We start from the raw sequence: 72,089 nt of genomic DNA, 5'->3' as shown, positions 1-72,089 counted from the left end.
ATCAAATCTCAGCTCTCCGCTTTCAAGATAAAGAAATGTAAATTCAAGAAGAAAAGGCTGAGTAAGTAATTCTGATCAATCCAAATTTGAGGCAACATCTCTGAGATGAAGAAATCTGTACAGGATACCACAGCTCAACTCAAAAATATGAATAAGGAGCTGAAAGAAAAAAAGAAACGGATCAATTCAAAGCTCTTTATCATCAACCAATGAAAAGATTGTTAGTTTACAAGAAAATTTGGAGCAACTCATACATAAACAATTTCAGCTCAGCAGAAGCAGACACAGAACCATCCTTTTGAACTCAAATCCTTTTGAACCATCCTTTTGAACTGGTGGATCAATGGTTAGCACTGCTGCCTCACAGAGTCAGAAACCCGGGTTCAATTCCCGCCTCAGGCAACTGTTGGTGTGGAGTTTGCACATTCTCCCCATGTCTGCGTGGGTTTTCTCCGGGTGCTCTGATTTCCTCCCACAGTCCAAAGACATGCAGGTTAGGTGAATTAGCCATGCTAAATTGCCTGTAGTGTTAGGTATAGGGGATTGAGTCTGGGTGGGTTGCTCTTCGGAGGGTCGGTGTGGACTTATTGGGCCGAAGGGCCTGTTTCCACATTGTAATTAACCTAATTAAAAAAAACGAACGTTGAAGATAATGAGGCACATACTAAAACAGACAGAGGTGTACAACACACACTAAATGGAGCTACTTTTTTTTATGAGACAATCCTCACAGAAATGAATGATTCCACCATGATGTTCTAATTAGATTAGATTAGATTATTTACAGTGTGGAAACAGGCCCTTCAGCTCAACAAGTCCACACCGACCCGCCGAAGCGCAACCCACCTATACCCCTACACTACGGACAATTTAGCATTGCCAATTCACCTGACCCGTACACCTTTGGACTGTGGGAGGAAACCGGAGCACCCGGAGGAAACCCACACAGACACGGGGAGAACGTGCAACCTCCATACAGTCAGTCACCTAAGGCGGGAATTGAACCTGGGTCTCTGGCGCTGTGAGGCAGCAGTGCTAACCACTGTGCCACCGTGCCGCCCACAACCACTGTGCCACCGTGCCGCACCAGAGTTCTGGTGAAAGAACTCTGGCAGGACAGACTGAAAACCAAACAACCACTGAAGCAGCTACCGCAAGGGGTCCCGACTTCAAAGGAAAGAAGAAAGCAGAGTTGAAGAGGCTGTTAGAGTGGGCTAGGAAGGTGAAAAATATACTGGACCAGCAGAAGGAATCAACTTTGATAAAATTGGAAATATCAAGGATATCAAAACCAGAAGTTTCCAAATGAGCTGCATGCTCTTAAGAAACAAATAAATAACTGTGAAGAAGATTTAAACCAGTCAAAACTGAGGAACAAGATCAGTAGCTAATCTGATGCAAAACTGGCTGCAGCACATCAGAATAAGTAAATACTGAGACAGCAAATACAATCCATGAAAAAGAATCTTGAAACTAGACTGCAAGATCGTATTGCTGATGATTGTGGAAATCAACAGAATCTCCAGACAAAGTCATGATCACAAGATCTAGATTTATGATAATTGACCTAGCTTATAAAGACTCATAGGTAGTTGTTATTGTAAATAGTCAACCATTAGTTTGAAAAGGAAATGGATGCTGTATGTCTAACCTGTGTTTATAAAGATCACTGTTAATGATACCACATCCTGTGTGTATACAATGTTGAGACTCAGCATGGATTTTCAAGTGGCACACAGAGATACCAGTTGGGTTGCTGTAATATTTGCTTCACAATTTATAGCATATTTTCTGGCTTTACATAAACTAGCCCACAGTGTTAATCAACCGCAGAGAAGTGATGTAAAGACAGCAGATTTCCTTCTCTGAGGACATTTCCCTCTCTGAACTAGATGGATCTTTTATGACAATTGATGATCGTTTTCTGGTCACCATCACTGCGATTGCCTTTTAATTCCAAATCTGTATAAATTGAATTCAAATTTCAATGGCTATCGTGTCACCAGATCATGAGTCTATACCTCTGGATTATTGGTCTAGTGACATTATCACAACATAACCATCACCTCCAAATTTCGATTTTTCCTTGGGCTTTAATAGTCTCAAAAGAGAACAGTAGACTTCCAATGATTTTCTAACTCTATGGGCCCCAATGCTTTATAACTGAAATATCTATTTCCTTCAATTAGCAAGCCTTTTTAAAAGTCTAATGTAATGTACAGAGGATACTGATTTTGGACTGAGCCATCTGTTATGCATTCTCTTTACAAATGTTATGGAAAATTAGGTTGAGAATTCTCAAAGCGAGTAATTTTTAGGAGATGGGCAAACAAAAATACTTAATAAAAATAACCTGAACCAATGCAATCTCTAATGGAATCCTTCATGTCTGTGCTCCCTGGCAATAAACTGAGCCAATTGATAGGTTTAATTTTTAATAACCGATGGTTAGTGAGCCAATAATTTCAAATTTACAGGAAAAAAAGGCCTGAACTGTCCCTGTTTACCACCACCTTCCTCTGCCCGGCTGAGCTTATCCTCACTTAGAAACCTTCTCCGTCAATTCCTCTCACTTTCTTCAGGTCAAAGTTGTGATCATGAATACCCATGGGACCCAATTATGCCTTATGTATCTTTGTGGAGTATGTGGAGGTCTCATTGTGCTGGCCCCCACCCACAACTCTTTCTCCGTTATATCGATGAAATCATTGATGCTGCTTCCCTCTCTTGTCTGGAATTAGAAAACTTTATCAATTTCGCTTCCAATATCAACCCCACTCTAACCCTCATCAGGTCTATCTCTGACTCCTCTCATCCCTTTCTTGACATCTCTGTTTCTATATCTGGGAACAGGCTGTCCATCAACATTCACCAGAGACCCCCTGACTCCCACAGTTATCTTGACTATGTATTCTCACACCCAGCTTCCCATAACCACTCTATTCCATTCTCCCAGTTCCTCTATCTCCATTGCATCTGTTTTGATGATATCAGCTTCGACAAAGGGGGATCTCCTTTGTTCCTTTCTGTAGTAAAGTGGTTATCATGTTTGCCTAACACGCAAAAGGTCTCCAGTTCGAAACTGGGCAGAAACAGCCTTGTTCCTGTCGGGAGACTTTGAGACGGTACAGTGGCTCAATCATTAGCACTGCTGCCTCACAGTGCCAGGGACCTGCGTTCGATTCCAGCCTCAGGCGACTGGCTGTGTGGAGTTTGCACATTCTCCCCGTATCCAGAGGATGTGCTCTGGTTTCCTCCAAAGATGTACAGGTTAGATGAATTGGCCAAGCAATAGGGTCCCTCTTGTCCGCACCCACCATCCTTCCAGCATCAGGATCATTAGTCACCATTTTCACCACCTCAAGACATATATTCCCCTTCCCCTCCCTAGTTAACCTTCTGCAAGGACCATTGCCTCTGGGACACCCTGGTTCATTCCTCCTTCTCTCGCAACAGCCCCATGGCACCATCCCTTGCAACCACAGAAACAACTGCCCATCTACTTCCTCCCTGCTCAATATCCAAGAGCCCGAACACACCTTTTAGGTCTAGCAGTGCTTTGCCTGCACTTCTCACAATCTAGTCTACTGCATTCCCTACTCGCAATGTGGTCTCCTTTACACCAGAGAAACGAAGCATGGACTGGGTGACTGCTTCACAGAACACCTACATTCTGTCTGCAAAAATGACCCTGAGCTTCCAGTTGCCTGCCATTTTAACAGGCTACCCTGTTCCCTCGTCAACATCTCTGTCTCAGGGTTACTGCAGTGCTCTAGCGAAGCTCAGTGCAAACTGGAAGAACAGCCCACATTTTCCACTTGGGAACCCTGCAGCCCTCCAGACTCAATATTGAGTTCAACAATTTTAGTGCTTGATGCACCTTCCCAGAATGTCCTTACCTCAACCCACACACATCAGGCCTTGTCATCACATGGTCTGCTATTATATGCAGCAAGAAAATGAGGACTGGCAGATGCCGGAAATCAGAGTCGAAAAGTGTGGCGCTGGAAAAGCACAGCCGGTCAGGCAGCATCCAAGTTGACATTTTGGAATTTCTGATGAAGAGCTTATATTCAAAACATCAACTCTCCTGCTCCTCGGATGCTGCCTGACTGGCTTTTCCAGTGCCATACTTTTTGATTCTGCTATTACACACAACCCATTGTCAGCCACTAATTAGTAACTATTCATTCTCTGTGCTGATTGTTATCCACTCTTTTGTCCAACTTGTCTTCTTTTCTCACTTTAGGCTCTATCTCCACTTATTTACTTCAGGCACTCCAACTCTCTCTCCCACCCCCCCACATCATCTGCATAAAAAACAACATTTTCCTAACTACCATCAATTCTGAGGGAGGGTCACTGGACCTGAAGTGTGAACTCTGATTTCTCTCCACAGATGCTGCCAGACCTGCTGAACTTTATCAGCAATTTCTGTTTTTTAATTTCCATTTTACTGTTCAGGCCATTGTTCAGTCTTAGACAGGTAGCAATGACTTTTGATTTTATAGCACAACCTTTCATGTTTAAATGTGTTTTATAATTTCTTTGTCGTATGACACAATTTCAATGCATTACTGCACCAATAAATTCAATGATTTCCCAAATCTCAGTCTCCAGCAGAGCTGAACTCATTCAAAAGGCAAATATAATCACAGTGCAGATTTCTTGTTTACTTTTATATGGAGACCCATTTTCACTTACTGCTGTGCTTGTAACAAATGCCATAAGGATTATTTTAAATCCTGGTGCCCTGTTCCAACTGATGTAAGAATAAACTCTTCTGGGGAATAGCAATATCTTATGTAAGCCCCACTGGAGCTGCAGTATTGTGGTATATAAAACACACCTTAACTCAAGCCAAACATCTGGGGTTCGATCTTATACAAGGTAGGAGCTGAGAAATCAACAAGATCTGACACAATGTTGATTTCATGTCCCATCAATCTTTACCCACTGACTTCAATGGAAAATAAGTCAAACAGCATGTGAAACTAACATAGCACTTGACCAGGTCAGTTTCCTCCACTAGTTGGATATAAAAAAATCAACATTGCTCCTGGGTTTTCCCACCTGCAAGTCAGTTAAAACTGCCTTCTCAATCTGTGCTTCTAATCGGAGATTTTCTCAGTGTACAGTTTCCTTTTCATTGGTGTACATCTATTCAGTTATATAAAATAGTCAATAAAAATTGATTTTGTTTGGACTGAAGTTGGCCAACTCTTAAGAGCTCAAATGAAATTGCATGCTGACACAGAGCAAAGGCTTCAGTGATGGTCGAGTAGAATTTTCATTGATACTCCCAGTCAGAAACAGCTACCCTGCACCTAATGAATTGATACATGCAACTGGGTCAGGTATTACCATCTGGTGAATGGAAAGATGGAGCAGTTTGTAATCCTGGAAAGACATGCAAGCACAACAGGGAATGGACAATGGTATAAAAATCTTATTCAAGAATAAAAGCCTCTCTGCTCAGAGCTAATTTTGGGTGAGGGAGAAAAATGGGAGAATCGCATGAAAAAAACAAGCAGCTGAGAATTAGTAGAAAAAGTGCAAACATTCCATGTAAACTGCATGTACTGTTAATTAGGGCAAAACTATTCCTTTTATAAGATTTGAAGGCTTCTGTGTTTTATTACTTTGTAGTGTACCAGCTTAATTATGTCAAAACCAAAGCTTCCTTGCTTGAAAATCACTCGACTGGTTTTCAGAAGTTGTTGTCCTTGTGGGACCTTTGAGCAAATTGCCTGCTGTGTTTTCGATGTCAATGGTTCTCAGACTGAGGTCTGCAGGGCACTTGGGCCCCATACAGGCTTACCAGTATATTGGAGGTACGAATAGCAGCCATCAGACATAAGGCAGTGTGGGCTGGGAATGCAAAAAGAGAGACAACATCATGAAAAGCAGGCAGATCTATCTCAATGGTACCTGTGCTTAAGTATTTGCTGTTAAAAGGTGTTATTAGAACACACTTTACCTGCAACGCTTCCAAATTATAAATAGTATTTAGTATTAAATACAGCTGTACAGGTGATAACTAATCCATTGGAAAAGGGGACCTTCAATAAACATGTAGAAGAATCAATCTCCTTGTTACTGCAAGAGACTGCACTGCAGAAGTACTTAATTGGCTATAAAGTTTTGGGAGAAAGTGAGGACTGCAGACAGTGGAGATCAGTGTCAAGAGTGTGGTGCTGGAAACGCATAGCAGGTCAGGCAGTATACGAGGAGCAGGAGAATTGATGTTTCAGGCTTAAGCCCTTTATCAGAAATGAGGCTTGAGTGCCAGAGGGAGCTGAGAGATAAATGGGAGGGGTGTGGGGCTGGGGGGAAGGTAGCTGGGGATGTGATGGGTAGATGGAGGTGGAGGAAAAAGTGATAGGTTGGAGAGGAGGGTGGAGTGAATAGGTGGGAAGGAAGATGGACAGGTCAACAGAGCAGTGCCGACTTGGAGGCTTGGGACTGGGATAAGGTGAGTGGAGGGGAAATGAGGAAACTGGTGAAATCCACATTGATCCCATGTGGTTGCAGGGTCCCAAGGCTGATTATGAGGCGTTCTTCCTCCAGTTGTCGGGTGGTTACAGTTTGTTGATGGTGGAAGACCAGGACCTGCATGTCCTTGGTGGAGTGGGAGAAGGAGTTAAAGTGTTCAACTACAGGGCAGTGGGGTTGGTTGGTGTGGGTGTCCCAGAGATGTTCTCTGACACGATCCACAAGTTGGTATCCTGACTTCTCAATGTAGAGGAGACCAGATTGGGTGCATGGACAGAGTAGATGATGTGTGTGGAGGTACAGGTAAGTTTTTGATGGATATGGAAGGATCCTTTGGGATCTTGGACAGACGTGGTGGGGGGAGGTGGGAGCACAGGTTTTGCATTTCTTGTGGTGGCAGGGGAAGGTGCCAAAGTGGGGTGTGGACTGGTTGTGGGGGGGGGTGAACATGGATCTGACAAGAGGGAACAGTCTTTCTGAAATACAGACAGAGCTAGGGAGGGAAGGGGTGGGGTCTGTTTGTAGGTGATGGAGATGGCAGAGGTTGATGTGATGTATCTAGAGGTTGGTGGGGTGGAAGGTGAGGACCGGGGGATCTGTCCTTGTTGCAATTGGATGGGGTTCAAGGACAAAAATGTGGGAAGGAGGAGATACGTTAGAGGGCGTTGTCAACCATGTGGGAGGAGAAATTTGGAAGATGTTGAGGTCCTATATAATGCGATAAAAATGCTCGTTGGTTTCTTCTGGCTGTCCTTTGCTACATGCATTTATATTCTTCCTCTCTTGCCGACAGTTACTGGCCAGAGGCAGCTTTATTGAATGGGATGGGATCTATCCCAGGTTAGTGAGGGAAGCGAGAGAGGAAATAGCCTGGGCCTTAACAGATATCTTTGCAGCATCCTTGAATACAAGTGAGGTCCCAGAGAACTGGAGAATTGCTACTCTTGTCTCCTTACTTATGAAGAACAGCAGGGATAATCCAGGTAATTATAGACCTGTGAACCTGAAGTCAGTGGTAGGGAAGCTGCTGGAGAAGATACTGAGAGATAGGATCTGTTCCCATGTGGAAGAAAATGGGCTTATCAGTGATAGGCAGTATGAGTTTGTGCAGGGAAGGGTAGGTCTTACCAACTTAATACAATTATTTGAAGAAGTGACAAAGTTGATTGATGAGGGAAGGCTGCAGATGTCATATACATGGACTTCAGTAAGGTATTTGATAAAGTTCCCCATGGTAGGCTGATGGAGAAAGTGAAGTTATATAGGGTCTATGGTGTACTGGCTAGATGGATGGAAAACTGCCTGGGCAACAGGAGACAGAAGGTAGTAGTGGAAGGGAGTTTCTCAAAATGGAGATCTATGATCAGTGATGTTCCATAGGGGTCTGTACTGGGACCAATGTTGTTTGTGATATACATAAATGAGCTAGAGGAAGGTATAGGTGGTCTGATTCGCAAGTTTACAGAAGACACTAATATTGATGGAGTAGCAGAAAGTGAAGGGGACTGTCAGAATGCAGCAGAATATAGATAGATTGGAGAGTTGGGTGGAGAAATGGCAGATGGAGTTCAATCTGGGCAATTGCGAGGTAATGCATTTTGGAAGACCCAATTCAAGAGCGAACTATATAGTAAATGGAAAAGCGCTGGGGAAAATTGAGCTACAGAGGGAGCTAGGTGTTCAGATGCATTGTATCCTGAAGGTGGCAACACAGGTTGATAGATTAGCCAAGAAGGCATACGACATGCTTTCTTTCATCGAATGGGGTATTGAGTACATGTGTTGGAAGGTCATATTACAGTTGTATAAGACTTTGGTTCAGCCATATTTGGAATACTGTGTACAGTTCTGGCTGCCTCATTATGAAAAGGATGTAGATTCTTTGAAGAGGGTGCAGAGGAGATTCACCAGGACATTGCCTGGTGTGGAGGGCACTAGCTATAAGGAGAGGTTGAGTCGATTAGGATTGTTTTCATTAGAATGTTTGGAGGTTTGGGGGGACCTGATTGAGGTCTACAAAATCATGAGAGGTATAGACAGGGTGGATAGCAAGAAGCTTTTTCCCAGAGTGGGGGACTCAATTACTAGGGGTCATGAGTTCAAAGTGAGAGGGGAGAAGTTTCAAGGATATATGCATGGAAAGTTCTTGATGCAGAGGGCAGTGGGTGCCTGGAACTTGTTGCCAGTGGAGGTGATAGAGGCAGGCACAATAGCGTCAATTAAGATGTGTCTAGACAGATACATGAATGGGCAGGGAGCAAAGGGATACAGATCTTTAAGAACTAGGCGACAGGTTTAGATAGAGGATCTGGACTGGCGTAGGCTTGGAGAGCCAAATGGCTGACCTCACACACCGATTGATGTTAATGGAGTGTCATGGTAGTAATTTCGTACAGCATTGTCACACTTATTAAGATTAGCTAATTTTTATCATTGCACTTTATTTTAAGACATCACAGCAAGGATAGGAGACTTGCAGTTTGCATAATTAGTTAACAATACACATTTCTCAAACAAAACTGAAATTTGCTTTGTTCTTTGCTCTTGAGTCTGACAATTATTCCAAATATTCATGGAAAAAAAAAGCCTCTGCCACTGCTGGAGTAAGGAACTTTGGCCAGTTTACTGATATAATTATGGCCAGCAGCAAGAACAACATTTTGCCTTTGGCTGCAGTTTTATATGCAAATTATAATTTCTTCAATTGTGTTAATGTTGTCCATTGCACTCCAAGTAAAATAGATTAGACTGTGGTTACAGTAGTTAGTCTGTAATGGAGTAAAACAAAAAGTCTGGCTTCTAACTTTATTTCATTTAAAGTTCAATTCCCATCTGTTTTAGGTTCTCTTATTGGCTTCTTGGCTTTTGTCAATTCTGTTCAATGACCAGTTATGGAAACCTGAAAGGAGACAACTGTAAGATAGAACCAATTTTCTCTTTGATTTATGATCATTGTTCCTGTTCAACCTATTCCCTCAACAATTTTGTCATCATTTGCAACTTGGAATCTGGGAAGTGTTAAAACATTAACCAGACAGACAAGGAAGTCATCAATTTCTCAGTTTAAATGGTCGTACGTGTATGGAATGAACTGCCAGAGGAAGTGGTGGAGGCTGGTACAATTGCAACATTTAAAAGGCATCCGGATGGGTATATGAATAGGAAGGGTTTAGAGGGATATGGGCCAGGTGCTGGCAGGTGGGACTAGATTGGGTTAGGATATCTGGTCAGCATGGATGAGTTGGACTGAAGGGTCTGTTTCTGTGCTGTACATCTCTATGACTCTATAATAGAATGTTTCAATGAAGCAGTTTTATTTTGCAGGCAATCTCAAAATTAAAAGTTCAATGTTGCAAAATTCAACATGGCTTCCTGTGGTTGAGTATTTCAGTTTGCATTTCAGAGCAATGGAGTGACTTCCTTCAAACAACTGTTTCTGCATATCTACAGCTTTCCTTACTTCATTTATTTATGCTTGGAAATTTGAGCTCAAAGGCTTAATATGTCAGAGTTGGCACATTGAATATTTTCCCACTTCCATTGGCAGAACCTAGGACCACAAATGGAGAGTAAGGCTCTCGCTGTCATTCTTCAGCCCTGCATCTGTTTCACAAATGATGAAAGGCGGATCACAAAGGACTAGTGTGATTCTTCTCACCTCACACACTGATTGATGTTAATGGAGTCATGGTAGTAATTTGTACAGTATTGTCACGTTCATTAAAACTAGCTACGTTTTATCATTGTGGGTTTTTTTTAAGACATCACAGCAAGGATAGGAGAATTGCAGTTTGCATAATTAGTTAACAATACACACCTCTCAAATAAAACTGAAATTTACTGCAGGACTTAAATAGATACTCTCATTTCTTGAGAATTTGTTTCATCTTGTAGAGGCACCTTGTAGATATGTAAATAAGCAGGGAATAGAAGTATACAGACCGCATTGAGTTAAAAGGTTTCTATTTAGAAAGGCACCATGTGTTGGTGCAGACTTGATGGGCTGAACGACCTGTTCTTGTACTGTTCTTTGTTCTAAAATCAAAATGAAGTAAACCATGCTAATTGTCTTGAGATGGTTCGACTTTGAGATGTTACTTTCAAAAGAACGAATGGATTTCATCCTGAAGTTATGAGAAGGCTTCAATCCAAAAATAAAGACAGAAGTGGGCATCTTGTCCATAGCAGGCTCTCCTCCAACTCAGCTTCTTCTGAACTGGTCTCTCTCCAACTGAACCAGATAGATGAAGCATCTCTCCAAGCCTGTCACAGTTCAAAACAACTGCCGCAGGGATCTACAGGATAGCATGCAGTTGTCACTAGTCACTTTAATTACTGGAAGCCTTGTTTAAAGAGAAATCTCCAAAGTCCAAAGTGACTTCATCCAATGAGCTATTTTAAAGGAATAACTCCAGATATTTCAAAAAAAGATTTGAAGTAATTCAGATTTTCACAATCCATCAAAGCTTAAATCCACTAAGCAATATTAAGTGTAAAATGGTTTCCTGGCAGTTTTAAAAAACGAAATTCATTTCCTCAAGGGAAAAGTACCCAGCAGGAAAAGCAAAAGCAGGATAGCTAACAAGGCAAGTATTATATCAAAGGAGGAGGCTTATAAACTTTCCAAATATTGTGCAAACCTGAAGATTAGAAATATCTAGAATTCAGTAGAGAACCAAGAAATTGGGAAAGATGGAGAAAGGAGAATATGAATACAAAATAGGAAGAAAACATAAAAATCTTTAGGTATGTAAAAAGAGAAAGATGAATAAAGGCAAACTTGGATTCATTCCATACAGTACAAGAGATTTTACAAAAGGAAATAGAGTCAGACAACACAGAAACAGACCCTTCGGTTCAACCAGTCCATGCCGATCACGTTCCCAAACTAAACTAGTCCCACCTGCCCATATCCCCCCAAGCCTTTCCTATTCATGTACCCATCCAAATGTCTTTTAAGCATTGTGCCCACACCACCACTTCCTTAGGAAAATCACTCCACATGTGAACCACCCTCTATGTAAACAATTTGCCCCTTGTATATTTTTTAAATCTCTCCCCTCTCACCTTAAAAATGTACCCGCTAGTCTTGAAATCCCCCACCCTATGGAAAAGACACCTACAATTTACCCTATCTATACCCCTCATTACTTTATAAACTTCTGTGAGGTCACCTCTCAAATTCCTATGCTCCAATGAAAAAAGTCCCAACACTGTATGTCTGCCTTCACAGAGGAAGACAGAAGTTTCCAGGAAATAGTCAGGATTCAAGGGTCCAGCGAGACTATGGAACTGAAAGAAATCAGGAATGTTGAAGTGGTTGTATTGGAGAAATTAATAGCAGTAAAAAGTTGACAAATTCCCAGAAGCCGATGACTTTAACCTTAGAGCAATGTTCTCCAAATTCTTTGAGCACAGATCACTTTTCGAATTTAAGTGCGACCCAGGATATACCCTGAAGAAAATAGAGGAAAAGTAATGTATCCTTAGTACTGTACAAATCTAAAACCAAGGATGTGTAATTATTCATTTGTTCTCTAATCACCAAGTTTCAATGTGATACCTGTGATTGCACATTCTCTGCAGGTGCCTTGAAGGCTGGGTTGTAGTTTGAGGCTGCTGGTAATATATAGTCCATCAAAAGTGGATGTGACACTTGGTCTCGATTGTCTTCCTTTGGGAGAATGCTGTCTTACAGAGGCATGTGGAATCAAAGTCAGTCTTCACTTTAAAAGCTCAGGATGATCAGACCGGGCACTTTTATCTGTTTATGAATCCCCAAAAATTGCTGCCTCTTGATCTGAGATTCAGCTCACTATTATTATGCATAATTATTATCTTCATATCAACTCTGTAAATCAAACACCTGAATGAATCTGATACTCAACCCACAAATGTCTAATTGAAAAAATGGATTTTTCATCACATCTAATTCCCGAAATCACCTGTTGAATTTTTCTAACTTCCTCAGGGGTGAAGAGAAGCTTTCTGGTAACAATTTTTCTTTGTCTTTGATTTTTCCCAATACATTTTTCCAGACTCAGGAACTGTTGCAGTGTTTTAATTTTTAATTGGGAGGATCACAGACCCAGTTTAAATTTAAATACATTCACAGCACTGATCATACGTGCGACGTCTCTGTCTTTTCCCTTCAGTTCACAGTTCAGCCTGTTCAGTTTCGACATTGTATCTGTAAAGAAGCTGAAGCTGAACAATCACATATTGTCTGACAGCTCAATTCACACTTTATTCCTTGATTTACTGTTCATCATGATGTGTGCCATTCCAAATTCCCCGCGAAACCCATCGATACATTTTGAATGTACGTAAGGCAAAAACTCCTATCTTTTACAATTGCGAACAGAAATTCATTTTCCCTTCTGTGTGAAAGTTGCACATGTTTGATTTCTTCTCAGATAGAGCAGGTTAATTACACGTCATTACTGCCCCACCTTGACGGTTGGTGTCAGGATCTCCACGGAGGAAAAAGTGAGGTCTGCAGATGCTGGAGATCAGAGCTGAAAATGTGTTGCTGGAAAAGCGCAGCAGGTCAGGCAGCATCCAAGGAACAGGAAATTCGACGTTTCGGGCATAAGCCCTTCATCAGGAATGAAGGGCTTATGCCCGAAACGTCGAATTTCCTGTTCCTTGGATGCTGCCTGACCTGCTGCACTTTTCCAGCAACACATTTTCAGCTCAGGATCTCCACCTCTGGAACATCCAGAATGTTGCTGTTGCTTTTAAGTGTGAATGCACTGAGGTCACTTCTGTCGTCGCAACCTATTTCTGGGATCCCACTTTGCTTGCCTTGCTTAGCTATAGGATGTAGAGCAGCGATATCCATATTTCATCTTTATCTCACACCCACCTTTTGGATACACAGCCGTGGACAAATCTGCCAGTCCAGAGGGAACAGGCAGAGCAATGGGACTAGCTGAAGTTCTCTTGCAGAGTTCCCATGGCCAATAGGAGCTGAACAGCCTCCTATTTTTTTGTAATACTTCACACATCAGTTCCTAGCGTATTTCTTAATCATGTATTTGCAGTGACCTCACAAATCTGAATTCACCCTGCAGTGATAGTCCATCTGCACCAATGGAAACACGATGCAACAAGCTGACAAAGCCTGTGAAGGGCTTTCACTTTCCTCTGGTCACACAGCTTCCAGAAGCAGAACTCACACAGTGGCACGATGATGCACAAAGCCAGCGTACACAGATAGGCACTGAGATGATCGTCTGAGACTCTGCGGTCAACCAGTTGATCAGAATCCATGTGTTGGAGACCATGGCCCTGGAATGTTGAAACAGGTGGCTGCAGAAAATGTGGGTAAATTGGTAATCATCTTTCAAAATTCTATTAATTCTAACACAATTCCTGAAGATTGGAAGGGTGCAAATCTAACCCCATTATTTCAGAAATAATGGAGGGAATAAAACTGGGAACTAGAGACCTGATAGTCTGCTGTCTGTAGGAGGGAAAATGCTGGAACCTCTCAATAAGAAAGAGTCTTGCTCAGTGGTTAGCACTGCTACCGCACAGCACCAGGGTCCCAGGTTCGATTCCAGCCTCAGGCAACTGTCTGTGTGGAGTTTGCACATTCTCCCCGTGTCTGCGTGGGTTTCCTCCGGGTGCTCTGGTTTCCTCCCACAATCCAAAGATGTGCAGGTCAGGTGAATTGGCCATGCTAAATCGCCTATAGTGTTAGGTGCATTAGTCAGAGGGAAATGGGTCTGGGTGGGTTACTTCTCGGAGGGTCGGTGTGGACCAGTTGGACTGAAGGGCCTGTTTCCACACTGTAGGGAATCTAATCTAATCTAATCAATTGTGCAGAACAGTATTGAGGTTGCACCTGGAGTGTTGAATGAATTCTGGTCCCCTTGCCTAAGGAAGGATGTACTTGCCCCAGAGGGAGCGCAGGGGAGGTTCTCCAGGCTTATACCCAGGCTGTGAGTCTATCCCGTGAGGAGAGAGTGAGGAGACTCGGCCTGTAATATCTGCAGTTTTGGAAAATAGAAGGTGATCTCAAAGAAACGTACGAAATGCTTCAAGGGATAATCAGAGTAGATGGAGGAAGAATGTTTCCCCCTGCTTATGGGTCTAGAACTACAGGACACAGAACAAAAAGCAAGTCATTGAGGTCTGAACTAAGCATGTATTTCTTCACCCTGAGGGTTGTGGATCTTTGAAATTGTTGACCCCAGAGGGCTCAATCGTTGAGATCAGACAGATTGACAGATCTTGAGCTGCTCAAAACAGAAAGGGATATGGGAATAAAGCAGGAATATGATATTGAGGTGGATAGGTAAGACTGAGGACTGCGGATGCTGGAAATCAGAGTCAAGACTAGAATGGTGCTGGAAAAGCACAGCAGGTCAGGCAGCATCGGAGGAGCAGGAAAATCAACGTTTCGGGCAAAAGCCCTTCATCAAGAAGGTGAGGTGGATAGATAACCATAATCTAGAATGGTAGAGCAAGTTTGAGGTACTGAATGACCTATTAGTGCTTCCATGTTACTCTCTAATGACTTTAGGATGGCTATTTATTCTCCACGTCAGATTAGAATGAAATGAGGGATTATGTCAAATGTGAGATGATTTTATTCAGATTAAAAATCATACCATTGTGTATCAACTATTTCTTTGGTATATATCCGTTGTGTTATTGTATCCAAACAAAGAGAAGGTGGAGCTTTCATACTGAAGTGGTCAACAGTTAAATACAAAGAATGGCATTAATATCTTGGTATCACATGGAAGCAATTTATTGTCACGTGGGGAGTTGGATATATTATATCAAAGGACATTAACGTTTTGTTGCAAAGAGATTGGTGCAGACAGCTGCTATTATCTGCCAGAAGGACCCAACACAACATCCCGCCAAAGCCACAGACACTACCATCAAGAAGGACATGAGCAGCAGACACATGGGAACACCACCACTTGCAAGTTCCCCTCCAAGCCACCCACCATCATGACTTGGAAATATATCACCATTCCTTTACTGTTGCTTACTGTCATTACTGGAACTCTCCCTAACAGCATTATGGGTCAACCTACAGCAAATCGATTGCAACTTCAAGAAGGCAGCTCACCACCACCTTGTCAAGGGTAACTAAGGGTGGGCATGTATACTTATGTTTATAAATATATATCACAGAATACAGGGCTTTTAAATTGACTGAGTATGTTGGAACAACTCCCCCAAACACACTTGCATCATATCAATTTCCTCCTTGAAAAATGAATAAAAAGAACTGAAATATATAAGGATACACATCATGGAGTCATTACTGCATCAAAAAAGGCCATTCAGCCCATTGAAGCCATGCTGATTCTCTGTCTGGCAATCCAATCAGGCATATTCTCTTGTTCTATTCCCATAGCTCTGCACGTTTACTTTCATAAAGTTCTTCATCTGAAGGTTCAAATTTGATTCAAAACATTAACTGCTTCTCCCTCTCAGATATGGCCAGATCTGCTCAGTGTTTTCACCACTTTTATTTCAAATATCCAGCATCTGCAATGTCTTGTATAATTCCATTTCTTGTTTGCCATTTTATGGTCTCCTTGTGACTTTCGATTCCTTGGTCCCTTTTCACCTCTATTGCATATAAGCCAACTATTGCATGACGTATCCACTTTTTGAAATTCATTCTTGGGACATGGACATTGCTGGCTGTACTAAACTTTATTGCCCATTCCTATCAGTCCTTGAGAACGTGATGTGAGCCGTCTTCTTCAATCACTGCAGTCCGCTTCCTGCGGGTAGACACACAAGACCATTATGGAGGGAGTTCTGATTGTGACCCAGCAACACTGAATGGACAGTAATATATTTTCAAGTCCAGATGGTTAGTGGCTTGTATGGAAACTTGCACATGGTGCTCTCCATATATCGGCATCCTTGTCTTTCTAGATGGAAGTGGTCATGGATTTGGAAATTGCTGTCTAGGAGCCCTGGTGAATTTCTTGTAAATCGTATACACTGTTGCTATTGAGCAGAGGGAGTGGATGCTTGTGGAGATCGTACCAATCCAGTGGGTTGCTTTATCATGGATGGTATCAATATTCTTGATTGAGATGCACTCATCCAGGCAGATATTACATAATGTTAATCTGATTACATAGGAGAGCACTCTAAAACCATAATATCTAATGTGGAATGGATGGTGCAAATAATCTGTATAATAAATCAAAGAAGAATGGTAAAGCAGTAACTGAAAATCTTGTCATTTTCATTGTTATTGAAAAAACCTGCCTTTTAGGATGCTTTATATAAAATGTCAAACTTTTTGCAAGAGGGATATATTTAACAAGCAGATTCTAACAATGGCAAAGTAGGTGGAAAAGGTTCTGTAGCTTACCACCAGTTTTCTCCCTCCATTCTCGAAGCTGTTGAAGACTTGCTGAGATTTAGTTCCATAGGCAGTATATAAAACCCACCCAAAGAGCCCCACTGCACGTGTGAATATAGACAAGAAACAGCTACACGAATTAGCTTTAGTCACATGTACTCATGTGGGTCACCACTTACAGCACAGCCTTAGGTACCAAAGTACCCAGGCACAGATTATTAAGTACAAATTCTTAGGGGGATAAAAATTAGAAAAATAAAGAAATAAAAAGTCCAGAAATGATTTAGAAAAATGGAGAATAGAGGCTAGGAGTCCGCTCTGGCTTTCATTCCAGACATCGCCAATACCACCAGAGGACAGAAGCTGAAAAGAAAAAGAAACACGAGAAAGAGAGAGAAAGAAAGAAATGAAATGGATGGAGTCTTAGTCCCTCGCCATCTTAGGGATGTTTTTTGATCAGGAGTCAGACTTATCAGAGCTGAACCCATTCCTGGTCTCACTCAATTGAACACACATACAAATGTAAGCAATGATTGGGAACATTACTCAGAAATAGAAAGGCAAGAGAAACTCAGAAACTTTGACCCCACACTGAGGTCTAGATCAGAGGTCAGCTAACAAAGTCCATGTTGAGGATTGATGCTGATATCTTCGGATTTCCTTAACAGACAATCACTGGGAAGGTCTCGTACAATAGGTTCGGCTGGGAAACTATTATTTAAAATAATTACTTCAATTGCTTTTACTGAGTTTTAATAACCGTTACAAAGTAAACAGCCATTTTCACTGGCATTCAAATTTTCAGAAAAGTGTTGCCAGCCAATACTGTTAAAACTGCAATCATGGTTTGAATTCCTGACTATTAATACAATGATAATTCATACAGGATTACATAGAGTGGTGTTAAAACAGCACCATACACATATATCTGTGTGCTACTACATCAGTCAGTTAATCTTTGGGCAAAATGCTGCATTAAAATCTCAGCAACATGTAGAGTAGGTGAGTAAAGTACATTATCTCCCAAATCAACATTTTCATTAGACAAACCTAATTATGAAAGCTTGAAATACAGTTTAATGAGATGATAATTAATTTGCTAATTTAGGTTGGTGTAACAATGTGGTGCTTTAAATTTCAATCTTGAAAATTATGGAATTAAATCCAATAAATATCAATATTTCTCAATTATTGTTAGAAATAATGGTCATACAAAATGCCAAACCAACCCCAAATTCAAATAATTGGAAGAAAATTTGCCAACTCTGCCTGATTTGGCTTTTGCACAGCTTCAGTCCCACATTACAAGGGAAAGTGAAGTTGATGCCCTTAATATCGAAGTAGCATTCGAGCAAGTGTGGTGTGAAGGAGCTCTGAGCAAAAGTGGAATTAATGGGATTCAGGATGAAAATTCTGTCAGTTGAAGTCACACCTGGTACCAAAGAAGATGGTTGGAGTTCAGTCACCTCAGCTTCAGGGCACTTCAACAGAAGTTCTACAGGATAGCGTCCTTGGTCCAATCATGTTCAGTTGCTTCATCAGTAACAAACCCTCCATCATAAAGTCAGAAGTGTGATATTTGCTGATGATTACACAATGTTCAAGGCCATTCACATCTCAGATCCTGAAGCATGCCATTTCCAAATGCAGGAAGACCTGGAGAGTATTCACACTTGTGCCAAACAATGACCAACTCCAACAAGAAAGACATTCTATGACCTTACCATCACCGAATCTTCCACTGTCAACACTCTGATGGTTACCATTGGCCAGAAACTGAACTGGACCATCCATAAAAATACTGTTGCACCAAGAGCTGGTCAGAGGCTAAAGATTCTGCTGTGAGTAACTTGAAACCTGATTCCTGAAAACCTACCATCTCCATGCACAAGCACGGATTGTGCTGGAGTAATGTCCATTTGCTGAAGGAGTGCAGCTCCAACTGTGCTCAAGAACCTGGATACCATCCAGGACAAAGCAGTTTGTTTAACTGCACCTCATTTAACATATTCAACATTCAGTTCCTCCACACTGACACTCTGCAGCAGCAGTGTGCACCATCTACAAGATACACTGCGGAGATTCATCAGGGCTCTTCAGAAACCTCCAAACCTGCAACTGCTATTACCTAGGAGGACAAGGGCAGAAGATGCATTGGAACATAACCAGATGCAAGTTTCTTTCTAAGTCACTCCCATCCTGACTTGGAGATATATTCCTTCACTGTCGCTGAATCAAAACTCCGGAAGTTCCATCCTGACAGCATTGTGGGTGTCTCTACATGCTAAGGACTGCAGCGGGAAGAGTAGGCAGTACACTGACACTTCCTCCTGGGTGATTAGAGCTCAGCAGGAAATGTTGGCCCAGTCAGCAACATCCACAGACCATGCACAAATCAAAAGAAAAAGTGCCTGAGCAAGGCATTCTGCCGTATTCAGTTTCCATAAGAACAGACACGAGTCAGGAGGTCAGTACTCTCTGAACAACTCAGACTCTCTTCTTCCCCACTCCTGGAAGACTGAGGCACTGTCCTTTTAAAGCTCAAGGGCTCCAACATTGCAATCAAACTTTTCTAATGAAAGGTGATCAGAAACTTTATAACCCCAATTCTCCTCCAAGAAGCCTGAACTGAGAATTAACTGACATCTTCTGCTCTTTAGGACTCTTAATTTCCTTAAACAGCCAGAGCCATCAGCACTTCCAGCTAATGTTTCTGATTTCTAGCACCTGCACTACACTGCCTTCCTTTGAGCTCTTCCTGTGAGAAATCTCAGCAGTCAAGTGCTGGCAGCTGAGTAATGGCCTTAAACAGAGAAATAAACATCTAAAATGTGTTCTCCAAACTGCCCTGAAGCAGTGGCAGATGATTTAAAGTGTTGCCAAGTTCCCAATCATAAAGAATGTGCCAGGAAAATATTTAAACATTAACAATTGTAATAAATATCACAGCCAGTCCCAAGTCTGGCCTCACTCAACATTTCAAGCTGGAATAATTGAACTGCTTGTTCAGTCTTCACTTTCACTCAAGTCATCAAGTATGTTGGCATTCTCAAGCAAAGGTAAAGCTCTCAGTTTGGGGGTTAGTTGGATCCTTAAGGATTTGCTCTCTAATTGATCAGTGGTGCTGGAAGAGCACAGCAGTTCAGGCAACATCCAACAAGCAGTGAAATCGATGTTTCGAGCAAAAGCCCTTCGTCAGGATTCCTGACGAAGGGCTTTTGCCCGAAACCTCGATTTCGCTGCTCATTGGATGCTGCCTGAACTGCTGGGCTCCTCCAGCACCACTGATCCAGAATCTGGTTTCCAGCATCTGCCGTCATTGTTTTTACCTCCTTAAGGATTTGCTGTCTGGTGAGGTGTTCAGACCAATGGCGCAAAGATCCATTTTAACTAGGACATAATTTGCATTGATTTTCCCAGACTTGGGAACACTAACTGACAAGTGAGAGGAAACATTGCTTGTGTGCTGCAATGATGTTCAGTGACTGTAGTAGTTTGGCAACAGATGTCAACATCAAAGACAAGGATCCACAGCACCACCCATCCACAGAACCTGCTTCTCACAGATTGCTCTCCTCAGCCATCAGCAGAAACGTAGCCCCTGAAGTTAGTGTGTCCCTGATGGATGGGATTTGCTGCATGGCCATCTTCTTCTGCAGAAGGATAACATCATCCTATCTAATGTCAGAGCACTCAGTACAAGTCAGAAATCAGGTCCTGGTCCATTCCATATCTGGACCACACCAGGTTGTCCACTTACTCAGTATACCTCATTATCAATACTCCTGACAACACTGTTAGACAAAAACAGAAACTCTTTGGTGTTGTTCCAGGCTTCAGTAAAGGAAAGTATCTCAACAGCCAATAAAATCACCACTTTCATAAAAATATTTCCTATCTCTCTCTGGTAGACTATCAATTATAATTTTTAGCCATAGAGTTATACTGCACAAAAACAGATGGTCCAACTCATCCATGCCAATCAGATGTTCTGTACTGATCCAGTCTATTTCTCCCTTTAAACTCTTCCTATTAATACACCCAAATGGATTTCTTTTAAATATTGTTATTGGACCTTCCTCCAACACCTCCTCTGAAAGCTTGTTCCAAACACACACCAACCTGAAAACGTTGCCCATCAGGTTTCTTTTACATCTTTCCCTTTCACCTTAAACCTATGTCCTCTAGTCTTTGACTCCCCTACCCCAGGAAAAAAGACCTGGCTACCCTATCCATGCGCCTCGTGATTTTATAAAGCTCAAAAGGTCAGCCCCCAGAGAAAATAGCCTCAGCCTATTTTGCCTCTTCCAATGGCTCAAAAGCTCCAACCCTGACAATATTATTATAAACCTTTTCTGACCTCTTTCAAGGTTAACAACATATTTCCTGTAGCAGGGAGACCAGAACTGAATGCAGTATTCTAAAAGTGGCCTCACCAAGGCCCTGCACAGCCGCAATATGTCTTCTCAACTCCTATTCACTCAATGCACTGACCAATGAAGGGAAACATTTTTGAAAAGATTTGTAGCTCAGGTTGAAGTTTGAGCAATCCTACATCTAGAAAGGAAGCACGCCAAGTGCCTTCTTCACCACCGTGTCTACCTGCAACTTCATTTTTAAGGAGCTATGCACTTGCACCCCAAGGTCTCTTTGTTGGGCAACACTTCCCAGGGCCCTACCATTAACTGTATAAGTCCTGCCATGATTTGCCTTACCAAAATGCAACACCTCACATTTATCTAAATTACATTCCCATCTGCCACTTCTCGGCCCATTGTACCATCTGATGAAGGTTTCATTCTACTCTCAGATAACCTTCTTCACTGTCCACTACACCAATAATGTTGGTGCCCTCTGCAAACTTACTCATTGTTCATCCTCTATTCACATCCAAATCATTGATATAAATGATGGAAAGCAGTGGACTCAGCACCAAGCCTTGTGATACTCCACTAGTCACAGGCCTCCGATCCACAAACCAACTCTCTACCAGCACCCTCTGTCTCCCACCTTCAAGCCAATTCCAACTAGCTAACTCCCCTGGAGTCCATGTGATCTAACCTTGCTAACCAGTCTACCAAGTGGAATCTTGTTGAACTCTTTGCTGAAATCGATATAGACAATGCCTTCATCAATCTTTTTTGAGACTTTTCAAAAAAATTCAATCACGTTCATGAGACACGATTTCCCATGCATAAAGCCATGTTAACTATCCCGAATCAGTCCTTGCCTTTCCAAAAGAATGTAAATCCTGTCCCTCAGAACCCCTTCCAACATCAGGCTCACCAGTCTATAGTTCCTTAGTTTTTCACCTACAACCTTAAATAATGCACATTAACAAACCTCCAGTCTTCCAGTGCCTTATCTGCATTGATGATACAAGTGTCACAGTAAGAGGCCCAGCAATCTCTTCTCTAGCTTTCCACAAAACTCTGGGAAACACCTGATCAGGTCCTGGGGATTTATCTACCTTTATGCATTTTAAAGCCTCCAGCATCTCCTTTTCTGTGATATAAACACTTATCAAGACTTCACCATTTATTGCCCTAAGTTCCACACTTGGAATATTGTGTCCAGTTCTGCTCGCCCTATTATAGGAAAGATACAGAAGCTTTGGAGAGGATACAAAGAAGGTCCACCAGGATGCTGCCTGGACTGGAGGGCTTGTCTTATGAAGAGAGGTTGACTAAGCTTGGACTTTTCTCTCTGGAGAGGAGGAGGAGGAAGAAGAGAGGTGACCTGATCGAGGTATACAAGGTAATGAGAGACATGGATAGAGTCAATAGCCAGAGACTTTTCCCCAGGGCAGGATTGACTGGGATGAGGGGTCATAGTTTTAAGATATTAGGATGAAGATATCGAGGGGATGTCAGAGGAAGGTTCTTTACGCAGAGAGTTGTAAATGCATGGAATGCATTGCCAGGGTGGTGGTGGAAGCAAAGTCATTAGAGACATTTAAGCGACTGCTGGACATGCACTTGGACAGCAGTGAATTGAGGGATGCCTAGGTTAGGTTATTTTATTTTAGATTAGGAATAATCCTCGGCACAACTTTGTGGGCCTCTTCTGTGCTTTACTTTTCTATGTTCTATGTTCCCTAGCTTCCTGTCCTTCTCCACAGTAAATACTGATGCAAAACGTTTGTTTCATATCTCACCCATCTTCTGTGGTTCCAAACCAAGACATCATCATTGACCTTTAAGGAGCCTTATTCTCTTCCTAGTTACTCTTTTGCCCTTAGTGTACTTGTATAATCTTTTTGGATTCTCCTTAGCTCTATTTGCCAAAGCTATCTCATGTCCCCTTTTTGCCCTCCTGATTTCCCTCTAAAGTATACTCCTATTGCCCTTACTCCCCTAGGGGTTCATGCAATCCCAGCCATTTATACCTGACATATGCCTCCTTCTTTCTCTTAACCAGAACCTCAACTCTTTTAGTCATCAAACATTCCAGTCACCTCCTAGCCTTGCCCTAGCAGGAACATACTGAACTTTCATTACCTCATTTTTAAAGGCCTCCCACTTTCCATCTGTCCCTTTACCTGCGAACAGCCGCCCTCAATCAACTTTTGAAAGTTCCTGCCTAATACCGTCAAAATTGGCCTTACTTCAATTTAGAATTTTAACTTTTAAATCAGGTCTATCCTTTTCCAGAAGTACTTTTAACAGAATTATAATTACTTGCCCTGCAGTGCTCCCCCACTGACACCTCAGTCACATGCCGTGCTTTATTCCCCAAAAAATGATCACGTTTTGCTCCTTCTCCAGTAGGTACATCCACATATTGAACAGAAAAAAACTTTCTATCCACACTTAACAGTTATCTCCATGCAAGCCCTTAACACTATGGCAGTCCCAGATTACGTTTGGAAAGTTAAAATCCCTTACCATTACAACCCTATTTTTCTTACAGATATTTGAGATCTCCTCAATTTCCCACTGACTACTGGGGGATCCCAATAAGCTGATCATCCTTTCCTTATTTCTCAATTCCACCCTTATGGCTTTACTGGACCTTCTCCTGGGAATATAAAGGAATTAGAACATTTCAATACTTCTAACTTTTTAAAAATCACACAACACCAGGTTATAGTCCAACAGGTTTATTTAGAGGCACTAAGCTTTCGAAATGCTGCTTCTTCATCAGGTAGTTGTGGAGCAGAATCATACGACACAGAATGGATAGCAACAGGATTGCAGTGTCATGGAATACAATATTAAACACATTTAGCTTAAGTCTTTCATCTTTTAGAATAATCATGTTTATTTTTCAGTTCCTTCATATGTAATCCCAGAACTTTTTTAAAATTACATTCTCAAAATAGTTTTCAACAATAGGTGCCATCTCAGCTCAGATAATGCATTGAAGGTGTGAAGTTAAAGTCTGCCTGGGTCTCAATGTTAGGTCAGACCGATTCTGTTTCTAAAGTGGGTTATACAGAATCTTGCATCGATTTATGCAGTTTTTGAGCAAAATAAAATGTAATTCTGCAAATACAAATTCACCCCACAAACTTGTTAGTGTGCATATAGGTGAGAGAGTGTGTGTGTGTGTGTGTGTGAGTATGTATGTGCGTGAGTGTGAGAGGGTGCGTGGGTGAGTGTGGGGTGGGTGTGTGTGTTAGTGTATGAGAGCTTGTGCATGAGAGAGGGTCTGCATGAGTGTGTGGGTGTGTGTGTGTGAGGGTGCAGTGGGGTCACCTGTAGTGGGACAACCTGTAGTGGGACATGAACTCAAGGTCCCAATTGAGGCCATCCCCATGGGTACTGAACTTGGCTATCAGCCTCTGCTCGGCCACTTTGCATTATTGCCTGTCCCGAAGTCCGCCTTAGAGGATGGTCACCCGAAGGTCCGAGGTCAACTGTCCTGGACTGCCGAAGTGTTCCCCAACTGGGAGGGAACACTCCTGTCTGTTGATTGTTGTGCGGTGTCCATTCATCAGTTGCCATAGCTTCTGCTTAGTCTCGCCAATGTACCATGCCTTAGGGCATCCTTACCTGCAGTGTATGAGATAAACAATGTTGGCCAAGTCACACATACATTGTGGGTTGTGTCCCCACATGTAATGATGGTATCCATTTCAATACTTTGACATGTCTTGCAGCTTCTGCCGTGACAGGGTTGTTTGGTGTTGTCCTGAAGGCCGGGCAGTTTGCTGTGAACAATGATCTGTTTGAGGTTTGGTGGGGGTTTAAAGGTGTAGGGAAGGTCTCGGCGAGGTGTTCCTCCTCATTGATAATGTGTTGCAGGCTGCGAAGAACATGGCGTAGGTTTTCGGCTCCCAGGAAGTACTGGACAACGAAGAGTACCCTGTCGGTTACAGCTCGTGTCTGTCTCCTGAGGAGGTCATTACAGTTTCTCGCTGTGGCACATTGGAACTGGCGGTTGTTGAGTTGATAGTTGATAACTTTTCAGGTTTAGATTCTCAAACCTGAACAAGTTAAAGCATCTTTCAGGCTTAGGTCTGGAACAAATTTTAGGGATACAGTAAATTCAACTCTGTCTTACTGAAATGACATTTGAACTTTGGATTTCTGTCCTCAGTCACGTGGCCATGTAAACTCTGACAAATTCCAGACATGTTAAATAAGAACCTAATGTATATACTCTATTAGTAAAACTGCTTTGCTTGGAACAGTTTGATGTTGATAGTAATAAACTGCAGGATAGTTAAAAATACCTCATCAAGCCTAGAGGAAATAGCAGCATAGTTAAAACATGTTTAATAGTAAAATACATTTGCAAACCTCAGTAATGTTCACAGCTTCTTTGGTTTCATTGCTGATATGGATTTTTCACATCAGGTATGGTAGGTTCTCATAATTCTTCACAAGTATCATTCAGCAAAGCTTTGTGCATTACTGTACACTAGAGAACTCAATAGGTTCACAACCCTTTGAGTAAAAAGCTTCCACCTCATCTCAGACTCAGGAGCTTGGTTTAATTGCAGCTGGAGGAGTGAGGGCAGGTTTAGTCATCATATCACGGGAAAGATAAAATTACCGTAGAGGGAGTGCCACAAAAGTTCACCAGACTTGTTCCCAGGATGGTGGGGCTGTCCTATGCAGAGAGATTGGCCAAATGGACCCAGAATTCCCTTGAGAGTTGAAGAGAGAGAGGTCATCTTTTTGAAATCAACAAAAATACTTAAAAAGATAGATGGCGTAAATGCAGATAAGATTTTCCTCCGGTTCGGAAGGAGAGAACTGAGAGGGGGGGGACAATTTGAAAAGAAGGAGGGATCCACATAAGTCTGAGATAAGGAGAATGCTTTTTAATCATTGCCAAGGGATGAGAACCTTTGTAGTGCTCCACCACAGAGGCCTGCAGAGGCTCAGTCTTTGAGTATGTTGAAGGTAGAGATTAACAGATTACTGATTCTTGGGTCATGTGGATAGGGTGGGGAAAAGGCATTGAAGTGTTTGATCAGCCATGTGGGTGGCTCGGTGGCACAGTGGTTAGCACTGCTGCCTCACAGCGCCAGAGACCCGGGTTCAATTCCTGCCTCAGGCGACTGACTGTGTGGAGTTTGCACGTTCTCCCCATGTCTGCGTGGGTTTCCTCCCACAGTCCAAAGATGTGCGGGACAGGTGAATTGGCCATGCTAAATTGCCAGTAGTGTTAGATAAGGGGTAAATGTAGGGGTATGGGTGGGTTGCGGGTTGGTGTGGACTTGTTGGACCGAAGGGCCTGTTTCCACACTGTAAGTAATCTAATATTGAAGAGCAGGGCAGGCTCAATGGACTGAATGGTTTATTCCTGTTCCTAATGTCCCCATATACAGCTCACATGAGATTGTCCATTAGTGTTTTGTTCACCCAAGAAACCTTTCAAACTCATAAACCTGAAATTCTCTTCCTCAGGGCATTGTGGGTCTACCTGCAGCATGTGGAGGTAGCGGACAGCTCACCACCACCTTCCCCAGGGCAGCCAAGGATGGGCAAGAAATGCATGCCCAGCCAGTGATGCCCATATCCCATGAGTGAATATGTCTGTGCAATATCATAATGGGTGGTGCACATCACTTCTAGGTACTAACCCATTCAGGAAAGGCCTGTCTACAGTTATGGCTACTTACAACAGAAGGTTGTTAACAGCTTGAAAATTTACTAGGAGAAAGTGAGGACTGCAGATGCTGGAGATCAGAGCTGAAAAATGTGTTGCTGGAAAAGTGCAGCAGGTCAGGCAGCATCCAAAGAGCAGGAGAATCGATGTTTCAGGCATAAGCCCTTCTTCAGGATTCCTGAAGAAGGGCTATGCCTGAAACGTCAATTCTCCTGCTCTTTGGATGCTGCCTGACCTGCTGCGCTTTTTCCAGCAACACATTTTTCAGCTTGAAAATTTACACAGCAACAAGCATGTTGTGCAAGCCTGTGTCTGTCACATTTCTGGATTGCTGTTACACTTCAAAATGAGGTACAATGGAAGTCAATCATTTGAAATGGGTAGAGCAATGTCGCCCTGCAATTATAAATAGCTCATAACACGGCTCATAAGTTAGACAACCTGCACATTCTGATATTAAAAATCATACAAAAAAAAATGTCAGAGCAAATAACTCTGAGGAGTTTTATTCAATATTAGACCTAACATCAAATTGACTTCATCACCTAATCTTAGTCACAGCAAAATACCAATGTACATTTTTATATCATACATTAGATTCTGGTTCTCTCCTTATGAAAAGAAAGCTTGTTATTTTCTGTTTATTACCTGACACAAGTCAGAAATCTCAACAAGGTAACAACTGCCCGAAAAAATATCAACTGCCTTCTAATTAACTCTTAGGTGTTATCGATAGCCAGAATGAACTGTTTTTGATGAATTAGACTGTACTGTCCCATAAATGACAAGCCAAGCCAGATTAATAGCTAAACAAACCTATCCTCTAGAAATTAAAACACTCAAACTCAAAGGAACCATTGTATCAGGTTACAATTGTATACCTACATAAAGCACATGACAGTCTGTTCTGGAAAAATAACTCATTACCACAACATTGGTACAGATCCCAGACAATCACAGGTGTGATCAGTAGCTCAACTGGTTGAGCATTGACAGTCATCCAAACGATCACAAGTCTGAATTACAGAGCTGTGAGTCATTCTCACTTCAATAACTTGGATCCATGCTCCGAGATGGTGAATCAGGCACAGCACACACTACACTACTCTCCTTGCTGTCTGTTGACGCCAGAATAGCATTTACTGCAGTTGTAGAAAAGTCAATGTCCTACAGCAATCCTGGACAACAGAGAACTGAGCAGTTTGCAGTGGGTAAAATGCTGGAATTATAAAATCAAACTGAGAAAGTAAATTCAATTAATCAATCACAGTGTGTGGAAGGTTAGAAGCAAAATGGTTTTATTGCAGAAGATAAAAGCACTGTCAAATATACAAGGTAATAAATTGGGATTATTTACAGTAATAATTGATTTCTCTCAAAATGGTTTAGTTCAGCAACATCCTGGGAACAGTATCAATCTCACAATCTCTTTTAACTTTGACAAAGGATCAGTTAGACTCGAAACGTCAGCTCTTTTCTCTCCTTACAGATGCTGCCAGACCTGCTGAGATTTTCCAGCATTTTCTCTTTTGGTTTCAATCTCACAAGATGCTAAAACACAGGAAGTTCAGTTCTTTTGAGAAGAACCAATACATTATTTTCAGTGCAGAGGATATATGCACATATTTACACATTGTATTACAAATAAATGAATATTGGCAAAACTCTGAATTATTTGTTCCATTAGGCTTGCTTATTGTATCTGCACAGTTTGACCATCGCCCAATGCAATGGTTAATTGCTACAAGAAACATGAACTAAATACATTGTAAAATTCAGGGAGTGATCTCCCTTTGCAACTCAAAGGTGGAGTTTTTAATCCCAAGAAACGGTGGCACAGTGGTTAGCACTGCTGCCTCACAGCGCCTGAGACCCGGGTTCATTTCCCGACTCAGGCGACAGACTGTGTGGAGTTTGCACGTTCTCCCCGTGTCTGCGTGGGTTTCCTCCGGGTGCTCCGGTTTCCTCCCACAGTCCAAAGATGTGCGGGTCAGGTGAATTGGCGATGCTAAATTGTCGGTAGTGTTAGGTAAGGGGTAAATGTAGGGGTATGGGTGGGTTTCGCTTCGGCGAGTCGGTGTGGACTTGTTGGGCCGAAGGGCCTGTTTCCACACTGTAAGTAATCTAATCTAATCTAACCTAAAAATGAAATGATTCAGGAAGAAAAATGCATAATCTGTCAAATTTAAGAGAAATATAATGTATGAGCAAAGACTTCATGAAATTACTTTTCTTTGAATAAAGTCTAAAAATTCTTTTTTCCTCAGAATGCGATGCATATTGAACTGATTGCAGGAAGCACCTACATTTGCAATGATAAAATCCATCAACTCTTTGAAGCTGCCGGGTGCCACAATATGAACCCTCACTGGTCCAATACTACCCTTGCGTCGAAATGACTGGTACAGCTCTGAATCCTCCTGAAGGCATTGATCCAGCTATTGAGATAGGAAAGAAAATGCCATTAAGGTGATCCTAGAAAAAAGTTACTGTGCAGAATGATGAAATAGGTGGATTTCTACCACAATTGAGGATAATTTCACAGTCACCACTCGAGACAAACTTTCTATTCCAGATTTGTCATTAATTGTGTTAAGAACAGAATTTAAATTCCACCAGCTGCGATATTGAATCAAGCCCAGTGACTATGTCTCCATCTCCTTTACTGCACATAAAATGAGCTAACTGTACCTCCTTCATCGGAGTTAAAAATCGCACAACACCAGGTTACAGTCCAACAGGTTTAATTGGGAGCACTAGCTTTCAGAGCACCGCTCCTTCATCAGGTGGTTGCCAGTCCTTCATCTGATATTGTTTTGAGTTACTCAGAACAACAGAGTGCCAGGTTTAAACGCTTAGTTTATGTGGGTTTACTGATTTCTATATTGTGGAGGTGTCAGTGTTAGACTGGGGTGGACAAAGTCAGAAGTCACACAACACCAGGTTATAGTCCAACAGGTTTAATTGGAAGCACCAGCTTTTGGAGTGCCGCTCCTTCAGCATCTGACGAAGGAGCAGTGTTCCAAAAGCTTGTGATTTCAACTAAACCTGTTAGACTATAACCTGGTGTTGTGTGACTTCTGATTTCTATGTTGACAGAGGTTATCATCACACCTTAACATCTTAATAATTCCCAAAAGGAAGGAAAAACAACTTCAACTTTAAATAAGCATTAACCCTTTCTAAAAAGGACAATAAGAAGTGGCCTCTCACCTTGTAACGCTGATCCTCTGATAAGTTTCTGACACCTTTTATTTCAACAAAAACCTCATAATGAGGATCTGAGCTGCCACAAAATGGTCCTGTAAGAAGAAATTTCAATTATCAGCAACATACGCGGCACAGGTTAGCATTGCCCAGTGTTGCAACACTTCATTCTACAATAGATAGTAAAGAACTATAAAGGAAAATCAGACTGCCCAATTTTACAGTAATTTTTTTTCAGGTTTCTTTGTTCAGTTATGTCCATAAATGCAGCTCATGGGAGTTCCAGACTCTACTTATTGATTTCTTATTGGGGGACACTGCCATTGAATTGCCAAAGTTCATCAATATATTCAGTAATATTAATTTTCCCTCAATAAAAAAGTAGCTGTATACACTAATTTAATGTTTCACACAGTACTTAGCCAGAGGAATGTATTGGTACATGGAAGGAAAGAGAATGCTTGCAATTATAAAGAGCTTTATCAGGTCTCCAGGTTCTCCCAAAGTAATTTGCAACATATTAATTAATGTTGGAGTGCAATCACTGCCATGTGATCAGACGTTAACAGTTAATTTACACATAGCAAGGTCCCATAGGTACCAGATGAGATTAGTGATCAGTTAATTTACTTCTGGTGATGTCGGCAGAGGAGGCAATGCTGGGCATATGTATTATGTTGACAAATACATTAATTTTTTTTACAAAAGGATCCTGTTGACAGTAGTGAGTATATACTGCCAAGGCATTCTAAAGTCAGTCATAGAGGTGTACAGCATGGAAACAGACCCTTCGGTCCAACCCATCCATGCCGACCAGATATCCCAACTCAATCTAGTTCCACCTGCCAGTACCTGGCCCAAATCCCTTAAATGTTGCAATTGTACCACCCTCCAGCATTTCCTCTGGCAGCTCATTCCATACACATACCACCCTCTGTGTGAAAACATTGTCCCTTACGTCTCTTATATATCTTTCTCCTCTCACCCTAAACCTATGCCCTCTAGTTCTGGACTCCCCGATCCCAGGGAAAAGACTTTGCTTATTTACCTTATCCATGCCCTCATAATTCTGTAAACCTCTATTAGGTCACCCCTCAGCCTCCAACGCTCCAGGGAAAACAGCCCCAGCCTGTTCAGCCTCTCCCCATCGCTCAAATCCTCCACCCTGGCAACATCCTTGTAAATCATTCCCGAACCCTTTCAAGTTTCACAACATCTTTGTTAGGAAGGAGACCAGAACTGTAAGCAATATTCCAACAGTGGCCTAACCAATGTCTCATACAGTTGCGACATGACCTCCCAACTCCTGTACTCAATACTCTGACCAATAAAGGAAAGCATACCAAACGCCTTCTTCACTATCCTATCTACCTACGACTCCACTTTCAAGGAGCTATGAACCTGCATTCCAAGGTCTCTTTGTTCAGCAACACTCCCAAGAAGCTTAGCATTAAGTGTATAAGTCCTGCTAAGATTTGCTTTCCCAAAATGCAGCACCTCGCAATTATCTGAATTAAACTCCATCTGCCACTCCTCAGCCCATTGGCCCATCTGATCAAGATCCTGTTGTAATGCGCCAATGGGCTGAGAAGTGGCATGTTTAATGATTTTTAAGAAAGCACTATTAAAATGTAGAAAGGTAGAAATGAACTTGAATACATCTGGATCGTGCACTCAAGTGTTTGAACACACCACATCAAAAGCAAACATTGACTTCAGTGTATTGTTTCTGGAGCCCAGTATTAATAGTCTATATGAAAAGCCTGACAAAGGGCAGCATGAGTCTGAGACAATCTATGCACTGTTCCCTGCAGGGTGTTAGAAATTTGCTGGTTTGAGGTTGTCCTGTGACCTTGTGGTGAAGTGGTCTGTTTGCGTGGAAGTTGGCTGGGTCTACAATCTTTCAGGACGGAGTTCAAGACTCCCCAGCATTTCTGGAGTTTCAGGCACCATTTCTAACCAGAAATCTCTCAAACAACACCCCTTGCTCTCTGCAACTCTACAATTCTAGTCTCATAAGTTCACCTAATCTTCGTCATTGGTGTTATGTTGCCAAAATCCTAAATTCCAGAATTCCCTCCTTAATCATCTATGCCTCTTTTGCATATTTAAATGGGCTCCTTAAAACTTGAATTCTTTGATCAAAAGATTGGTCAGTGACCGTACCATTTTCTAAGGCTCAGCATCAAACTTTGTTTGCTGACATTCCTGACACTCACTCTCTCTATATCCAGCCCTGGGAATTTTCTCTCTCTCTCTCTTCTTTTTTCCTCTCTCTCTCTCTTTCTCTGCAATTTTATTTCTCCTCTCTGGGATTTTTCTCTCTCTTTCCTGAGGTATTTCTTTCTCTCTCCTTCTCTCGTATGAAACGCTTTGGATCAACTTATTTCATTGGAACGCTATATAGACACAAGTTGTTGTTGGTGTTGTGGTCCATGAATGTTTCATTCACATTATGCAGACCCTTGTGCTTGTAAACAGAAAGAGGCTCTCATAACCTGCAGCCATATGCAACTCACTGAGTTTCAGGATTCAGCTTCAGAAATCTGGTAACCCCTGTCATAGAAAAGAAAACCGTGATATTCATCATATCGATAAGAGCTGTATCCACACAAGACAAGAATTGAGGCATTCGGACAGTGCCTGATTTAGACACTAGCTTCAGAGTTAGGGTGGTACTTTACTCAGGGAGAATTGGAGGGTGACTGATGCACAGTCAGCATTGATATGAATGTCACAAACACACATCTAAATCAATGCTTGAAGTATGAATGACAGAACTAACCACAAATTGCTTTTCAGCACCTTCACAGCCTTACTTCTGCCACTGCATCTTTCCAGTCCCATCTGCTGCATTTTAACTGAACAATGTAACCTAATTTGATTTGTTTTGCTTAGAGAAACAAGCAGTTCTAACAGTGAATGGGGTATAAATTTAAGAGTGGGTTTATCGTCAGTTACTCTTGGCTTGAATCTCACAGATCTTCTCTTGATATTGAAAGTCTGACTTGGCCCCACGTCCAACAAACTAAGGTGGCCAAATATTTGCCTTTCTTGATGTAATCTTGGAATCTCTTTGATGCTGCTGTGCAAATTGGATTTTGAAAAAAAAAGTCAGATTTTGTCAAAGCTTTTTGCTTTGCATGGATTAGGAAATCCACAAGAACAACATTGAATAAAAAACTTTCTTTTTTTACACCTGTGCTGAATTGGTTGACAAAGTAGAGCTCTGGTAGAGGCATTGTTTTGGAGAGTGATTTCTGACAGGTAAGTGCCAAGTTTTGCTTAAATTCAAACCAGGTAGGTTGACTCTGTTTGGTCAAGGCACTGCTGTAAGAATAAATCAGCGAATGACTGACACCTATTTAGTAAGTTAAAACAAGTGCAACGTGTGTAAATCTAACTAATACATTCTCCATGGTATCATTTTAACCAATCAGAGGCCTCTGCCAATGACTAGCACTCTCATCTCATGCTTTGTAAAAGAGAAAGTTGTTCCCCTTTATTCTTGCAAATGTCCAAATGAGAGATATAAAACTTTGACAAACTGTAACACTTTCCAGAAACATTCAAGTTCAGTACAATCAAATAACCCATCAAATTGAATAGTAATAAAAAGTGAATGACTGGCCATAATCTCATTCCCAGATAACAGACAGGTGGAGCAAGGCAAGATAGACTTGCATATGATAAAGATGCACTGCTGGAGACAATGTGGTCTCAGTTATTAACCACAATGAGAATCTTTCATGCAAACTGTCCCTCAGAACCACCACAACTTCACACAAGTGGTTGATGGGTTATCACATATGCATTGCAGTGCTCCCATCGTCTTCAGATGGAAACTCAACCTCCTGTTGTCTGGTAAGACTCACATTATATGAACAGCTTGAAATAAGGGACATATCAAACCAATGACCACTTTATGATGAATTGGTTTATGCTCATCAAAGGTGAAGAATGTTCAGTGCTGGGCAGTGGACCATTCTAGTTCATTTGCCACTAAGCTTCTGTGCCAAGGCAGTCCCAGGTCAATTACAGGACAATGCAGACATGGAATCAATATGTTTTGGTGAGAGATCACCAACCTGAACTATTAACTCTCTTTGTCTTTCCACAGCTGTTGCCTGACCTTCAGTATTTCCATCAGTTTCTGTTTATATTTCAGATTTCCAGTAGCTGCTGTATTTTGCTTTTGCGTTAAGTTTTGTCTTCTAAGCAAACAATGTGCCATACCCACAACATCACAGGTTACCTCTTACTGTACTAGTAAAATTTCCAATGCACACTCCAGACTGATCAATGACCATCGAATACTACATTACCCCTGGCAATACTGGGCAGTGACCCACAGGAGCTGGCCAAATCTCACTAGCTTTATAGCACGAGATCTGTCAGAGAAAGATGCTCATCTTTCTTTCACTCCATTTGGGTGGGTTTGTCCCCTAGTGTCAAAGGTTAAAGAGTGAACAGACTGTAAGAGCCAAGCTCCTTCTCAAATCTCTTCAAAAATAAACTTAGCTTGCCATCAAATGCTAAGGGATAACATCACGAATTAAGGAAGACCCTGAAAAATTTCAAAGGATTATCAAGAGTGGGCAGGAAAGTGGAGGTGAGGCCAACATGAGATGAGCCACGATTGCATTGAATGGAGGAGCACGTTGGAGGGGCTGAATTGTCTACACCTGCTCCTAGTTATGTTCTTAAGACGCAGAGTTTCAGACAGGAGGCAGACTTATAAAATTAGACAGATGGTACAACCCCTCAATTCAACTGTGACTCCAGAACCTTTAGTTGCAGCAGATACCAAGTAGGTATGTTGGCATTTTCTTACCTAAAAGGCCACTCTCTACACAACAGTAATCAAGCAGCACTGCCCCAGGCCACAGGCTAACAGCCCGCTGTAGTGTTCGATAAAAGGCTTCCTCCAGGATTTTCTCTCCTCTGACATTTAACAACTGGCCCCATCTGACAATGCGAAAAGGAACAAATGCCCAGGTTTAGAAATTCAAGAAAATAATGTGCAGGGAACAAAATAAATAGATGATAATGAAGTTAAAAATTAAGCCAAGCACCTGTATTTAAATTCAATGACTGGGCACTGATTGTGAAAACCCACTACTTTGATGATATCCCCCATCCGATATCTGAAACAAATCAAAGCACATCACATACATACATGGGCATCACATGAAAGAACAGGAACATGTTGAAGTTCAGTTTTGAAGTTCAGTTTTATTTAAACTGCAAAAGAACGCTATTTTATACTATGCCACCATCACTGCCAGCCCTTGAACACTGGATAGTGTTGAGTCAGCCAGTTACACAGAAGAATATAAATGGATCAAACTGATGAAATAAAGCCTAACCTGAATGAAGATTCATTGCCAGAATAATTTGAAAGCTTTGCACAAATATTTGCAGAAAGTGATGAGTGCTACATTGAATGCTCAAATGCAGTTGCACACTGCAATAAGAACGGCTGAAAGATCTGTCCTCTCTTGCACAGTGGAGTGTAGAGACTGAGATGGTGGTAGGTTTCTCTTTACCCTAAATGGCAAATGAGAGATAAACCACAGTCTATATCTCTGCTGAGATCTTGCCTCATTAGCATCCCATTGCACTGCACAAAATCTAACATTTAGAAGAGAAACATCTTGTATCTGTGCTATGCTTTTAGTGTAGAAACGTGCTCTGTGGTGCAGAAACCAACGACAAAGTGAAGAACAATTTGGATGAAGACACTCAATCTAGAGGTGATTGCAGAAATATAAAAGGTTCTGAAGAACTTCAATTGTAAGGCTGAGAGCTTTGTCGAGAGGTCAAAGAGGACGGGAGGTAATGGCTGAACAGAACTGTGTGCAGATTAAGGTATAACTGGGGCATTTTGGATGAACAGACCTATAGAGGTTGGAGGAATGCAGGCCAGCAGTCAAGTGCATAAATAGTCAACTCTTGATGTAACAAAGTCATGGGGCTTTCCACAGCAAATCAGGGGAGGTGACTGCCAAGTGATATTATCGCTGGACTGTTAATCTGGAGACCCTGGACATGTTCCAGAGACCTCAGTTCAAATCCTGCTAAAGCAGATGGTGGAATTTGAATGGATTATTGGAAAAACTCATCTGGTTCACTAATGCCATTTAGGGAAGGAAACATGTGACTCCAGACCCACAGCAATGACCCACTCGCTCAGTGAAAAGTCGCAACGAGACTTGTGGCAGAAGAGCATGTGACAACTCAAGATGACCCTGACCTGCAAGACCCACTTTTGTGGAAGAGAGATAGTTCTACATCAGAAAGGAAGGAGTTTCCAACCACCCAGCTCAAATGTGTGGATCAATGTGGATAATATCCTTTCTCAGACAGACAGAGCTAGATGGACAGCAAATATTAGATTAGATTAGATTCCCTACAGTGTGGAAACAGGCCCTTTGGCCCAACACATCCACACCCACCCTCCAAAGAGAAACCCACCCAGAACCATTTCCCTTTGACTAATGCACCTAACACTATGGGCAATTTAGCATGGCCAGTTCACCTAACCTGCACAGCTTTGGACTGTGGGAGGAAACCGGAGCACCAGGAGGAAACCCATGCAGACACGGGGAGAATGTGCAAACTCCACACAGACAGTTGCCCGAGGCTGGAATTGAACCTGGGTCCCTGGCGCTGTGAGGCAGCAGTGCTCACCACTGAGCCGCTGTGCTGGGAAGTTGGGAAATGCTCACATGGTGTCTTTAAATATGGAATTTCCTGTTAAAAAAAATCAGTTCAACCACAAAGCAAATCCTGCGTCCCTTTGTCTGTCTCACTGACAAAAGTGCTTGGCAAAGTGTTTTTAATACATATGTTGGTCAAAGTGTTCAAGCACAAGCAACATCACACATAATGAACTAGAATAGAGCTTTTTCTGGAAAAGGTTCTTTGAGGTTACTCTGGTCACGTGGTGTACAAGGTGTCCAGAAGGTGTTTGATAGAGTGCCACAGTGAGGAAGGTTACAGATAAAAGGGAGTGCAGCAACGTGGATAGCAGTGACAAACCAACGACAAAGGAAAGAACAATTTGGGGGAAGAGGCTCACTCATCTAGAGGTGATTACAGAAATATAAAAGATTCTGAAGAACTTCGATTATAAGGCTGAGCACTTTAGGAAATAAATTTGTTGAGAGACCAGCAGTCAATATTGGTCAAAGAGGACAGGGCGGTGATGGGTGAAACAGGACTGTGTGCAGATGAAGGTATAACTGGAGCACTTTGGATGAACAGACCTATAGAGGTTGGAGGAATGGAAGTCAGCAGTCAAGTGTGCAAATAGTCAACTTTTGATGTAGCAAAGTCATGGGGTTTTCAACAGCAAATCAGGGGAGGCGACAGCAGTGTGGTATTATCACTGGACTGTTAATCTGGAGACCCTGGACATGTTCCAGAGACCTCAGTTCAAATCCAAATAAATCTGTTGGATTCTAACCTGGTGTTGTGTGATTTCTAACTTTGTCCACACCAATCCAAGACCAGCTGCTCCACAACTTGTATAGGTTTAGAAAACAGAACAATGTTACCAGGTATTTTTGGGGTGGAAGAAGGAAACAGAGTCTCCTACAGGTCATGATTTAAACTCTTGCTTTGCATAGAATTCCTACAGTGTAGAAACAGGCCCTTTGGCCCAACAAATTCACACTGACTCTCTGAAGAGTGTCCCACCCAGACACATTTCCCTACCATATTGCTCTACATTTCCCCTGACTAATGCACCTAACCTACATATCCCTGAACACTATGGGCAATTTAGCATGGCCAATTCACCTAATTTGCACATCTTTGGACTTCGGGAAGAAACTCACACAGACACGGGGTAAGAATATGCAAACTCCACACAGACAGTCGGTCGAGCCTGAAATCAAACCAGCGTCCTGGCGCTGTGAGGCAGCAGTGCTAACCACGGAGTCACTGTGCCACCATTGTTTTCTTGAAATACATAAATTGTCTAGACCTTGATGTACAGGGGACAATTTCAAAGTTACAGATGACTCAGTGTCAGGGAGAATTGTAAGGAGGACAGTGTAGAACTTCGAAAGGACATTGATACATCGATGGAGATAGATGGCAGCTGAAGTTCAATGCAAGAAGTTGAGGCAACACAGAGAACATGAAGAGACAATGTGAAATAAATGCAAAATTCTAAACTATGTGCAGCAAAAAGATCTGGTGCATATGTACAAAAGTCATCAATGGTGGCAGGACAGATAGAGAGAGCTGTTAGTAAAGCATACAGTATTCTAGGATTTTATAAGTAGGGGCATACAGTACAGGGGCAAGGAGATTATGATAAACTTATACAAGATGTGGAGGAGCCAGTGTTGGACTGGTGTGGACAAAGTTTAAAAAAATCACATAACACCAGGTGATAGCCCAACAGGTTTACCAGGAAGCACTAGCTTTTGAAGCGCTGCTCCTTCATCAGGTAGCACAGAATTTATAGTAAAAGATTACAAAAGTGAAGAGGCTCTCCAAGAAGATAGTGCATATCGACACAGACATCCAGTTTCTGCAGAAATTCTGTGTCTGATGATCCTGTTCCACAGCTATCTGATGAAGGAGCAGCGCTCTGAAAGCTAGTGCTTCCAAATACACCTGTTGGACAATAGCCTGGTGTTGTGATTTTAAACGTACGCTAGATACAGGTTATACTTCAACAGGAGTATTGTATATAGTTCTGGGCACGGCACTATGGGAAGGATGTGAGTGTATTGGAAACAGTGCAGAACATGTTTAAAAAAATATTTTCAAGGAGCAGACAGTTCAGTTCAAAGCAAAAATTGGGAGATTTAATGTGGACAGAATAGGGAGAAGCTCTGGTCCTGAGGAAGGGTCACTGGATCCAAAATGTTAACCCTGATTTCTCTCCACAGTGCTGCCAGACCTGAGTTTATCCAGCAATTTCTGTTGTGATAGGGAGAAACTGTTCCCACTTGTAAACAGATCGAGAATGGCACTAGGTTAAAATGTTCAAAGAGCTAGTACAGACATGTTGGGCTGAATGGCTGTCTTCTGCACCATAACAATTGCTTGATTCTGATACCAAATCTCAGCTAGGTATCACTCCTTTATCGCACTTTCATTTCTTACTTAACTGACGAAATCGCAAGGGTTTCCTTTCAGTGATTTCCTACACATGCACCAGATATGATTCTCTCAGTCTCTCTGAGGTGGAAACCCAGGCTAACTCTCTGACCTTTCTCAAAGTTTTCAGGAAAGAAAAAGACACAATTTCTAGGGCGACATGGTAGCTCAGTGGTTAGCACTGCTGCCTCACAACACCAGGAACCTAGGTTCGATTCCACCCTCTGGTGACTGTGTCGGGTTTGCACATTCTCCCTGTGTGGGTTAACTTCACGTACTCGGTTTTCCTCCCAAATCCAAAGATGTGCAGGTTAGGTGGATTGGCCATGCTAAGTTGTTCATTATGTGCAGGATGTGCAGATTGGGTGATCGGCCATGCTAAATTGTCCAGGATGTGCAGGTTAGGTGGGTTACAGGGATATTGGTCTGTGGTCTGGGTGAGATGTTCTTCGGAGGGTTGGGGTGGACTCAATGGGCTGAATGGTCTGCTTCCACACTGTAGGAATTCTGTATGTGCCTTTTTAAAATCACTTTAAAGCTGCTATAAAACCCATCTGCTGGCATGGATTGTTTCTTCTGAAGCAAACCTGCTTCTGACCTCTCCATCTATTACACTTTCTCTGGGTCGTAAAAGTTCAACTTAGTAAACACTTTAGCCTTTCTCTCTCCAGGCAGCTTGTCAAGTCATTTAGGTTAGGTCACTTAATTTCTTGGGAATGCTGGTTTGACCCCCTGCTAAAAGATGAGTTCCTGACCCTTATAAAAAAAGTCACTTTCATAGAATTAAAAACCAAAAGCCTATTTAACTCTACTTTAGAACTAAAATGTCAACATTGGAATATTCATTCACAATAAGCTTATATTTCAGGTTTATTAGTGAATTCCACCACCAGCTGCCATGAGATTTGAACCCACTCTCCAGATGGCTCTGGGTTACTAATCCAAGCTCGACAATCTCCCTTCAGAGAAGCTTAGCTTGATTATTGTCTGAAAATCAGGCACAGTGCAGCTGAATTTCTCGACTGTTGTATTTGCTGTTCTGCCTTATCAGTATAAATAGGAGGGAAGAACAGTCTGATCAACAAAGCCTGCTTTATAGCCTTGGGAGAGAGAGATGTCACACAATCAAGGCTGAGGCACTTGGGGCTGTTTTCATTGGAGAAAAGAAGGTTTAGCGGTGACTTCATAGAGATGTACAAGATGATTAGGGGTTTAGATAGGTTCTCATGGTCAACCCTTTTTCCATGTATGGAGTCAGCTATTATGAGGGGGCATAGCTTTAAATTAAGGGGTGGTAGGTATAGGACAGATGTTAGGGGTAGATTCTTTACTCAGCGAGTCGTGAGTTCATGGAATGCCCTGCCAGTAACAGTAGTGGACTCTCCCTCTTTATGGGCATTTAAACGGGCATTGGATAGGCATATGGAGGATAGTGGGCTAGTGTAGGTTAGGTGGGTTGGATCGGCGCAACATCGAGGGCCAAAGGTAAATACTGCGCTGTATTTTTCTATGTTCTATGTTATAACCATCCTGAATCTCTCAATTGCCTTCCTGTTCAAACCCGAAAGCTTAAATGAAATCTAAACCTCTGACACAATAAGACATAATGAGTAACTAGACTTGAAATGGAAAAAGATGGAGCAACTAAACTTATTAGTCCACTTTCTCAATTGCTGTATGTTATTAACACTTTAAACATTGTTCAGGGAGCAGCTAATAATGTTAAATGTATTGTTCATACACACTTAGTGAATGATAACTAGATGTAATTTCCTACATGGAGACTCAAGAGGCTAGGTAATACTTTAAAATATGATAACAATAATATCAGTGAAGCCGATAGACAGCACTGCAGCAACATAGCTCTATGGATGGATAAAGTGATGTGAGGCGACCATTTGTAAGCCAAGCCATACAGGTAGAAAAGCCCCAACACAAGCTGCCCTGAGGTAAACTCTGTGCACTTTGATAGCATATTATGGAGTCTAATTTTGTGCTAATGCTTCTTTAACTGGAGTTTCACTTCAGCTCATATGAAGGGACATTTATTGAAACTGATGTGATTGAGTACTGCACTCTATAAATAAGTAGAAGACTGAGTAAAAGCCAACTCCAGCATGATCCTTCACTAAGTGCCTTTCTGGACAATACCAGACTTTAGAACTCACTCCCCCACCCCCTTGCAGTTAACAGTCACAGAATCCCTACAGTGTGGAAACAGGCCCTTCGGCCCAACAAGTCCACACCAACCTTCCAAAGAGTAACCCACCCAAATCCATTTCCCCCACCCTATTATCCTATATTTACCAGACTAATGTACCTAACCTACACATCCCTGAACACTATGGGCAATTTAGCACGGCCAATTCACCTATTTTGCACATCTTTGGACTTTGGGAAAAAATCCATGCAGACACAGGGAGAACGTGCAAACTTCACAAAGACAGATTCCAGTCTCGGCCGACCGTCTAAGTGGAGTTTGCACATTCTCCCAATGTCTGCATGGGCTTCCTCTTGGTGCTCTGGTTTCCTCCCACAGTCCGAAGATGTGCAGGTTAGGTGAATTGGCCATGCTAAATTTCCCCTAGTGTTCAGGGATGTGTAGGGTAGGAACATTAGTCAGGGGTAAAAATAGGATAATAGGGTAGGGGAATGGATCTAGGTGGGTTACTCTTCAGAGGGTCAGTATGGACTTGTTGGGCCGAAGGGCCTGCTTCCACACTGTAGGAATTCTATGACAGTTAAATGCAAGGGGCTGGGGCTGGGGCTGGGGCTGGGGGAGGAACCGGAGTGGGGAGGTGAGTGACACAAGAATAAAAACAAGTGACAATTCTGATTTTCAGTACTTTCCAGTAACTCTGAATGAATGCCAGGGGAAAAAAGACATTGTGTGGTTCTGTTACGTTTTTCTGTATAACACAGTAACTCGCCAACACACACGGATGAAGCCGGCGTGGAGAATTCCCTTGAATGGATTTGTAAAGGGCCACTGCCAGAAGACTACATCAGAATGCAGGGAGTCAGTTAGCTCAGTTGGTCAGACAGCTGGTTTCTAATGCAGTGTGAAGCTAACAGCAAGAGTTCTATTTCCAGACTGCCTGAGGTTACCACAAAGGTCCCACCTTCTCATCCTTGCCCCAAGGTGTGGTGACCCTTTAGTTAAACCAACACCAGTCATCCCTCTCTAATGACAGAGCAACCCTATGATACTCTGGGACCACGGTAACTTTACATCGGCATGTTTTGGTTATTTCAATTGAAAGCCATCCATTAACTCCATCTACATTTCCTGCTGCCTTGGTAACATCAAAGACCTCTCCCGTCCTGGTTATAATCGCTTCCACCCTCTTCCATCAGGGAGGAGATACAAAAGTTTAATCACACATACCCCGCTGTTATTAGACTTCTGAAAGGACCTCTCAATTTCAAATCTAATATTAAATCTTGGATTTTGTGCAGCTGTAACTTTGCACAGAGGAACCTTGATTATCTGAAGGACCCAGGCAGGGAGTATTTTGTTTGGTTAATTGAATGCCAGAAAATCGATGCTGAATAGCATAGTTAGCCACGCACTGGGACCTTGAGACCTTGTTCAGAGCATCGGAAATTCGGTGAATTGAATGCCAGATAATCGAGATTCCTCTGTATTCCTCACTCTGTTCTATCACCCGATGATCTCACACCACGCCTGCTCATGACTCCACCCCCATTCCCCCCACCATCACACCCACTCTAGTTACCGGCTCAGCCCCAACTCCCAGCTCCACACCCACACCAGGTCCCAGCTCCCAGCCCTGTCGAGTTTTCACCATCCCTCCAGACCTTTCCCCCTCACTGAGGGCGAACGATCAGTCCTCAGCAAAGGACTCACCTTCATCCCCCTCCGTCCACGCATCAATGAATTTAATACACACCGTGACGTCGAACAATTCTTCCGTCGTGTCTGCCTCCGAGCTTACTTTCACAATCAGGACTCCTGCCCACCTTCCGAGGACCCCTTTGCCCACCTCCAACACACTGCATCCACCTGGACACCCCGCATTGGCCTATTACCTGCCCTCGACCTCTTCATTTCCAACTGCCACTGGGACATTAACCACCTCAACCTGTCTACCCCACTCCAACCTCTCACTCTCACAACGCGCAGCCCTCCGATCCCTCTGCTCCAATCCCAACCTCACCGTCAAGCCAGCAGATAAAGGGTGCACTGACCTCTACACCGCTGAAGCCAAACGCCACCTCGAGGACATCTCTTCCACCGGGCCCTCGACCATGACCCCACCCTCCATCACCAAACCATCATCTCCCAGACCATACAGAACCTCATCACCTCAGGAGATCTCCCACCCACAGCTTCCAACCTCATAGTCCGGGAACCCGGCACTGCCAGATTCTACCTCCTTCCCAAGATCTACAAGCCTGACCACCCTGGCTGACCCATTGTGTCAGCATGCTCCTGCCCCACTGAACTCATCTCTACCTACCTCGACACTGTCCTATCCCCCCTAGTCCAGGAACTCCCCACATACGTTCGAGACACCACCCACGCCCTCCACCTCCTCGAAGACTTCCGTTTCCCCGGCCCCCAATGCCTCATCTTCACCATGGATATCCAATCCCTCTACACCTCCATCCGCCATGACCAGGGCCTCCAAGCCCTCCGTTTTTTTCCTCTCCCGACGTCCCCAACAGTACCCTTCCACCGACACTCTCATTCATTTGGCCGAACTGGTCCTCACCTTTAACAATTTCTCCTTCGAATCCTCCCACTTCCTCCAGACCAAAGGGGTAGCCATGGGCACACCTGTGGGCCCCAGCTATGCCTGTCCCTTTGTTGGCTACGTAGAACAGTCAATCTTCCGTAATTACACCGGCACCACTCCCCACCTCTTCCTCCGCTATAATGATGACTGCATTGTCGCCACCTCGTGCTCTCGCGAGGAGGTTGAGCAATTCATCAACTTCACCAACACATTCCACCCTGACCTTAAATTTACCTGGACCATCTCTGACACCTCCCTCCCCTTACTGGACCTCTCCATCTCCATTAATGATGACCGACTTGACACTGACATTTTTTACAAACCCACCGACTCCCACAGCTACCTGGATTACACCTCTTCCCACCATATCTCTTTCAAAAATGCCATCCCGTATTCCCAATTCCTCTGCCTCCACCGTATCTGCTCCCAGGAGGACCGGTTCCACCACAGAACACACCAGATGGCCTCCTTCTTTAGAGACCACAATTTCCCTTCCCACGTGGTTAAAGATGCCCTCCAACGCATCTCGTCCACATCCCGCACCTCCGCCCTCAGACCCCACCCCTCCAACCGTAACAAGGACAGAACGCCCTTGGTGCTGACCTTCCACCCTACCAACCTTCGCATGAACCAAATCACCCGCTGACATTTCTGCCACCTCCAAAAAGACCCCACCACCAGGGATATATTTCCCTCCCCACCCCTTTCCGCCTTCCGCAAAGACCGTTCCCTCCGTGACTACGTGGTCAGGTCCACGCCCCTCTACAACCCACCCTCCCATCCTGGCACCTTCCCATGCCAACGCAGGAATCGTAAAACCTGCACTCACACCTCCTCCCAAAACCCTAAAGGAGCCTTCCACATCCATCAAGGTTTTACCTGCACATCCACTAATATTATTTATTGTATCCGTTGCTTCCGATGCAGTCTCCTCTACACTGGGGAGACTGGACGCCTCCTAGCAGAGCAGTTTAGGGAACATCTCCAGGACACCCGCACCAACCAACCACACCATCCTGTGGCCCAACATTTCAACTCCCCCCTCCCACTCTGCCGAGGACATGGAGGTCCTGGGCCTCCTTCACCGCCGCCCCCTCACCACCAGAAGCCTGGAGGAAGAACGCCTCATCTTCTGCCTTGGAACACTTCAACCCCAGGGCATCAATGTGGACTTCAACAGTTTCCTCATTTCCCCTTCCCCCACCTCACCCTAGTTCCAAATTTCCAGTTCAGCAGTATTCTCATGACTTATCTTACCTGCCTATCTTCTTTTCCACCTATCCACTCCACCCTCCTCCGTGACCTATCACCTTCATCCCCTCCCCCACTCACCTATTGTACTCTATATTACTTTCTCCCCACCCCCACCCTCCTCTCGCTTATCTCTCCACGCTTCAGGCTCTCTGCCTTTATTCCTGATGAAGGGCTTTTGCCCGAAACGTCGATTTTACTGCTCCTCGGATGCTGCCTGAACTGCTGTGCTCTTCCAGCACCACTAATCCAGAATATGATCTGTCTGTACTGCATGTAAAACAAAAGTTTCCACTGTTCCTTGGTACATGTGACAATGAATCAAATCAAACAGTAGAAAAGTGAAAAGAAGGGTGCTACAGCAAAGATTGATAAATGGAGAGGGAATAGGTTGTCATTATTTTAACAGCTCCAGATTCTCAAGTGGTCATGTTGGTAAGGGATAATATTCAGTCCCTTGCGCGGGGGGACCTAGAATCAGGGGATGTAGAGTCAGTGTGGATACAGCTGAGAAATTCTAAGGGTAAAAAGACCCTCTTGGGAGTTATCTACAGGCCCCCAAACAGTAGTCTGGATGTCGGATGTAAGTTGAATCAGAAGCTGAAATTGGCCTGTCACAAAGATATTACTACAGTTGTTATGGGGGATTTCAACATGCCGGTAGACTGGGAGGATCAGGATGGTATTGGACCTCAAGAAAGAGACTTTGTGGAGTGCCTCTGAGATGGATTCTTAGAACAGCTGGTGCTGGAGCCTACCAGGGAGAAGTAATTCTGGATCTGGTATTGTGCAACAAACCAGAATTGATCAGGGACCTCGAAGTGAAGGAGCCATTGGGAAGTAGTGACCATAATACAATAAGCTTCAATCTGCAATTTGAGAGGGAGGGAGTACAATCGGAAATGACAATATTTCTGATGAATAAAGGGAACTATGGAGCTATGAGGGAGAAGCTGGCCAACGTTCAATGGTGCAATACCTTAGCAGGGATGACAGTAGAGGAACAATGGCGGATATTTCTGTGTATATTGCAGAAGATGCAGGATTAGTTTAATCCAAAAAGGAAGAAAGATCCCAGGAGGAGGCATGGGCGGCCGTGGCTGACGAGGGAAGTTAAGAAACATATAAAGTTAAAAGCGAAAGAGTATAACATAGCAAAGATAAATGGGAAAACGGAGGACTGGGAAGCTTTTAAAGGACAGCAGAGGATTACTAAGAAGGAAATACGCAGAGAAAAAAATGAGGTATGAAGTTAAACTGGCCAAAAATATAAAGGAGGATAGTAAAAGCTTTTTTAGGTATGGGAAAGGCAAAAAAAAAGGATAAGACTAAATTTGGGCCCTTGAAGACAGAAACAGGGGAATATATTATAGGGAACAAAGAAATGTCAGAAGAATTGAATTGGTACTTCAGATCTGTGTTCACTGGGGACAACACAAGCAATCTCCCTGAGGTATCAGTGGCTGAAGGACCTGAACTTAAGGGAATTTATATTTGCCAGGATTTGGTGTTGGAGAGACTGTTAGGTCTGAAGGTTGATAAGTCCCTGGGGCCTGATGGCCTACATCCCAGGGTACTGAAGGAGGTGGCTCGAGAAATCGTGGATGCGTTGATGATTATTTTCCAGAGTTCGATAGATTCGGGGTCGGTTCGTGAGGATTGGAGGGTGGCTAATGTTGTACCACTTTTTAAGAAAGGTGTGAGAGAGAAAGCAGGAAATTATAGACCAGTTAGTCTGACCTCAGCGGTGGGAAAGATGCTGGAGTCTATTATAAAGGATGAAATTATGGCACATCTGGATAGTAGTAACACAATAGGTCAGAGTCAGCATGGATTTATGAAGGGGAAATCATGCTTGACTAATCTTCTGGAATTTTTTGAGGATGTAACTCTGAAGATGGACGAGGGAGATCCAGTAGATGTAGTGTACCTGGACTTTCAGAAAGCTTTTGATAAAGTCCCACACAGGAGGTTAGTGAGTAAACTTAGGGCGCATGGTATTGGGGGCAAAGTACTAACTTGGTTTGAAAGTTGGTTGGCTGATAGGAAACAAAGAGTAGTGATAAACGGCTCCATTTCGGAACGGCAAGCAGTGACCAGTGGGGTACCGCAGGGATCAGTGCTGGGACCACAGCTTTTTACAATATATGTTAATAATATAGAAGATGGTATTAGTAATAAAATTAGCAAATTTGCTGATGATACTAAGCTGGGTGGCAGGGCGAAATGTGAGGAGGACATTAGGAGATTATAGGGTGACCTGGACAGGTTAGGTGAGTGGTCAGATGCATGGCAGATGCAGTTTAATGTCGATAAATGTATGGTTATCCACTTTGGTGGCAAGAACAGGAAGGCAGATTACTACCTAAATGGAATCAATTTAGGTAAAGGGGCAGTACAAAGAGATCTGGATGTTCTTGTAAACCAGTCAATGAAGGTAAGCATGCAGGTACAGCAGGTAGTGAACACGGCTAATAGCATACTGGCCTTCATATCAAGAGGGATTGAGTATAGAAGCAAAGAGGTTCTTCTGCAGCTGTACAGGGCCCGGTGAGACCACACCTGGAGTACTGCGTGCAGTTCTGGTCTCCAAATTTGAGGAAAGACATTCTGGCTATTGAGGGAGTGCAGCGTAGGTTCACAAGGTCAATTCCTGGAATGGTGGGACTACCTTACACTGAAAGACTGGAGCGACTGGGCTTGTATACCCTGGAGGTTAGAAGACTGAGGGGGGATATGATTGAGACATATAAGATTATTAAAGGATTGGACACTCTGGAGGCAGGAGACATGTTTCCGCTGATGGGGGAGTGCCAAACCTGAGGACACAGCTTAAAAATACGGGATAGACCATTTAGGACAGAGATGAGGAGAAACCTCTTCACCCAGAGAGTGGTGGCTGTGTACAATGCTCTGCCCCAGAGGGCAGTGGAGGCCCAGTCTCTGGATTCATTTAAGAAAGAGTTGGATAGAGCTCTCAAAGATAGTGGAATCAAGGGTTATGGAGATAAGGCAGGAACAGGATACTGATTAAGGATGATCAGTCATTATCATATTGAATGGTGGTGCAGGCTCGAAGGGCAGAATGGCCTGCTCCTGCACCTATTGTCAAGATGTTTGCATTGGTTTTCAATGAGCCTAAGCTTCCTGGCATTGTACAAAAGTACTGGGTGTGACCCTTTCACAGTTCCATCGGAGGTAGAGATGGACATTTTACATAACAACAGAGTTTATATTAGAGCACCACACTGTGGCTAAGTGAGTGTAATACAGTGTCTTACAACAACAAAAACATTGACAAGGTCAATTCTGCTCTGCCAAAGCTGATCTCCATTTGCATCAGATCTCGTCACATACAGGGTCCTGCGCTTAAACACGGGAGATTACAATAGGATGAGGGAGAACTTGGCTAGAGTAGACTGGAAACAAAGACTTTACGGTGAGACAGTTGATGAGCAGTGGAGAACTGTCAAAGCAATTTTCCCCAATGCTCAACAAAAGTATATTCCAGTGAAAAAGGAGGACTGTAAGAAAAGGGGTAATCTGCCATGGGTGTCTAAGGAAATAAGGGAGGCTATTAAATTGAACGAGAAGGCATACAAACTGGCCAAGAACAGCAGGAAGCTAAAAGATTGGAAAAGTTTTTAAGGTCAACAGAAAGCCACAAAAAGTGCTCTAAAGAAAAGTAATATAGAACATGAGAAAAAAACTATCATAGAATATAAGGACAGATAGCAAAGGTTTCTATAAATATATAAAATGAAAAAAAAAGAGTGGCTAAAGTAAACATTGGTCCTTCAGAGATTGAGAAAGGATATTTAGTTATGGGGTATGATGAAATGGCTGAGACATTGAATTGGTATTTTGCATCAGTCTTCACAGTGCAGGAGACTAATAACATGCCAGTAATCGACAGAGACGAAGGTAGGTGAGGACCTGGAAACAACCATTATTACGGAAGAGATAGTGTTGGGCAAGCTAATGAAGCTAAGGATAGACAAGTCTCCGGGCACCAAAACAATGCACCCTGGGGTAATGAAAGATGGCAGGAGAAATAGCAAGTGCACTTGTGGTAGTTTTCCAAAATTTGCTGGACTCTGGGGCAATTCCAACAGATTAGTAAAACAGCGAATGTGACACCACTGTTTAAAAAGGGTGGTAGACAATAGGAGGGGAATTATAGGCAAGTGAGCTTACCTTCTGTACTGGGGAAAATGCTTGAATCTATTACCAAGGAAGATAAAGCAAGACATCTAGATAGAAATTGTCTCAGTGGGCAGACACAGCATGGGTTCATGAAGGGTGGGTCATGCTTAACGAATCTACTGGAATTCAAAGAAGACATTATGATCACAATGGACAACGGGGACTTAGTAGATGTGGTGTACCTAGATTTCCAAAAGGCCTAAAGATGAGAGGGCATAGCCTCAAAATTAGGGGGAGCAGATTTAGGACTGAATGGAGAAGGAATTTCTTCACCCAGAGGGTTGTGAATCGATGGAATTGCCTGCCCAGTGAAGTAGCTGACGCTACTTCAGTAAAGATTTTTAAAGCTAAGATCGATTTTTTTGAACAAAGAAGGAATTAAGTGTTAATGTGAGAGGGTGGGTAGGTGGAGCTGATGGCATGAAAAAAAAAGCTATGTTCTAATGTTCTCACCAGAATGGATTTGTCAAAAAGAACGACTTTAACATACAAGTTACAGTTAGAGGTCACAAATATCAATGATTTCAGATAAAGGAATAAAGAGCTACACATCCAAGTTGACTGACAGCACTAAAGTAGGTGGCACGGATAACAGTATAGTTGGGTAAAGTGTGAGGAGACATTGACGGATTTAAAAATGGGCAATACTGTGACAGATAAAGCTGTAGCAAAAAGTGAGAGATTATACATTTTTAGATCAGTGTATTTTTTAAGTGGGTGAGAAGGGATTTAAGAGCCAATGTACAGAAATCACTGAAAACTGGTACAGAGAAAATGTAATTGCCCAATGGAACATTAGTCTTTAGTTGAAGAGGCTGGAATATAAAAGGGATGCAGTTTCTTCTACATTTCAACCAAGTTCTGATTGAAAAAACTGAAATACTATTTTCAATTCATTGTGTGAAGGCTTTGTGAAAATTTGGAACTCTTTCCTAAAAAGCTGCAGAAGTTGGTTAAGTTGGAAACTAAAATGAATGGAATGCTGTTAGGTAATGGACATAGAATCAAAGCGGTTAATAGAGTTAAAAGTGAGGTCTGCAGATGCTGGAGATCAGAGCTGAAAATGTGTTGCTGGAAAAGCGCAGCAAGTCAGGCAGCACCCAAGGAGCAGGAGAATCGACGTTTCGGGCATAAGCCCTTCATCAGGAATGAAGGGCACTTTCCTGTTCCTTGGATGCTGCCTGACCTGCTACGCTTTTCCAGCAACACATTTTCAGCTCGGTTAATAGAGTTAACCTATTAAGGGAAATGGAGAATGCCACTTTCTCAATGTTTGGAAGTTACATTCAATGGCGGTTTGAGACTTTGGAGACCAGGTATCGAGAGCATTAAAATCTCAAGAACCAGTGCAGAAAACATCCAAACGTTTAGTAAGGTTGTTGGTCTTGACACCTCGAGGACTCAAATACAAGGAGGTCATGCTTTAGCTAAACAAAACACAGACCACACCTCAGGCACTACGAGATGTTCTGAACTCCATACCCTCAGCAAGGATAAACTGCCCTCAAAGCAACTAGATTGTCCGTAGATATATCGTCTCACTTGAATTCTTAAGGGTTGAATTATGAGGAGAAATTTCACTACTAGGCTTGTGTCCCCTAGATTTTAGGCAATTAAGTGGAAATTGATCAAAGTTTTCAAGCTATTAAGGAAACAGAAATGTAGAAAATTACGAGGAGTAGGCCATTCGGCACTTTGAGCATGCTCCACCATTCAATATGATCATGACTAGTCCTTTACCTTTGTGCTTTCCCCCACATCATTGATATCTTTAGCCTCTAGAAAATGATCCATTTATTTCACAAATATGTTCAGTGACTTGTCCTCCACCCCCTTATATAATAGAGAATTTCACCGATTCGGTATTGAGTGAAGACATTTCTCCTCATCTCAGTCCTAAATGGCCTATCTTGTGTCTGTGATAGGAGGTTATTTAGTCTAGAACCATCCATCTCAAACATATAGAAGCATCTTCCCTGCGCCCAGTCTGCCCAGCTCGGTCACAATTTTGTTTCAACCCCGGAGCTCCACTTTCAATCTTCAACACTCCTTGAACATGAGCCAAGTTGACACCGTTTCTCCTCACACCTGCCATTTCAGGAACTAGACTGGTAATCTTTCTGCACTGCCTCTCTGGGAAGTATAATCTTACTGAGATAAGATTATACCAAAACTACACATAATACTCCAGGCACTATCTCACCAAGGCCCTATACAGCTGAAAATGTGTTGCTGGAAAAGCGCAGCAGGTCAGGCAGCATCCGAGGAGCAGGAGAATCAACATTTCAGGCATGAGCCCGTCTTCAGGAATGAGGAAAGTGTGTCCAGCAGGCTAAGATAAAAGGTAGAGAGGAGGGACTTGGGGGACGGGCATTGGAAATGCGATAGGTGGAAGGAGGTCAAGGTGAGGGTGATAGGCCGGAGTGGGGGTGGAGCAAATCTTCCTCGCTGATGTACTCAAATTTTCTTGCAGTGAAGGCCAATGTATCAACCACCTTCCTTACTGTTTGCTGCATCTGTGTGCTTGCTTTACCTGTGTACAAGAACACTCAGGTCTCTTTGTGCATCAACATTTCAATAATATTCTGCCATTCAGTTTTTTTGTACCTCACATTTACACTGTCTTTGCCACATATTTGCCTATTCCCTTGACTTGACTAACTCACCTTGGACCCTCCTTACATCCTTCCCACTACTCTCAATCCCACCCAAGGATAAAGAGAAACATTTTCCTGACTGAGAATCAAGGACAAAGAGGCATAATCTAAAAATTATAACACAACTTTACAGGATTGAAATTAGGAAACACTACTTGCTGCAGGGAGGAAGTCTGGAACTCTCTTGAACAATGAATTGTTCATTATAAATTCAATGTTGATCAATTTTTATTAACCAAAAGTACGAAGGGATACGAAGCTATGTGGAGTTAATTGAAAATTAGGCATGATCTAACTGAATGATTAACCAGCTCAAGAGATTAAATATTCTACTTTTGTCCCTACATCAAGCTAAGCACGTTAAAAAGGATGTTAAGCATAAAATCTTTGGAAATCACATTCAGCTTCTTTGGACAGAATTTCCCCCAACCAGACTGGTTTAAAGGGGGAATATAATTGGGTAGGAGACAATAATACAGTTTCCCAATGGTGGCTTAAAGTTTTACACTTCAACTCTCAGACAATTCAGGCAGGCCGGCTTTCTCAAACATTTACGGTACTGCAGAATTACACTCATGACTGTGAACCATTAGCCAAAAATATAATGGGTGTTCACAAACTTGAGTATCTATAAGTGGCCTGCACTTGGCAAAGTAGACTACTTCCTCCAAGCTCTGGTGACTAAAAATGTTTTCAGTTGCTTGGCTTCTTCATGAGCAAAGGCGTTTCTTTGTACAAACTTTGACATTGTGAGGGGTGAAGCCTCACCATGCCGATCAGCACATGAGAAGTCACAATCAAATGGATCCCGGCTCGATAGTGTTCAATGCAGAAGAGTTTGGGATAAAGTTTGACTGGGCCAGCAAGCCTGTGAAGAAGCCACACTGACTGCTGATAGAAAACCTGAACACAACCCACAAAAAAGGCCAAACACCAAAAGGGGCCTCAACCCTAAAGGCTAGCTTTTCTGTTTCTGTCCTTGTTCCATTCAAACTTTCAGTGTAAAGCCATCAGATGTCTACATTCACCTGTTGTGCTGAAAGGTCAGTGACTCGTTGGCACACAAGTGGCTGACTGCTGTAGCTCCTTTTAAGTGTGAACCCAGTAACTGTGCAAGAGGCAGTGCCGCTGTGGTGCCAGTAGCGCCACACTAGTAGCTGCAGTGAATGGACACACCTTGACCTTCTGTGTGGCAGTCTTCTGCAGTGGCAAGCTAACGGAGCTAACTCAGACTCACAAGAGCGTGAAACATTGTGGTACACACCCTGGTAGAGTGCAGCAAATCATTCTGCCTCTTGCAGCACCAGAGTCAGGTTCTCTCAAACTGCTCCCAACAGACACCTCTATCCAGGCAGGATGGCCTATGGTCATCATCTCTAGGGAAAAGAATGTCCCTTCTTTCTTGGACAACCTTCAGGAAAACCTCGATGGCAGTAGTTTTCAACTTGTGTGCCACAGCATACAAGGTATGAAGTGTCCTACTCTGCACTGGACAGTTACTAGGCTCCAGTCAGAAACAAAGAACATAGAAACTTGTTGCTTATTGCAACAGAGCAGGGAGACATTGATTTTGTAGCTGCGCACTCGGCAAAATCTCAAATCAGTTCCAAATAAGCCTGTAACCTGGCTAATGACTCACCAATGGTCATGTGACTCACCTCTTAAAAGGACACTCTCCTAAAATAACGCACACCAATGACAACACTGAACATCGGCTGTGAAATTTTCAGGAAGCAGTGGCACTTTCCCTGAGCAGTGAGGCTGCATCTGTGGTTCTGACTCCTCTAGAGCCACATCATCTATGAGAGAAGGCAGTCTCTGCTGTTCCCAGGCACTTCCACGGACTACACTTGTGCAAATCTGCAGAGCCGTCGATGTGTAGACTCCCAGGCACCGCACCTGTGCAGAGATCCAGCACGGCTGTACATTCACATCAATTCAGCTGGAAAAGGGGGCACGACGTGGGATTGTTTGTATCATTGAAGTGTGGCCTGATACTGGGAAGGTTGGGAACCACTGTTCTCAAGAGCATTGCTGGTTCCTGCCACCTCCATAGGTGAGGTGGGGAGATGAGAGGAGATTGAATCATCAGCGACATTTATGAGAAGGTTTTAAAAATGTGGCCTTGGAGGCTGTTTAGACAACACGCGAATACAAACTGAAAAAACTTGTAATAGCAAACGTAAAAGAACATGAGATACAGAATTTGTCATTTATGGATTTTTTTAAAAGTAAAATTATAATCTGTACCTGTACAAACCAGCTGCATTTGTGATTACCAATTCATACAATTCATTTTTCTTCACTTCATCCAGAAACAGTGTCTGTGGCTGCTCTTCACCGCAGAGATCAACAGGAATAAATTCAAAAAACATCGAGTGCGGGCATAAGAGGTAATGCCGTTTCTCTTTCTCTGGCCACAGGTTCACACCAATCAGTCCTAAGAAAAAGAGACAGAATCACAATGAAACACAAACACCGAAGGAGGCTATTCGGTCCATCATAACCATGTTACCCATCTGCCACCAGCAACTGAATCAGTCCCACTCCTGTACCCTTCCTTAGTAGTTCTGAAAATATTTTCTTTGTTTCTATTTGGCCTATCCCCTTCAGGAAAAGGTAGAAACTGTTCTCAGGCCCTCAGGCCATGTACTCTAGATTTAAGCTGTTACAGACAAAATTAACTGGAGTCTGAAGTTTTCTTTTTGAAAATGGTGCCACCTGCAACCTTGAGCTAAGCCAATGAAACTTGTAAAAACCCGTTCAATAATTCCAGCTCGCAGGTAAAAAATCCCACAACGCCAGGTTATAGTCCATCAGATTTATTTGGAAGCACTAACTTTCAAAGGCTTCAAAACTAGTCCCTCAAAATAAACCTGTTGGACTATAAACCTGGTGTTGTGTGATTTTAACTTTGCCCATCCCAGTCCAACACCGGTCCCTCCAAATCCAGCTAGAAATTGAGAGAGAAAGTCAGAGGATCAGAGAATTGGGCTCCAGTGCTGTTGATGCTCATTTTCAACCTCTTGTAGGAAACCAAGCTGTTGGTCTTTGGGGGTGGGAGGGTGGGGAGAAGGTGGCAGTCTTGTACTGAGCAGGGTACAGGGTTGGGGAGGCTGTAGTTGGCCCCCTGCAACCCTTAGCTCAGCAGGAATCAACTGTAGCATTTGACAGAGGGATTTTGGAAATGGCTTAGTCTACGGCAGTTTCTTTATAATTGAAAATTTGCCCTTAGTCATAGAGGTGTACAGCAAGGAAATAGACCCTTCAGTCCAACCCGTCTGCACCGACCAGATATCTTAACCTAATCTAGTCTCATTTGCCAGCACATGGCCCATATCCATCTAAACCCTTCCTATTCATATACTCATCCAGGTGCCTTTTAAATGTTGCAATTGTGCCAGCCTCCACCACTTCCTCTGGCAGCTCATTCCTACACATACTACCCTGTCTCTCCAATGAGAAAGCAGACCTAACGTCTGGTAGAACTCTGGCGAATTTACCTAAACTACTTAGATAATAAGCTGATGAACTATCTTTAACTTTCAAAATTGATGGGTAAAGAAAAAATTACTTAAGGCAAGGGAAGAAAACACTGTTGAAAACAGTAGAACATGAAAATGAACATACTGGTCAAACCGGAGTCTCATTTTCAGAAATATAAGTCAGACCAGTTAGTGCTATTCTTGGGTATGGGAACTGGTTTAACTCAGTTGGCTGGATTGTCAGTTTGTGAGCAATGTGATGCCAGCAGCATGGGTTCAATACCCATCACCGGTTTGAGGTTACCATGAAAGACTCTCCTTCACAACCTCTTCCCTTGCCTGAGGGCTGGTAGCTCTCAGGTTAAATCACCATCCATTGCTTCTCTCTCTAATAAGAGAGCAGCCTCTATGGTCTGGGTAAGACAATGGCAATACTATAACAACAACAAACATTCTCAAGTATTGCATGCAATTCTGGTCTCCTTCTTATGGGAAAGATGTTGTGAAACTTGGAAGGGTTCAGAAAAGATTTACAAGGATGTTGCCAGCGTTGGAGGATTTGAACTATAGGGAGAGGCTGAACAGGCTGGGACTATTTTCCCTGGAGCATCGGAGGTTGAGGGATGACCTTATAGAGGTTTACAAAATTATGAGGGGCATGGATAGGATAAATAGACAAAGTCTTTTCCTTGGGATCGAGGAGTCCAGAACGAGAGGGCATAGGTTTAGGGTGAGAGGGGAAAGATATAAAAGGGACCTAAGGGGCAACTTTTTCACACATAGGGTGGTACGTGTATGGGATGAGCTGCCAGAGGATGTGGCGGAGGTTGGTCCAATTACAACATTTAAGAAGCATTTGGATGGATATATGAATAGGAAGGGTTTGGAAGGATATGGGCCGGGTGCTGGCAGGTGGGACTAGATTGGGTTGGGATATCTGGTCGGTGTAGACAGGTTGGACCGAAGGGTCTGTTTCCATGCTGTACATCTCTATGACTCTATAAGTATGACTGGATTTTCCTCCTGGGTTTACAAACTGAAGAATGGAACATCTGTTTGGATTATACCAGACATCTCAAAAGCATGACTGTGTCTCAAGAATTGCCTGCCCTTCCATCAAACCTCTGTCGATGGGGTCATCAGCAATTGTGCACGATTATTTATGTGGCAACATTATTACCTACAGTCTCTCCACTAAATCACACAACATCCTGAATTGGAAATATATCCCCATTCCTTCACTGTTGCTAGGGCAAAATCCTGAGACTCCCTTCCCAACAGTACACCCAAGGACTAATGCGCATGCAAGTAGCTCACCACCACTGTCTTCATGGCTTTAACTGAGGGACAATTAATTAACACTGGCCAAGCCAATACTGCCCAAGTTCAAATTTTTAAAAAGATCTGACCAACATGGTAAGTCAAACACTCCAGATCAATAGCAGGAATACAGCAGTGTCTGACGCTGCATATCAAGATTTTCAATTAATACATGAAAACAAATTGCACTGTATTGTTGAAAAGAACAGGCATCCTGATGAAGCTTTTCCTTTTCCACTCATCAGGACAGATGCAAGAATGCCAAATTTCAAAGGGAACAATGTTTTTTTTATTGCAAGCAGAAAAGGGCACTGATTGGCAAACCATTAACAACTCATACATAGAATTCCAGTGGAAGTCGAATACAATGTGGATCAACACGTTGCAAATTTTCTTATTGTACAGGGTCTCCTGCTCCCAAGTGGGGCAACCCAATTAACCCTTTAGCCCTAATTCTGCCCTGCCTCAACTCAGACTTCCCCAATGGCTCTGACTCCCACTACGTATATTTGCTCTTGCAGGGGACCATCAGTCTGTGGTTGAGCTATAAAGCAGTCTCAATTTCATGGACCCTAATAAGAGTCTTATATCAGACCTCCATGGCATATGAACAATATGGCATGGAAACTGGTTATCAGCACTAATCCAGCCTTTTGATGTTTACCTGCCACAGAAACAAGACAGAACACTGGTGGTGAGGGTTCAGTCTTTGCTTCCCAGCCCCTACAATGTTACCTTTTAATCCAGAATTTCATCTGCCTGAAACAATTCCAGAATCTGCCATGCGTGTACTACAACGTGGAAATCACAGCATCAGCTGCACTGGGGAAATATGGTGCTGATAAGTTGCTTTGCTTATTTAACTCTTTCAGGCGGACTCTTCATGATGTGGGAAATAGGACTGAACAGGTGTGAGAGAGATTTAAAAAACAGCCGTTACCATGAAAAGACACTTTACCTAACAAGGAGCAGTCACTACAACCCGTCATAAAAGGAAGCCAACATGTAACGTTGTTTTAGCTGTAAGATTATGAAGCTTATTACCAGCTAGTTTTCTTTGATGGGATTATCATTAACCACTTGACAAAATAAAGGTGTCCAGATAAAATTGCAATTGCCAGATCTCACAGCCCAACAAGAGGCAAGTCACTCTACTAGGTCATGAAAATTCAAACATCTTTGTTTTAATTTAAAAACTGAATGAGTGTTACAACTAGGGAGATTACACAGTAAGTTGTGTTATATTCCAAACAATCATTAGTGGAAATGTGATTACTTGCACTGGAGTTCCCCAAAACTTTGTGAGTTAGACATGAGGTGACGTGCACTTCCAGTCTGTGGGCAAGTGAAAAAAAAGCGAGCTAATCGGCAATGCTTGGTAATCTCATTAAGTCACAGAGATCTGCAGTACAGAAAAAGACCCTTCAACCCATCGCATCCATACTGGTCAACGACTACCACCTAATTGCTGTACATCTCTATGACTATTTAATTCCATTTTCCACCACTTGACCCATAGTCTTGTATACTTGGCACCATAAGTGCACATAGGTGTTATGAGGGTTACCACCTCTACCACCCTTACAGGTAGAGAGTTCCAGATTCTCACCACCCTCTGGGTGAAAAGGTTTTCCCTCTCATCTCCTCTAAACCTTCAGCCCCTTACCTTAAAGCTATGCCCACTGATCAATGATCCATCCATTAAGGGGGAAAAGTTCCTTCCTGTCTACCTATATATGTCCCTCATAATTTTATACATCTTAAATCAAGTCCCCTCAATCTTCCCTGCTCTAAGAAAGGCAACCCCAGTCTGTCCAATCTCTCTTCATAACTGAAATTCTCCAGACCAGGCACCATCTCCTTTGCACCCTCTCCAGTGCTATCACATCCTTCCTGTGATTGAGATTCCAGAACTGCACACAATACTCTCACTATTGCCTAACCAATGCTTTCTCCAGTTCCAGCATCACCTTCCTGCTCTTAAACTCTGTGTCTCACTGTCATTTTAGACTCTCCTTCAAATCCACCTCCAACTGGGCTTTTGGTGACCATTTCGAACGTTTCCATCCTAGATTTGGCATCCATTTCTCCTGGCTGTTTTAAAATGACTTGGGATGAAAAATCACTGGTTTGTAAAAGGGAAATCCTGCTCTATTGAATTATTGGAATTCTTTAAAAGAGTAACAGGCATTGCAGATAAATTACAGTCCACTGATGGATTGCACCTGGATTTCTAGAAGGCATTTGGTAAGTATCAATATAAAAGGTTCATGGTCAAGGTATGAGCTCACGGCGTAGTGGGGGACATGTTGTACAGATACAAGATTGTCTGCTCAGCAGAGAACAAAGTATGAAGCAAATGTTCTTTGTCCAACTGGCTAGGATGTGACAAGTGTGATCCTGCAGGAGTCTGTGGTGGGCTCTCAACCATTTACAATTCGTATCAACGTCTTAGACGACGGGACTGAAGGTATGGTGGATATATTTGCAGATGATCCAAAGATAACTAGGAAACTTTTGTGAAAATAACATAACAAGGATACAATGCAGATAGGCAAGTGAGTGGGTAAAATCTGGCAGGTGGCATATAACATGGGAAAATGTAAAGGTGTTCACTATAGCAGGAAGAATAAAAATGCAGAACATTCAAATCCCAAGGTGCAAAGGAATCCAGATATTCACAACCTTGAGCCACAAATGTTAATGCGCTGTTACAGCATGTAACCATGAAGGCTAATGGGATGCTAGCTTTTATTATTAGAAGAATGGAATATAAAAGTAAAGATGCATACAAGGTCAAAAATCACACAATACCAGATTATAGTCCAATAGGTTTATTCAAAAACACTCGCTTTTGGAGAGCTTCTCCTTTATCAGGTGATAGTCACTTGATGAAGGAGCAGCATTCTCAAATAAACCCGTTGGACTATAAGCTGGTGTTGTGTGATTTTTGACCTTGTCCAACCCAGTCCAACACCGGCACCTCCGCATCTCAGGCACTGGTGAAATCACATCTCAAATACTGTCTGCAGTGTTTGCCATCTTATTGAAAGGAAGATGGAAGTGCATTGGAAGTGGTTTGGAGCAGATTTACTAGATTGATTGTCGGAATGAGCAGGTTGTCTTAGGAGGTAAAATTGGACAGGCTGGGCTTGTTCTCACTGGAATTCAGAAGGGCAAGGGACGATTAGATCAAAGACCTGAAGTGTCTTGACAAGGTGGATGTGGAAAGGATATCTCCTCTTGTGGGACAGTCCAAACCCAGGGGAAATGATTTTAAAATTAGAAGGGACTCTTTTCGGAAAGAGATGAGGAGAATTGTTTTACTCACAAGGGTGATGTGACTCTGCCTTAGGAGGAAGTGGAGCTGGGGGGCCAATGAATATTTTTAAGGTAGAGGTGGACAGATTTGTGTTAGGCAGGAGAATCGAAGATTATCAGAGTTAGATTGGAGGATTGAATTACAAACACACAATTAGCCAGGATCTTAATGAATGGTGTTGCAGGAGTGAAGAGCTGCACAAGTCTAGTTCTGTTCCTAATTCATAAGTTTGTAGCAATCAGGTACAGACTAACATAGATAGATTAAGGCAAAGTATGGCAGATACTGGAGACCTGAAATAAATGCAAAAAGTGCAAGAGAAGCTCAATAAGTCTGGCAGGGAACAGAGTTAATATTTTTCAGTCAAATATGACTCTGTGTTGGAACTCGTTTTGAAAGGTCCACACAGGGTCCAGAAGTCATACCAGAATTGAAACATTAACTCTGTTACTTCCTCTACAGAGGCTGAGTTTCTCCAGCATTTTCTGCTTTCATTTCTGACATTGATGGAGTCGGGAAGTAGGGTGTTGTGTTGGCTTGACCCTGAACAACATAGGCGGGGGATAAGAAATGCAGATGATAATGCGGTGAGGGACTGATCCATCATTACCTTCAGTGGCTGCATAAACGGCAGAGTAAACAGGAACTCCTCGACAATAGAAGTGTTTCAGGTGATTTCCATACAGTTCATTGGAGCCAGAATCCACAGAAAGCACCAAGTTGAGGTGGGGCCACACTCGACTGGCAATCCCAAGAAATCCAACTTCAAACTCTGCAGCCAACTCGGAGGCTCTTTGAGGATCAGGCTTCAACTGAGCCTCGAGCTTCAGGCGAATATCATTGGTAATCTTCAGTTTGGGGTTGACTTGACCTAACCTAATGTCCTCAATCAGTTGCTCCCACTTGTTCTGCAACAAAGCAAAAGTGTGATACACTGTGGAAGCAAAGTTAGCCTCCAGCATTCCCAATGTTCTGTCTTTCAGGGCGAAAAGTAGGTGAATGTACAATGCTTCAGGTTCAGTTGCAATTTCAAATCCAGCAGCTGGCGTGGAATACATTGTCAACTTGAGGGTGGAAGTCATGGGAGAGGGGAAATTGGAGACAACTGGAATTCCCGATTCTGAATTACTCCTGTTAGGAGGATAATAAAAAGCTGCAGTCCGCTGTAAATTTCTAGTCCGTGGGTAGACATCAAGTATTGAATGAAAGACCACTCCAAAGGCCTGGAATGAAAGGGCGAGAAAAAGCATTTCAGTTGGTAATCAAACTAAGCAGTGGTACAAAACTATTTCAAAATACCAGAGAAATTGCAGCAAATTTGGGCACCCATTACAAATTCTGACCTTTGTTTTAATTCATTCAGAGGATGAGGGCATTGATGGCAACACCAATATTTATTGTCCATACCCAGAGGGCAATTAAGAATCAACCATATTGCCGTGGATCTGGAGTCACATGTAAGCCAGACCAAGAGGAAGACAGATTGCTTCCTCTCAATGGCGTGAATGCACCATCATGTGGAGGAGCTGGTGTTGGACAAAGTTAAAAAATCACACAGCACCAGGTGTAGTCCAACAGGTTTATTTGGAAGCACTGGCTTTTGAAGTACTGCTTTGAAACCACCTGATACAGAAGCAGCACTTTGACAGCTAGTGCTTCCAAATAAACCTGTTGGGCTATAATCTGGGGTTGTATGACTACGAATGAACCAGCTCTGGTTACCTTGCTGTAGGAATGGTATTATTGAACTGGAGAGGGGCCCTGCTATAGGAATTATGTTATTGAAATGGAGAGGGACCCTGCTATTGGAATGGTATTATTGAACTGGAGAGGGGCCCTGCTAGAGGAATGGTATTATTGAACTGGAGAGGGGCCCTGCTATAGGAATGGTATTATTGAACTGGAGAGGGGCTCTGCTAGAGGAATGGTATTGAACTGGAGAGGGGCCCTGCTATAGGAACGGTATTATTGAACTGGAGAGGGGCCCTGCTATAGGAAAGGTATTATTGAACTGGAGAGGGGCCCTGCTAGAGGAATGGTATTATTGAACTGGAGAGGGGCCCTGCTATAGGAATTATGTTATTGAAATGGAGAGGGACCCTGCTATTGGAATGGTATTATTGAACTGGAGAGGGGCCCTGCTATTGGAATGGTATTATTGAACTGGAGAGGGGCCCTGCTATAGGAATGGTATTATTGAACTGGAGAGGGGCCCTGCTAGAGGAATGGTATTATTGAACTGGAGAGGGGCCCTGCTATAGGAATGGTATTATTGAACTGGAGCGGGGCCCTGCTATAGGAATTATGTTATTGAAATGGAGAGGGACCCTGCTATTGGAATGGTATTATTGAACTGGAGAGGGGCCCTGCTATTGGAATGGTATTATTGAACTGGAGAGGGGCCCTGCTATAGGAATGGTATTATTGAACTGGAGAGGGGCTCTGCTATTGGACTGGAGAGGGTTCAGAAAAGATTTACCAGGATGTTGCCTGGTATGGACGGTTTGGGTTATAAAGAAAGGCTGGGCAGATTTGGACAATCACTGAGGTGGAGGTGGTTGAGAAGTGACCTTATAGACGCTTACAAAATCATGAGGTGTATAGATAAAGTTAATGATAGGTTTCTCTACTTTCAGGTGGTGGCTTTCAAGACGAGGGGACATATTTTTGAGGAGACAGATATAAGGAAGACATGGGGCAAATCTTTGCACAGAGGGTGGTTCGCATGTGGAATGAACTTCATGAGAAAGTGGCAGATGTGGACACAATTATAGTATTTAAAAGACAAGTGGATAAGTACATGAATGGGGAAGTCTGGAGACATATGGGCCAGGAGCAGACAGTTAGGATTAGTTTGGTTTGGGATTATGTTCAGCATGGATTGGTTGAACTGAACTGTTTCCGTGCTGCATATCTCTATGACCAGACTGATTTTTCCGACAATTGACAAAAGCTGTTAAAGTCTCTATCACGGAGACTAACTCAGTGGATTCATCGATAGTCCCTCACAGATGGGGGTGACTCTCATTCACTATTAGGGCAAGTCTGTAGGTGGCTGAACTGACTGATGCGGTTACCTCAGTGGATTTTTAGTCCAGTGACATTACCACTACACAACCATTACCCCCTAACATATTGCTTATTTCCACAGAACATATATTAGCATTAGTTTGTCTTTGAAAACATGTTCAAAGTTGACATTCAAGTTGTATAAATTACGTACAAACGATCTAGAAAGTATCATCACTGTTCTTGCAAAGATTCAATCATTATGAAATCTTTTTCAACATTTCTACCAGTTAAAAATGACTTACAAACTGAATGCAATGAAGGCCAACTGACGTGATTGATATCACAGCTGTACCATTGACTTGGAACTGATCTCGTCAGATCAACTCATGGACAGGATAATAAATCACACCCTACTGCTCTTAATGTATTATTAATTTTTTCAGTGAGGTTTTATATTATTAATATACAATAGAATCAATAATATCCTCATATTGTAACAATCTTTCATAACTTTTCCAATATTCTATGACTATGCTTTGTTAAATCCATCACTCATTAAACAGCCCATAGGTTAACTGCAGTTCTTGCAAGACTCTGATATTGGGCTTTGCTCCAAGTGCACAAATTTCATTCCCATCAGTGAGTCTGCTTCACTGTTAAACTGTCAGGATGAACTGCATCAAAATGCATTTTGTGTCATCAAAATCATGATAGTTCACATCGTCCTTACAACTAATGCCTGATCTCCAACCTTCCCTTTCCTCTTCATAATCCTTTAATGTGCTACTGTCTCCCAAATCTCTGCCATAACTCCAGCGTGGATTCCTCCAATTAAGTTTCCATTCATGCCACAGTAACCTACCAAGACAGTTCTTATCAAAGCTACATCTGATATCCAATGTGAAGGTGAAAAACATGCACTGTTAGTCTTTGTCATGTCCACTAGCCATTTGCATACTTGACCACTGAAACCCTCACTAACATCTCTCCACCATCACCTGGTTCGTAGGTGTGGCACATGCCTGTTTTCATTTTTAACCGTTGAATGGTCAAAACAGAATCATGAGCCATGACTTCAATGCCCGTTCTCACACACTTACAAGTTTGATGACAAACAGATATCCACATCATCACTAGCCCATCAATTACCCTCAGTAATATCACTCAACTACACCAAGTAACATCACTCAACTAGACCTCCGCTGCTGCTGAAACCTTCATCATTCTCTCTGTTCCCTCGAGACCTAACTATTTCAACTTACTTCTTGTTGACCTCCAATCTTTCACCCCACTTGAACTTGTCCAAAATTCCAAGATTTAAGTTGCATTTGCTGATGAATCCTGTGCCTGCTGACCCCAGTTAAGCAATAGATTAATATTAAGATTCTTCATCCTTTTGTCAAATTTGTCTATGGGCTTGACCCATGCCCCTTCTCCTTTCTAATCGGTGCTAACCCCAATGTCCTTCAAGATACCTGCACTTCTTTCACTCTGTTCTCTTGAGCATCCCCAATTTTAGACGCTCCACCTTTGATAACTGAGCCTTCATTTGCCAAAGTCTTAAGCTCGGAGATTCCTTTCTGGAATCTCATCCACTCTTTATCTCACTTTTTTCTTCGAGACACTCCATGAAACCTAGCTCTCTGACCAAAGTTTTAAGACATCTATCCCAATGAAAATTGGGGATCAAGTTTTGCATTATAAAACTCCTTAGGATACTTTATGCTAAACAGACCATAAAATATAAGCCTGTAGATCCAGAAATGGCCTCATCTAACACTTCCGGACTTACTGAAGAGAATCGTCATTGTCTGGGAGGGATATTAAATAGTAATCATACACGTTGCTGTTGTTGTTGTATTAATGTTTCAAGTAACATGCCCAGAAGATAGTGGCTTTCTGCAGTATACAGGTCCACCCAAGTACAAGGCATCACAGCTTCTAATTTCCCATACTACCACCACCGACATTTTAAACAGTCATGTCAAAATCACCAGGCAGTACAATGCAATGCCATGAAATTAAAAGGTGACCTACTCAGTCCTCAGCAAACAAAAGATTTAAATATAAAAAAGGAAAGCTTATCTCTAAAATCCTGGTAAACCTCTGGGAGTTGCTTGTAATCAAGATTAAACATTAAAGGCACAAGTCAGCTTCAATAAATGCCCCTCGTGGCGGAATTATTTGAATTCCAATACTCTTGAAATTTTAGCAAAAAATTCACAATAGGCCTTCAAAAAATATAAGAGGATTGTGAGCACAGTTAGGATCCAATCTTCTTAGCAACAGTACGGCACTAGATTGGTGGGTCACACACTGGGGCAACACTAGAAGCATCGATCTGTTGCTTCTTAACATATAAAGAGATGAAATGCTTCCTCCGATGTACCAAAACCACACAAGCACATACAGGCTCCTTGCCATGCAATAGAGAGGACAGACAGCACTGATACACTCAAATACAAGCCTGTGGCCAGTGATGCAAAGGTAGGAGGCATACTCAGAATAGGTGTGCTTATGGATTAATTCATTTCAAGTACTATAATCTAAATGTCACAGAGTCATTTAGTATGGAAACAGACCTTTGTCCAGCCAGTCCATGCCAACCACATTCCCACCTGCCTCCGCTTGGACAATATCCCTCCAAACCTTTCCTACTCATGGACTTATCCAAATGACTTAACCATTCTAATTGCACGTGCATCCACCACTTCCTCTGGCAGTGCATTCCACACACAAGCCATTCTCTATGTAAGAAGTTGACCCTCATGTCCTTTCTTAATTTCCTCGCACCTTAAAAATATGCATCCTCATTTTGAGCAGCCCATCCTGGGGAAAAGACACTTGACATTCACCTTATCTATGCCTCTCATGATTTTATAAACCTCAATATGGTCACCCTCATCAACCTGCTGCAATCTACTGAAAGAAGTCTCAGCCTTTCCAGTCTATTTTTATATCTGAAATCCTCCATTCCCAGCAGTGAACATTCAATCTTTGAAGCAAGTCAAATATTTCCTTCTGTTTTCGACCAGCTTTACTGCACAATAACAGTGAATGCTGTTAGCTTCACTGTCATTCCAAAAGCAAGATCTGGGCTATTATGTTGCCTGGTCTACATTTTTCTGGCAATCTTACCCCTCCCCCAAACCCCGTCTCTCTCCCTCTCCCTCCCCCTCCTCTCGCCCCCATCAACCTCCGTCTCTCTCCCTCCCCCTCCTCCCCCCCGCCATCATTCTGTAGCTCCTCCCGTGACCCTTTTCTTTAAGGTTACCAATTTCTCCTGGATAACTTGCTCATGAACATTCCTCTCTGAGCTGGCCTTGTGCTTCAAGGGCCTTCTGTGACGTGTTTCTTTAAACAACTAAATGGGTATGTGTTTGGTTTACCAAGGCTCCAGAAGGAGATAATACATCTGTCCCTTTAAATATCACCTAACAGGAAAAGAGACAGTGTATTAAAACATAGCCGTAAAAGGTAAACTTTACAGAGATAGATGCACGGACCCAGCCACGTGAAGCCTAGTAAAAACCGAAAGAACTGTGGATGCTGTAAATCAGAAACAAAAACAGAAATTGCTGGAAAAGTTCAATGGGTCTAGCAACATCTGTGGAGAGAAATTAGAGTTAACATTTTGGGTTGAGTGACCATTCCTCAGAACTGAAGCCTAGTGACAAGCTGAGGAAGAGTGAGAAATAAGGTTGCCAGAATAAGGAGAAAGAATAGGAGGAAAAAGTTCACAAGTTAGCTTTTGTGTGAGTTAGACATCATACACAAAGATACTTCATATAATAGGCAGTACCATATAATACCTGCTGTAAATCCTTCATTGTCTCCCTTGTGTTCAGCAATGTGGCATAAGAGCCTAATGTTCCTGATGTCCTAGAGAGACTACTTGGCCTCTCTGAAATCAACACGTTTTCTTCCCCTTTGCTAATCCGCTCGATGTATTCTTTAAAATGATCATAACGTGTCAGTGGGTGAAGATTGCGAAAGGTCTCACGATCCGTGATTTCAGAGAATTGGTACAACTTGCCATACTCAGTATTTCTGTTCCTGTGGATCCTGTGCTGAAGAATGCTTTGCTGCACTTGCAAAATATTTTTGCTGTCCTGTTCAAGTCTCCGTTGCTGCCAAAGGCTCTGGATACTTGCAGCCCTGTGAATCAGGTAGTGGCTCAGAAGGCTGAAGAACGATCTCTTTTGACCCTTTGACCTGTTGCAGATATCGCAGCAGAGCAACACCAACAGCCACACAGTCAGGACCCCAAAGATAAAGGCAGCAATAAGAAGCATCTGTCAATAAATAAGAAACAAAAATGGGCAGCAGCTTCCGCATACATTAAGTCACACCATTCTGAATGTTACTTCCTACTGAGTTACATTACAATTTCATACAAACAGCAGGAGCACTAATGAAAATATTTCCTTTGGAAAAAAGCACATATATAGAACATTAGGAGGAGAAAGTGAGGACGGTAGATGCTGGAGATCAGAGCTGAAAATGTGTTGCTGGAAAAGTGCAGCAGGTGAGGCAGCATCCAAGGAACAGGAGATTCGACATTTCGGGCATAAGTCCTTCTTCAGGAATTTCTGTCCAAATATAGAACATTAAACAACATTCCACATTCCCTCCACCAATATCAATTCTTAATTTCCTGAAGTAGCCAGTGGGTAAAGCTATTACCTGGATCACAGAACCATACAGATTAGAAGACATCCAAGATTTCTAATGTTGACCTCTAACAACAACTTCTGCTGGAAAATGGGCATGTCCAGGTTCCAGCTGAAATATGATGCCTTTCAGAATCAAACAGTCATCAATCATTTGCTTTTAAGCCCACAGGTGATGAAACACTATTGTGTTAAGAGACTGGAGAGCTACCAGAGTTAACTCGTCCGACAGCAAAGAAAAAATTACATAAGAGCTTATGACACAAATTGTCCATTTGGTCCCGCCATTTTATGACAGCATTTAATCTCTACGTATACTGCTCCAATCATTTTTCTCCAAGTCTCTTCCCATCTCCATTCCACTTCATTTCTCTCCACTAATGCAATTTAATCTTTAAGTGTCAATTTCATGAAGCTTTCTCTGATTTGAATGGTCTAACGCTCAGTCTTATAGCTGTTGCTTCTCACTTTGACACTTGAATGACTACAAACGGTCTACATTGAAGGGCACTTCCCCATCCTTTCACGATGTTAAACCCTTCTCTCATATCACCCCATGAAATGCAGTGTTTTAATGGATTTTTAAAAAAAAAATCAAATCTTACTTTGCAAATTTTATTTCTTTATACTAAAAGCATCGTCTTGATCCTGTGCTTTGCCTTTGCTAAAGTATCGGTATTCTTTCTGCTTTAAACACTATACCTAGTATTCCAACAGTAATCATTTTAAGTTTTACATTCCATACACTGTGATCCAAGTTAGATTTCAATTGGATTTGGTTTTAAAACAGCTTGGTCAACCTAGGTATTACCTTGAATGTCCTGAAAAGCTGTAATCTGTTCACTGCACCGAGTTAGAGTATAGCGACAGGCTCTTTTTTTCTTGGCACAAATGCATCCCTCGACCTGAAAGACAGGGAGTTCCATCAACTCCTTTTTTAACCTATTGCTCCATTTTATCAACAGCTCATTGGTCTTCTTGACGACTATTGTTGACAACAAGGACAAGTAGTTAGCCAGGTAAAGGTAAATTAATGCAAACAAAAAGTACAAATTGTTAAAAATAAAACAAAGAACTGGGGATGCTGAAGATCTGAAAATTAAACAAAAACTGCTGAAGAGACTCAGCAGGTCTGGCAGCATCTGTGGACAGTTAACGTTTCCGTTCCAGTGACCTTCCGTCAGAAATACAAATCACACTTCTCTCTAAAACATCATTACATTGGAATAGGAATACACCATTCATGCCCTTGAGTCGGTTCTACTATTCATCGAGATCAAAGCTTAAAAATACGGGGTAGACCATTTAGGACAGAGATGAGGAGAAACTTCTTCACCCAGAGAGTGGTGGCTGTGTGGAATGCTCTGCCCCAGAGGGCAGTGGAGGCCCAGTCTCTGGATTCATTTAAGAAAGAGTTGGATAGAGCTCTAAAAGATAGTGGAATCAAAGGTTATGGAGATAAGGCAGGAAGCGGATACTGATTAGGAATGATCAGCCATGATCACATTGAATGGCGGTGCAGGCTCAAAGGGCTGAATGGCCTACTCCTACTCCTATTCCTGCACCTATTGTATATCAATCCCACTGCATAGACCTGCTCCATATCCCTGCCTTTGGTCCATATCTCTGAAAGCTCTCCATTGTTCATAGGCCTAATTACAATTGTGAGAGCCAATAAGGATTTTGTGGGATGCTCATAGCATGCTTATGATCACCTATATTTCAAACACTCCAATTGGAAAGAACAGTAAAACTGAGTGATATACTTCAAAAATGGAGGTCTAGTATGCCCAGTATATCTACCTCCAAGTATAACTTTTTTATTTTAAATTGTTTTTTTTCCCGCTGAGCAGAGATACATCGACTAAAACCCCCTCAATAGAAACAACTCAGACTTAGATTGATAGACCCTAAAATCTCAATTGCCCCGCTGGTGTTCTTCACTTTGCTGTCGTCACGTTTTTAACAAAGAGAACCGCCTCAGTTAATAAGGTGGACAATTGAGAACACAGTCAAAAAGCTTATGCTCGAAACGTCGACTCTCCTGCTCCTCGGCTGCTGCCTGACCGGCTGTGTTTTTTTCATCGCTACACTTTTTGAATTTGATCCCCAGTCCTAACTTTCCCCTAATTGAGAACACAGGGCAGGTGCCTAAACTTTATTAGAAACGCAAGTTTTTTTTAAAAAATGCATAGCTTGGGTGTTGTCTCCCTCTTGCATATTGAGGAGTACAAATTGCAGAATGTAACTTTTTTCCCAAACTAGGAAAAACATAGTTTACAAACCGTAGATAACATCTGCATGAAACCACTTCAGTGGCAGTGTGCAAGCTGACTGCGACACATAGCATTCTGGGTTTTCAAATATTATAATTGAGCTACCATTACACAGCGATATGTTCTGGAACTAAACTTGTCCCAAACCAAGGCTATCAATCGGAAGTAAAAGTAACGTAGTTAAAGAATGGTGGGCGCGGAACCTCTACAGAAAAACACCAGGAAATTGAATTTGTTTCCAATTGTTATGGGAGATTGAAATTGAAGTTTTGGTTCATCGTGTGACATGGTTAGATGATTTCACAGTTATTGCAGGTTATTTTTAATCTACTTGGAAAGAATTTCGATTGGTTGTGAAACCATGTCACGCTTTTATTTGTTACAATAACAACTGCAACAGTTGCAACTTTAATGTAACGATGTCGGTTCGCGTCGGGGGCCCGAACCAATAGGAAGATGTGACATTCTGACGGCTCAAGGAGAACAGGAAAGCAGCGGAATGAGGAGAGGCCGTTCCCGTTCGCCAGGCTGGCCCGGCCTCTGGTTTCGCCGCTGTTGGAATGAAGCGTTCACTCACCTTCTTCCGCCCTCAGCCACAGCGACAGAGCCAGCCCCCACTCAGCGCGCTGACGTTACGGAGCTCAGGCGCACACAGCTCCACTGTAGGTTAGTGAGGGCACCAGTGGGGAAGGGCAACTCTCTTAAGGTCTTTCTGCAAAACTGTAATGTTAAATGTCGAGCCGCATCCCGTGGCCTTAATGGGATTGTAACTAACTTCCTTTCCTGACCAAAAATATCTTTTTTTATTGCTGCACATCAAGGGAAACTCAGATAAGGAAGTGCAAATGTTTGACTTTTGCACTTAATCACATATTAAGTCTTGACACTATCAAGTATGTTTTTTGCAAAAAAAAGTTAGTGAAAACATTAGCCTCTCTTCTAGCACCCAATCACCTTAACAGTCAAGCGTTCATTATCAATTTTTACAAATATTTATACCACCCCCCACCTCAAGAACCACCAAAACATCTCAATTGCTTTGGCACCGCAGCCTTCACACCCAAAGACTTGTTGGGTTAATGTCTATTTAGCCCCGAGGTTATCCTCAATCAGACAGATCACCGTCTTATCCGTCCTTAACTGTACACTTTCTAACCTATAGCCTCACTCACTCCGTTGATATCAGTACCATCAAACAATATCTCTGTCGCTTCTATGTATCACTCTCTATCCACATTCCATCCTCCTTTCCCAGTTTTATCTCCTGTGTCTGTACCTGAGAATAAGTAACTGTTCACTTACAACAGAAGTTGTAACATGCCTCATAAAACCTATTAATTTGCCAAGGCTTCTGTGGCTGTGTCAAATTTTGCTCTAAAATATTTCTGAGGACTACCTAGGTGTTTCATTTGGTGAAAGGCGCAATACAAGTATAACTTTTTAAACAAGGTGAAACTTGGGGATTAAGGGTTGCAAATAGAATTTGGTAGAAATCTTAACATCCATGTCCAGGATTTCATGCTTAGCTAGAGTGGTTTGTAAAAGGTGAGAAGTTAGTTCCTAACTTGATAATACCATTACTATAGATGGTGTAATCCTCCTCAATGTTTTTAGGCAATGGCATGACTGTCTTATCAGTTGTGCTTCTCACCAAGATGCTTTTAAAATTACTGATCCTAAATCCATCTCATAAACAACTGAAATAGAAAATGTTTTAAATAACAACTGCATCCTTGGGCAAAGGGGGTAAAGAAATAGGATTGTGTGTCCAATATGGCTCCAACAGTATATCAACTGATGAAAGATCAAATTCAGTTAAACTTTAATTTTTAATTAGTTGGAATATTCTATTATAACATGAGATTCAAACAGACCAC

General features: G+C 42.6%; 1 protein-coding gene across 2 annotated transcripts; it reads right to left on the bottom strand.

The window, feature by feature from the left end:
- Window positions 1-28,203: 28,203 nt before the first annotated feature.
- On the bottom strand, window positions 28,204-70,873 carry ghdc (GH3 domain containing). Of its 2 annotated transcripts, none has more exons than XM_060848983.1 (9): window positions 70,790-70,873; window positions 68,748-68,841; window positions 67,076-67,558; window positions 60,862-61,474; window positions 54,375-54,564; window positions 35,200-35,271; window positions 34,959-35,092; window positions 30,131-30,219; window positions 28,204-29,355 (listed from the first exon to the last, which is right to left on the bottom strand). In XM_060848983.1, exons 3-9 carry the CDS (start codon window positions 67,556-67,558, stop codon window positions 29,134-29,136), a joined length of 1,803 nt encoding a protein of 600 aa, XP_060704966.1. In that variant the 5' UTR covers window positions 68,748-68,841; window positions 70,790-70,873; the 3' UTR covers window positions 28,204-29,133. The 2 variants fall into 2 exon arrangements, with proteins under 2 accessions (XP_060704966.1, XP_060704967.1); XM_060848984.1 differs by lacking the exon at window positions 70,790-70,873 and adding an exon at window positions 70,222-70,242.
- Between the last annotated feature and the right edge of the window lie 1,216 nt (window positions 70,874-72,089).

Source organism: Hemiscyllium ocellatum, chromosome 32 (assembly GCF_020745735.1).
Source record: "Hemiscyllium ocellatum isolate sHemOce1 chromosome 32, sHemOce1.pat.X.cur, whole genome shotgun sequence".
Lineage (NCBI taxonomy): Eukaryota > Metazoa > Chordata > Chondrichthyes > Orectolobiformes > Hemiscylliidae > Hemiscyllium > Hemiscyllium ocellatum.
The sequence above is the reverse complement of the archived record's forward strand: the minus strand, read 5'-3'. Positions and strand labels throughout refer to the sequence as shown.

Coding starts and splice junctions, on each gene's coding strand:
- ghdc (XM_060848983.1), bottom strand. CDS start 67,558: ATGCTTCTTATTGCTGCCTTTATCTTTGGGGTCCTGACTGTGTGGCTG. Junction 61,475..67,075: donor CAATGAAGGATTTACAGCAG/GTATTATATGGT, acceptor CTTTCATTCCAG/GCCTTTGGAGTGGTCTTTCA. Junction 35,272..54,374: donor AATGCAGCTGGTTTGTACAG/GTACAGATTATA, acceptor GATTTGTTTCAG/ATATCGGATGGGGGATATCA.